The following is a 72,089-nucleotide window of genomic DNA, read 5'->3' as shown; positions in this document are numbered from 1 at the left end:
ATACCTACTCTTCAGTTCATTGGACTTACCAAGGTGAGCTAACAAGGAGGTGAAGATGGTCGACCACCCCACCAAGGAACCAAGAGAGTCTACATCTGAAAGCAGGAGAATTCCATCCATCAGCCATATGGGATCTAAGCCCCTTCTCAATTTAGAGGTGGAGTGGACATCACCATCCCAGGGTCTTCAGGATGGAGGAATAAAATATGGATTAGAGTGGACTTCCTGGTGTTCTACTATAGAATTATTTGACTCTACCAATGGAAGAAATTATATTATTGATATGGAGACAGTGGCCATGGGAGTTGCTGAAGACAGGAAGAGGGAAAAAGAGGTGTGATAAGGGAGCATTTCTGGAACTTGGAGTTGTCCTGAATGGTATTGCAGGGGCAGATGCAGAACATTATATATCTTGCCATAATCCACTGAATGATCTGGGAGAGCGTGTAAACTGCAAAGTAAACTATAATCTATGCTGTGTAGCAGTGCTACAAAATGTATTCATCTAATGCAATGAATGTACCACACTAATGAAAGAAGTTGTTGATGTGAGTGAAGGGAGGGTGGGGGAAATGGGGTATATGGGAACCTCTTATATTTTTTAATGTAACATTTTGTGTGATCTATGTATCTTTTAAAAAAAAGATAATTAAAAAATTTAAAAAAAACTATAGAAATACCTTGGCATCCCAAATTCCCTCTCAGAATCTTCCTGGGTCACAGTTGGGGATTCCAGGAAATGAGGGTGCCAGGGGCTTGGGGTACAATATGAAGACAGCAGGTTGGTGATGGGGAAAGCAATGCCACATGAATGTGTTTCTGTCAGGTCACAGCCATGGAAACAAGGCAGCAGGGAATGTACACGGAGGTGACAAGTTGGGCAGGCGGTTTGAGAAATTGATTGCTTTGAGCAAATGTATAAATAAAGTGGGAACAATGGAATCTAAATTACTCACTATGAATGAAATTAAAAATATAGAAAAGTGGAAGGGAGAAAACACTCAGATATTCTATTGGAAAGGAACTAGTAAGTAGTACATCATTAAATATATATAAATATATCAACTGATATAGAATTTTCTGATTCTAGGGCTAAGATAGGTAAAGTATAATACAAGCCTGGAATGTGATATTATGCTAAAAAACATAGAAAAATGCCCAGTAATGATGGGAATAAGTCAAAACAACATTGAAGACAGCTTAAAGGGGCTCTTTTGGCTTAATCTAGTATAATCTGAACACCAAAATAAATAATATGAATATTGAGTTTCAGTCCATTGAATTAAACATAAATCTCTTAGTTGACTGGTTAGATAAATAAATTAATGAGTAAATAAATAAGAGAAAAAGGGAAAACTTTAGAGTAGAATGCACACTAACAAATGTAAAAGAAGGGTGGAGATAGATATTTATTAATTGGTAACCATTGTGGTGGATGACGTGGTGAGAGTCATCCATGGATTCTAAGGTGGGCAGCTGGAGTTTTGATCAGGGTAAGGACATTGGACTAATATATTAATATCTCCTCACAAAATATTAATCAAATACTAAGGGAAAACTTTCAATTTCACAAAAAGAAACTTGGCGGACACCAGCTTGACCAGGCGATCAAATTTAACATCACCAGGAATAGGAGAGGTGGATGTCACATTTCCACGTATCAAAAAGAAGAGTGTAGCCTCATTTCTGAGGTATTCCTCCAGGAGTGCATGATCTGAGTCTGGTATTAAGACAACATTGGATGGGACCAGGTTGGTGGCCATCCTACAGAATGCAAACTTTATATCTTTAATATGTTCAAGGACATGAAGATTTAGGACCTCTTCCAGATTGAAGGAGACTGACAAGGCATGACAACAAAATGCAACACCTGTGACTGGGGAGGATCCTGGACCAGAAGGAAAAGGGCACACTCAGGACAGTTGAAAAAGCATGAACAGGGACTGTGGATTTGATGAGAGGGCTGTATCAGTGTAGATTTCCTGGTTTGTGGATTTTATGGTGGGTATGTAGGTGAGTGTCCTTGCATATGGGAGGCACATATGTTATATAGGATGGCTATATATGATGGTGCATAATATGAGAAAAATTATCTCCATCTATATGCATAAGTATTTGTATGTGGATATGCATATATATTGTGCTTTGATAAATAGATAATAGATATATTTCATGTATCTTATCTATATTTAGCTATAAATATCTAGCTATTATTCTACCTGTGGTGAAATATGAAAAATTATTCATTCTAGATCAAGGTGATGCCATGATTTTTCATACAATTCGCAAATATTTCCTTAGGCCTAAAGTCATTATAAAATAATCTAGAAAGAAGAGACTTAGAGTGAATTTACAGAATGTTTCAAATGTCCTTTCAGCTTAAAAAATATGTACTTCAATCATACATGTAAGTTCTGTTATGGTTTATTGTGAATTCGCAATGGAGAAGGCAAGGGTCCTCTTCATCTCAATGTACCTCTGGGGGGCCGAGTTCTGGGGTTGGTTTAAGGCTAATTTCTAACTTTGTCCAGGTGCTGCAGATCCAGTAGCTAAGGCCAGAGACTTGCAGAAGAGGTTAACCTTCCCCAAAGTCTCCAGACCTTCCGCCTCTGCCCATAGCTCCTTCACTCTTGCCCAGAGCTCCTGTTTCCTCTCCTCAGATCCAGCTCCACTGCTGACTTCCAGGAGGAGCACCAGTGTAAGCAGGAGAGGGAGGTTGACCTGGAGGGAGTGGGTATGGGGGACTGTGGGGAAGTATGAACAGTCTAAATCTGTGTGATCCCAGGCACATCCCTGCCCTTTCTGGGCCTCAGTCTCCCACCCAATAATGGGAGGGGTATGCAGGACCACAGGATGCCACGAATCTTGCCAGAAGATAGACCTTCCCTGTTCTGTCTACTCCAGATGCTGCTGTGGGAGACTGCAAGCCTGAGGAGGACAGCCAGCTGGACAGCCAGGTGAGCCTCTGGTTCCTACCCAGGTTTCCACAGCAGTCTTATTAATAAATCCACTGGACACTGCTCCATCTCTTGCCAATTAATGATCGGGGCATCTGCCTCTCCCTTTCTCCTAACTCATGCTGCCCTTTTGGCTGCCATGACTTCATTCTCAGTCAATTTTTCTGACTCCACCTGGGCCCCTAGTTCTTGGTCCCTTACCTGGAACCTTGTAATGGTTGGCATGTCCTTGTTGTCAGACTGTCTTGACTGACCTATACAACCATGCAGTGTGTGCACCAGATAGTACTGGTGGACTCTGTAAGGCATGCCTTTCCCATATTTGCACAAAGGTATGTACTCTATAAACTAGCCCATCTCTTTACTAGAACATTCTACTTTCCCCTCTCTGTTGACTTTCTTTCTTCCAGTTCCATGACTTTAAATGCAGCAGAGTCACACAATAATGTGCCTTGTGTGTAACAATTGGTGATGGGCTCCAGCTCCCACAGTAAGCCCATCCCAGCAATTTAATTAACTTCACTGTGAGACAACTCTGTATTTTATGGGGCCAAATTTCTTTAATTCCAGATATATTAGGATAATAAGGTTTAGTTGGACCATCTAAATGTGCACACACAAGCACATGACACATACACATGTTGATTCTATATTGGGTATAGATGCATACTGTATATGTATATACATTGAATTAATGAATTAAAAACAAATGGATGTCCTTCAAGACTCCCAGCTCCCCCTTTATTCATTCAGTCTGTGAGTGACAAATATTTGAGGATTTGCCAGGTTTGTTTTAGTCCTGAATTTGTAATCATGAGTGAATCTGGCCTGCCATCATTGAAGGCATTCTAAAGGGCTAGGGTGATTGGGAAAATGTATAAGCAACATCAGCACAAAGTACTATCAAGAAAAATATAGCAAGGGAAACAGATGTGGCTCGACCAATTGGCTCCTGTCTACCATATAGGAGGTCCAGGATTCGATGTCTGAGGCCTCCTGGTGAGGGCAAGCTGGCCCACATGGTAAACTGGCCCATGCAGGTTGTTGACCAATGTGTGAATGCAGCCCTGTGCAGGGATGACACCTTGTGTGGGAATGCCACCCAGTGTGGGAAAGTTGCCCTTGCTGGAGTGCCAGCTGATGTGCAGAGCTGGCACAGCAAGATGACATGACAAGAGATACAGAGGAGAGAAAATAAGAAGATGAAGCAGAACTGGGAGCTGAGGTGACACAAGAGAGTAATCTCTCTCCCACTTCAGAAGGTTGCAGGATTGGTTCCTGGAGCTGCCTAATGAGAATGCAAGCAGGCATGGAAGAACATACAGTGAATGGAATGGGGGAGGGAGGAGAGAAATGAATAAAAAACAAATCTTTGAAACTATATATATATGCCAAGATAAAGAAATAGAGTTTGCTTGTGGGGGCCAGATTGTCTCAAGTATGAATAAAAAGAAAATAACACAAAATAACAGAAATAACTAAAGGGTGAGCAAGTGCAAGCAGAAGAAACAGTAGGTGAAAATGTCCTGAGACAAGAACACTTTTAGCTGGCAAGGTGAGTGGTGTGTCTGGAGACAAATGATCTAGGGTAATGTATTAAGAAATGTTATTAGACTGTCCATGTGCCAGCTGTGTCCTGAGCCTTAGCAGAGTTGTAACACCTACTCTCTGGTTCATTGAACTTACCCAGGTCAGCTAACAGGGAGGTGAAGATGGTTAACCACCACACTGGGGAACCAAGAGAGCCTACAACTGAAAGCAGGAGAATCCCGTCCATTAGCCATGTGGGATCTAAACCCCCTCTCCATTTAGAGGTGGAGTGGACATCGCCATCCCAGGGTCCTCAGAATGGAGGAATAAAATATGGATTAGAATGGACTTACTGGTATTCTACTATAGAATTATTGTGACTCTAACAATGGAAGAATCTGTAGCATTGATGTGGAGACAGTGGCCCCGGGAGTTGCTGAGGGCAGGGAGGGAGAAGAAGAAGTGTGATGTGGGGGAATTTTCGGGACTTTGTGTTGTCCTGAATGATGTTGCAGGGACAGATACTGGGCATTACATATCCTTCCATAACCCACTGAATGTACTGGGAGAGTGTGTAAACTACAACATAAACTATAATCCATGCTGTGTAATAGTGCTCCAAAATGTATTCATCAAATACAATGAATGTGCCACAATGATGAAAGAGGTTGCTTCATGGGAGGAGTGGGAGGGTGGGAAGTGATGGTATATTGGAATGTCATATTTTTTAATGTAACATTTTCTGTGATCTATGTATCTTTTTTTAAAAGGTAATAAAAAACCATATAAGAGATCACAAAAAAATTAATTTGCAATTAAATAAATCAGTGTTTAAATAATGATTACTGTTGAAGGTAAGAGATTCAAGCCTGTGGATTAAAGGTCAAATATTTTTAAGTGTATAAAAGTAAAGACCTTCATAAATTAAGTGATCATTAACATAAATTATCTTCTATTCATATTATTTCACTGGCCAAATATTTCACTGGAACAAAATAATCAGAATGGTTTATGAGAGTTCTAGTCTCGAATTTTTGGTAGCTCAAAAGTATTTTTTGAAATTCTAAGAGATGAGTTCCCTCTTCTTCCCCCCAAAAAAAACTTCCCAACCATACTGACCATTAGCAAAGCAGGAAAAATTAACTTGACATGAAATGAAACTATTTAATGAGTAATCACAAGAATTTCAAAATGCTGAATATCATACTTACCTGAAAATTTTTGGACTGTATTGTAACTCTTGTTGTTCACATATCCAATGGACATTATCTCCCTATACTACTGGAGAGCAAATAAAAATGAGCACTAAATATTAAATAAAAAAGAAGAGAATAAGTGGAAACAAGTGTTGAGGACCTTAACACAAAAACATGCAAAAATAAAACCCTAGACTAGAAAAAGAAACTTACCAACTGAATAAGTCCATCTTATAAATAGATGCCTATTAGAAAGTAGTGTCCCAGCATATTCTGTACTAGAGCAACAAGGAAGCTTTGGGGAAGTAAGAAGAACATTTATTCTTTCCCTGATAATGAAAAGCCTGTTACCAACACAATGCTGCAATTTTTAGCTAATATGAGCAACAACTTGTTTTTAATTTTGTTTTCAACATGTTTATTTCACAAGTAGACATTTTATAGTGAAGTTTTAAGTGGGGAATAGAGTTGAAAATTATAAAAATATACATATACCTAGAAATCAGCAAAAATTTACAAGCCATACCATGAAACAGAAAGTCATGACTCAGACTAATGAGCAAACTAAAAAGCAGGAGATGTGCAATGTGGGACAACTAAGAAAAGATGTCCAAATGAATATCCTTAATCAACTCAATAAAATGAAGGAAGAGATAAAGATGCTGGGAAAACATACAGAAGAAATTGAAAACACATAAAAAGATCATACAGTGAATAAAGGCATAATGCAAGAAATTAAAAATACACTAGAGGACATAACAGCAGATTTGAACAGGCAGAGGAAAGAATTAGTGACATTGAAGATAGCACTTCTGAAATTGCAAAGATAATAGAACAAATAGACAAATAATGGAGAGCAAGTTCCACTCCTTTTGGGGCTTGTGTGGCCCTGTGTAACCAGAAGGAGATTGGAGAATGAGGCCAAGCCTGAGGGCAGCCCCAAACCCTCTGACTGAGTTTCTGACACTTTTGCCACCCACAGCCTCCTTTTCCACACCTATTGCTTTCCAGTGCCCCAATGACCTGGGCCACACAAATGGAATGGTGACCAAAGCCCAGGACGTTGGGTTTCCATGCTTCCCATGAAGAGAGCAGGGGATTCTCAAAAGACCCCCACTCCAGATGCAAAAAATCTGAGATGGTAAATGTGCAATATCAACATGTCTGTATCTACCAATGGTGCTGGAAGCAACTTACAGATTCCTGCTTCAGAATAAGAGACTCTGGTTAAACCAAAGACATTGCTTTGGAGGTTGTTAAAGCCTGGTAGTGCACAAAAATAAACTTACACAATAAAAGAGGTTATGTTTTATCTTGGCCAATATATTATGGACAAATAATTATATAATGAAAAGAAACTCATATTGTATATGGTTCAATTGATCTTTTAGATGATTGGTTAGTAGTCAATCAGCAGATTCAGGCACCTCTGGGAGTGAAAAGAGGTGTTGTCATTAAGATGGCATGATCAAAATGACCCCTTTCAAAAGGTGCAGGAAGAGAAAACTTCATCCTCAAATTTGATTTCTAGACCAATAACCTCATTTAGAAGAAAATAGTGAAACAGAAGAAAAGTCAGATGAATTCACTAGTGAACAACAAAGAAAGCACCACAAATCCAAAAGCATTTTCCTTTACTTTGATGAATGCCTTCCTCTATACATAAGGGAGATATACTGTGAAAAAAGCAGTAACAGTGAATCAACAGAGACTCCATCAAATCTAGATCTTGATGTTTGTATAAATAATGAACATTCTTGTGATTTGTTGGATCAGGTTGCATGTTCAGAGTAATTGAGTGCAGAATCTGAAGTTGAATCTCTTGATTCAGAAGATTATAGCCTTGGTGAAGAAGGAGAAGAACTCTCAGATGAAGATAATGAGGTATATTGAGTTACTGTTTATCAGGCAGGGGAGTGATAAAGATTCATTTGAAGAAGATCCTGAAATTTCCTTAGCTGACTACTGTATGTCTGCTTCATGCTATGAAATTAAAACTCCCCTTCCACCACTTTGCAGCAGACGTTGGACCTTTCACAAGAATAGGTTTCCTAAAGATACAGGGAAAAACCTGAGACAGCCAAACTAAAAAACTCAACACATGTAGAAGAGGGCTTTGATGTTCATGGTTGCAGAAAAACGATAGCGAATGACTCTAAAGAGTCATATAGTGAGGAAAATAAAATCACACAAGCCTCCCAAATCCCAAGAAACTGAGGGATATCTCAGCTATCAACATCTAGTAGAATAATTTATAGCAGTTGAGAAGATGTCAGAGAGTTTGAGAGGGAAGAAACACAAGATAAAGAACAAAGTGAAATTTAGTTTCCCTTTTAATGCTGTTGAACATTTTGTGATTTGCCAAGGTCGACCTAAAAATGGCTGCATCATTCATGGCAAAACAGGACATCTTATGGCATGTCTTATATGTGCAAAGAAATTTTTTAAGAAATGAAATAAGACTTGTCCAGTATGTTGGCAACCAATCCAAATAATCATACTAAATTATTTCCCCTAGTTGACTTGTCCATAAAAGTAGAATTATATATTTCTAACTATATTAACATTGATATTTAGACAGCTATTTTGGCAGTTATTTTTATTGTTTTTACATATATGAAGGGAGAAATTATCTCAGTCCATGTTGATTTCTTCTCCTTAGTGTAATTTGCCTATTAATATCTTGGGAAGGCCTAAGGGTTAGTCACTTTCTTTTGGGAGAATTTCACTTCGCTTATATCTGGGTTTTAATGTAATTTGAATTGGCTAAATAGTTCATCCTTTACACCTACCCCTCATATTTTAAGTCATTTACACTTTCTCTTAAATGCAAAGTATCTGATTTTTAAAATACAAGGATGTTAAAAGTAACTTACCTATACATTTCTTGTAAAGAGATAAAGTTTCAGCACCCTGTCAGTGGGCCTTACTTTGGAATATATGCTCCCCTATGTAACAGAGTTAGACTCATTTATAATTTCCCTGCTCATGGTTATTTGACTTATAATTAGCACTTTGCTCATTAAATATAGATCCCAGAGACTTAAATCTTCAGTCTGTTCATATGTCAATTGAGCCCTGAATCTTAGCAGAGTTGAAACACCTATTCTCCAGTTCATTGGACTTGCCCATGACAATTAATAAAAGAATGATGATAGAAAAAACCCATTCCCCAAAAGGCAGAGTGAATCTACAAGTGCAAGCAAGACAGTTCTATCCATCTGCCATGTTGGATCTAGAATCCCTCTCATCAGAAACAGAGTGGGCATCACCATCCCCAAATCCTCAAGAATAAGGAATGAACAAACTTAAGAGGAAAATGCAACTATGGACTAAAATAGACATTACTCTAGCAATGGGAGAACTTGTATCTTTGACATAAGGGCAATGTCCAGAGGTTCCGAGGGGAGTTAGAGGAAATAATAAGTGTACCATGGGGCATTTTGGGGACATTTGAGTTGTCCTCTATGGCATTGCAAACATGTATTCAGGCCATTATACATTTGATCAAAAGCTATAAAATTGTGTGATGTAAATTATAATGTAAACTATAGTCTGTGGTTAGTAACAATGCTTCAATATATGTTCATTGATTGTAATAAAGGAATCACACTAATGAAGGGGGTTAATGGGGGAAAGTGTGAGGGGGGAATGGAAGAGATATATGGGAATTGTCTAAATATTTTTTTAATTTTTAAAGAAGCTTTGGATTGCATAAATGAAATATAAAAAATATAAGGGATTCTCATATACCCTACGCTCTCCCCCTCCCACCCCTTCCCACATTAGCAAAATATTTCATTAGTGTGATACATTTGTTACCATAAAGATTTAGAAATTTTAAAAAACTGATCATGAATGAAAAGGATAGAAAACACAATCGGCAAAATTAGAAATGAAAATGGGCTATCACTACAAATCCTACAGATTGTGCTGGTTAATAAGTGGTTCTCATCCACTTTATCCAACTTTATCCAGATTAGGTGAAAATTACAAATATTTCCAAGTAAAACTGACCAAAATATTCTTGATAATTAATATAAATTTTTTTTAAGATTTACTTTTTTATTTATTTCTTTTACCTTCCTTCCACACCCTCCCCCCCCCCTCGCAGTGGTCTGCTCTCTGTGTCCATTCACTGTGTGTTCTTCTGTGACTGCTTCTATCCTTATCAGTTGCACCGGGAATCTGTGTTTCTTTTGTTGCATCATCTTGTTGTGTCAGCTCTCTGTGTGTGCAGTGCCATTCTTGGGCAGGCTGCACTTTTGTACTGGGCGACTTTCCTTATGGGGTGCACTCCTTGCGTGTGGGGGTCCCCTATGTGGGGAACACCCCTGCGTGGCAGGGCACTCCTTGTGTGCATCAGCACTGTGCATGGGCCAGCTTCACATGGTTCAAGGAGGCCCAGGATTTGAGCTGCAGACCTCCTGTGTGGTAGGTGGACACCCTATCCATTGGGCCAAGTCCGCTTCCCTAGAAATTCTTAATCATCCTCTACTATTGCATAAATTAAATCTGAAAAATTAAAATCATCCCACAAAATAAACTCCATGATTTTCAAGTTTCTCTTCCCTTAAAGAAGAAACACAATTCATACACAAATGTCTGTAGTTAACACTGTACAATATATTAGGCCTTTTGTATACCTGACAAGAATATTTCAAGAGAGAAAAATCACAATTCAGTCTCTCACATAAATGCAAATGCAAAATAACTAAAAAAAAAATACAAAATGTATATCATGACCATTCACAATGGCTTAATATTCTAAACTAATCAATATAAGTCACCACATTAACAAAATTAATAGAAAAAAGCATGATCATCTTAATAGATGTAGACCATGGACTTGGAAAATATATAACATGTCTCTAAAATTACTTCTTAAAAACAGGAAGGAGCCCAATATATTACTTTTTCCTTTTATTTTATTTTATTTTATTTTATTTTTTTTTAAAGATTTATTTATTTATTTAATTTTCCCCCCTCCCCTGGTTGTCTGTTCTTGGTGTCTATTTGCTGCGTCTTGTTTCTTTGTCCGCTTCTGTTGTCGTCAGCGGCACAGGAAGTGTGGGCGGCGCCATTCCTAGGCAGGCTGCTCTTTCTTTTCACGCTGGGCGGCTTTCCTCACGGGCACACTCCTTGCGCGTGGGGCTCCCCCACGCGGGGGACACCCTTGCGTGGCACGGCACTCCTTGCGCGCATCAGCGCTGCGCATGGCCAGCTCCACACGGGTCAAGGAGGCCCGGGGTTTGAACCGCGGACCTCCCATGTGGTAGACGGACGCCCTAACCACTGGGCCAAAGTCCGTTTCCCACTTTTTCCTTTTATGGATCATACTTTGATGTTAAGTCCAAGACCTTTTGCTTAACCTTTGACCCTGAATATATTTTCCTATTTCTTATCTAACACTTTAATAATTTTTGTATTTGTACATGAAAGTTCACAGAAGTTTGATTTCTAGTGGCCAAACACTGAAAACAATACAAATGCTCTTTAGTGGATGAATGGTTAGGCAAACATACATTTATGTAATATTGCTCAGTGATCAAAGGAATGGATTACTTAGATATGTTACAATTTGGATGGATCTCCAGGGAATTATGTTGAGTGAAGAAAGTCAATCTCAAGAGGTTATGTACTAAATGATTTCACTGGCATAACATTTTTGAAATGATAAAATTTTAGAAATACAGAGCACATTACTGGTAGCCAAAGTTTAGGAATTGGGGCGTGTAGAAGAAGATGGGTTTGGTTATAAAAAGACAACTCATGGAATCCTTATATATCTTGATGGAACCGTTATGTATCTTGACAGGTAGGTTCAAGAATCTGCAAACATGATAAAATTGTACAGAACTAATCAAACACAGACATATAGGGCCAAACACAAACAGACACACATACAGACACACTATGCGTTGGGCTTAGTCCAGAAGTCCATTCATTAACTGGACTCCATCTGACCTTTCACCAACAAGAAGACGTAATATGACCAGGGACTACTGATAACAAAATCAGCTAAGATTCTATACCCAGTAGCCCATAACTCACAGAAGATGGTAATTTCCAAGACATTCCGCTCATAAAAATACTTAAATTATGCAACTGAATCTATTTATGGGAGGTGCATATTAGTAGCCATGGGAAGCATTTGTGGCTCAACTGATAGAGAGTCCACCTACCATATAGGAGGTCCAGGGTTTGATACCCAGGGCCTCCTGACCCATGTGGTGAGCTGGCCCATGCACAGTGTTGCTGTGTGCAAGGAGTGCCATGCCATTCAGGGGTGCCCCCCGCATAGGGGTGCCCCACATGCAAGGAGTGCACCCCACAAAGAGATCTGTCTAATGTGGAAAAAAAGCACAGCCTGCCCAGGAGTAGTGCTACACACATGGAGAGCTACTGCAGCAAGATGACACAACAAAAAAAGTGAAACAGTTTCCCACATGACAAGAATACAAGCAGACACAGAAGAACACACAGTGAATGGACACAGAGAGCAGACAATGATGGGGAAGGGGAGAGAAATAAAAATAAAATAAAATAAAAGTACTTAAATTATGCAAGTGAACCTACTTTTGGGAGGTTCATATGAGTAGCCAGCCTTTCTCTGAAGTATTCAGTATGATTCTTATTCTTAAGGAAAAGGAAAAATATGATCCTAAGTGGGATTGGCTCCCTTATACTTCTCATAACTTCCTCATACCTTAAGAAGGATCACATTGATCCTAGATTGCTGCATGAGGCAGGAGTGTGACCAGATCAGCGAGGCCCTAGACCATTAGGTAATCTGCAGCCTACCCTCTTACCCTAATTTTCATATTATAATTGGGCTGGATATAAAATTCTCTTTGACAGTGATTCAACTCAGTGCATTAACATATTATTGTTGGCAAGCGGACTTGGCCCAATGGATAGGGTATCCACCTACCACATGGGAGGTCCTCAGTTCAAACCCTGGGCCTCCTTGAGCCATGTAGAATGGCTCATGCACAGTGCTGATGCGCGGCAAGGAGAGCCATGCCACGCAGGGGTGTCCCCTGCATAGGGGAGCCCCATGCACAAGGAGTGTTCCCCATAAGAAGGGCTGCCCAGCATGAAAGAAAGTGCAGCCTGCCCAAGAATGGTGCCGCACACATGGAGAGCTGACACAACAAAATGACTCAACAAAAAGAAACACAGATTCCCAGTGCCACTGGTAAGGATAGAAGCGGTCACAGAACACACTGCGAATGGACAGAGAGCAGATAACTGGGGAGGGGAGGGGAGAGAAAAATAAATAAATCTTTAGGAAAAAGCATTTTATTGTTGATGAAAGTGATATTGTGTGGGAAACAAAGGCATGTTGTTTCCATAACAGCAAGTTACTTCCTGACCACTAGGTCATGCTGTCCCTAGAGATATACGTGCAGGTGTCTAATCTCTCAGGGAGATGTAACATTCCGGTGGAACCAGACATAACATTCCGGTGGAATCAGGACTTGATAGAATGGAACAACCTGAGCAACAAGATTTATGAGTATATTTGTTTCAATAACATAATAGAACACTGTGAGCTTTGGTTTCTATCTAATCCACTGCATTATTTAGAATGAGCTAATGGTTACAGCTATCTAGAATAGTTCCTGTCTCTCACAATCAGTTGGGGTATATAAGCAAGTCCCTGAGATTGATAAATTGGTCTGGTGAGCTTGAGGAATCAATGCTCTCAGATCCCCTGATACCAATCTCTCTTTATCTTTCATTCCCAATACCCTTCGGGTCCGTGAAGGCTGAAAAGAGCATTGTCATTTAAGGGTACTTTAGTTTCTTTGCTATTACCTCACAGTCAGGTTTAGAATCTTCCTTTTTGCCCTAGACAATCTGAACTGTGACTATCACTATGATATGTCAAGGTATAGATTCTATTTTTTTCAATATATCCTACTTGGAACGTATTATGTGTATTCTGTCTCATAATATTCCTTACTTCATTTCTGGAAATATCTCAGCTTTAACCTCTTTGACCGGTTCATGAAATTTTGTCCATGTTGAAATTCATAATAGATGTAGTTCAAAGTCTTGAATTATGTTATTGATGTCTCTTAGTTTATTTTTCCCTGTAGTTTCTGTTTCCACAACTGACCTTTCTGAATTCTGGAAGATTTATTCAGTTTTGTCCTCATTGATTCCCTCACTATCATCCCACGTCTGTGTTGAAAGGAAACCTTTGAGACCCTTAAATCCAATCAGTTTTTTTCTCTTAACTATATTTCTATATAGTGAATTTCAGAAGAAGCTATTTTCATAATACACATCCTAAACTTTTAAGGATTTGGAATATGCTAATTTTGAAATCACTACTTGATTTTGTTATTTTTTCTATTTTCATGGGTTTCATTTCCTACAACTATAGTATACTTAAAATGTTTTTTGTGGCAGTGGTTGACCTTTTATATATATTGCCATTCTTCCCTTGCAATAAACTTCCACAGAATTTTTTTTTTACCATCAGTGTCATGGGGTGTAAGTCTTCACTAGGTGTCAGTTTTGCAGTTGTTGTTGCATTATAAGGTATCTACTCCAAAAGCAACTTCTGACAGGAATTTGCTCTGAATTGATTGCTCACATTTGGGACCTCCACATGGACATCAGACACTCATTATCCCTTTGTTGGAGAAAATCTCTTTCATCCACACTCATGGGAGGGGACTTGACTTCTGACCTTTACCCTAACTCCATTCACCCACAGGCAGCTGGTGCACACTTCTAGCTTCATGCCAGGAGCCCAGGGCCACTCCTGCAGCTCCACATCCTGTCTCCACAGATGGAGAATCTCAGAATCTACTGGCTGAAGCTGGTCCCAGAGCATCACTGGACACTGAAATTCACAGTACAGGGTCATAATCACCTTAATTTTTGGAAATTTCCTTTATATATATTTTTCTTTTGGCTATGACTGCATTTTTTAAACAAATCAATTTTATCTATACATATTAATAAAGCATGCAATTCATCCAAAGGATACAATTAATGGTATTTGCTAAAATCACTTAGTTGTGCATTCATCACTTCAATCATTAAAGTATTCCATTATTTCAATAATAATAGAAAAAAAGACAAATAAACAAGAAGTTTTCTTACCTCTTAATCTCTCTATATTTCCATAGCTATTCAAAGCTGCTATTTTTGGCTATTCTTGCACAATTATTTATTTGTTTTTTAAGCAGTTTTATTGAGATATTCATTCACATACCATATGATCTATCCAAAGTGTGTAATCCATGACTTTTAGTATAATCACAATTTGTACATTCATCATCTCAAAAGTTTTAGAATTTCATTACTCCAAAAAGAAAAACTCAACACACCTTAGCATTCCTTCCTCAGCCCTACATAACCACTAATCTAATTTCATCTTTATAAGTTGATTTATATTTACATTTTATATAAATGGGATCACACAATATGTAGTAATCTGTGTCTGGTCTTCTTCACTCAGTAGAATGTGTCTTTTTTTGTCTGATATTAACATTTCATAGAATTAACCTACATTTGTTCAGCTTCAAAGAAAAATGTTTTTTTATATGCAGTTTTACCCATATTCATATTTCAAATTATATATTTATATTTCACCTAATATATTTAGTTCATAATATGGCTGTGTTTTTTACAATGCTTTATGCAGAATTTTCCTGTGTTTGGAAATTTGTATATGCAATCAATTTGCAAATTTATTGGGAAATCTCTTAGGAGAGTCACTGTTTCTCTCAGTGATTTCACTTTCCATGTGTGTTTATGTGATCCAAGATACTACCCGATATTGAGCTCCTTCTGTGGCCCAGGCATCACTGAACTCTCACAAAAACACTATGAGGGTTGTATCTGCTTTATCTGTCTCTCTGACTCTGCTCAGTTGTGCATGAGGGCAAACCTTCTGCCAGCCTCCAGACTCTTTTTTAGAAACTCGTAGCCATATAAACTCATTTCTCCTTTCCATTTCCCCCTTACTTTAGGTCAAACAGCATTTTAAAGTCATGGTATTTTATGTAGACATGGATATTCTGCTGATCCGCATTGAACCTTCCGTATAAGGTCATTTTCCAGTTGCATCATCAGTTGGTAGTTGATAGTGGTCCCTCGTTGCCAGGGAGGCTCATCCCCGGGTGTCATGTCCCACGCTGGGGGGAAGGCATTGCATTTACATGCTGAGTTTGGCTTCGAGACTGGCCACATTTGAGTAACATGAAGGCTGACAGAAGGAAATTCCCAGGCACAAAGTTGCTCTAGGCCTTGTTATTATTTTAGGTTTATCAGCTCACAAGCATAGTCATTAGTATCAGGGGCTCACTGTTGAACCCTCACTCCCTCCCGGTCCCCACCACTGTACCTGGGAGAATGTCGCTGCTCCCCTAGGGACCACGACAGAGCACCACTGGCCAGGAACCCAGTACCCCCCCTACTGTGGTTTTTAATTGTTGCCACTATGAGTATATCCAAACATTACCATGCACCCTGGACATATGTTCTGTACAGCTCCCTGTCAGTCATATATCATCTGTCATTGGTATCCCATACCAGTATCCCTCCATTGCCATTGTTGAAACACTCTGTGATCCAGAACTCCCCGAAATTTGAAGCCCAATATAATGTCATGGTCCCTTACTAGGGAATGGCATATAGCGATGAGTTTAAAGGATAGATAAAGAACTTGGATAAAGTTAGATAAAGAACTTAGATAAAGAATGTTGACTTGAAAAAATTCCACATCCTATTTTTTTCTTTTTTTCCCCCCCCCCCCCCCCTAATTATTCAGCTTTTCTTCACAGGAGTCCTAGACCACAGCAATGTATATATATAATATACAGCACTCCCACACATCCACCGGAAATCATTTCTTATTTTGTGTATTTGCATCTTCTCTCTTTTTTTCTTTGCTAGTCTCACTAAAGGTTTGTCAATTTTGTTGATCTTCTCAAAAAACCGGCTCTTGTTCTTGTTTATCTTTCCAAGTGCTTTCTTATTTTCTATTTCATTTAGTTCGGCTCTTATCTTTGTTATTTCCTTCCTTCTTCTTCCTGTTGGATTACTTTGTTGTTTTTTTTCTAATTCCTCCAAGTGTGCAGTTAGTTCTTCAATTTTTGCTCTTTCTTCTTTTTTGATAGATGAATTTATGGTTATAAATTTCCCTCTCAGTACTGCTTTTGCTGCATCCCATAAATTTTGTTATGTTGTGTTATCATTATCATTTGTTTCAAGGTAGTCATTGATTTCTTTTGAGATTTCCTCTTTGACCCACTGTTTTTCTAAGAGTGTGCTGTTTAATTTCCATATCTTGGTGTGAAATCTGGGTCTCTGGCCCTTGCAGATTTCCAGCTTCACTCCACTGTGGTCAGAGATATTATTTTGTATGATTTCAGTCTTTCTGAATTCATTAAGTCTTTCTTTGTGGCCTAGCATATAGTCTATCTTGGAGAATGATCCACGTGCACTGAGAAAAATGTATATCCTGCTGTGTTTGGGTGTAATGATCTGTATATGTCTATTAGATCCAGCTCCTCTAATATACTGTTCAAATATTTTGTTTCTTTAGTGATTCTCTTTTGAGATGTTCTGTCCAGAGTTGATAGTGGGGTATTAAAATCCCCTACTATAATTGTAGATGCATCTATTCTTTCACTTAGTTTTTCCAGCGTTTGCCTCACATATTTAGAGATGCCCTTGTTAGGAGCATAAATATTTATGATTGTTCATTTTTTCTTGAGAGATTGTCCCTTTCACTAATATGTAATATCCTTCTTTTTCTCTAAGAATTGTTTTTCATTTAAAGTCCATTTTGTCTGATATTAATATAGCTACCCCTGCCTTTTTTTGGTTATTGTTTGCTTGTAAGTTTGTTTTCCAACCATTCACTTTCAGCCTCCATGAATCTCTGGGTCTGTGATGTGTCTCCTGTAGATCGCATATAGATGGGTCATATTTCCTTATCCAATGTCCCAGTTTGAATCTTTTGATAGGTGAGTTTAATCCGTTGACAGCCAGTGTTATACTTTCAAGGAAGTTTTTATGTTAGCCATATTTTGATTGGACTTGTGTTTGTCATATTTTGTTTGTTTTTATTTCTTCTTCTCTGTTCGTCTTTTTTGTTGCTCTTACACTGTCCTCCAACTCTGCCTGTCCTGTTTTTTCCTTTCTTTCTGCAGAACTCCCTTTAGAATTTCTTGAAGGGGAGGTTTCTTGTTGGCATACTCTTTCAATTTCTGTTTATCTGTGAATATTTTGAACTCTCCATCATTTTTTAATGCTAGTTTAGCTGGATAGAGTATTCTTGGTTGGAAGTTTTTTTCTTTTAGTACCTTGACTATATCATACCACTGCCTTCTTGCCTCCATGGTTTCAGATGAGAGATCAGCACTTAATCTTATTGAGCTACCCTTGTATGTGATGGTTTTCTTTTCTCTTGCTGCTTTTAGGATTTTCTCTTTGTTTTGAGCATTGGATAGTTTAAGAAGTATATGCCTTCGGGTGGGCCTGTTGGGGTTTTTGATTTTTGGGGTGTGTTGTGCTTCCTGGATATGTACAGCTGTCTCTTTCAGTAGATTTGGGAAGTTTTCAGCCTTTATTTCCTGGAACACTCCTTCTGACCCCTTTCCCTTCTCTTCTCCTTCTGGGATGCCTATAATACGTATGTTTGTGCATTTCCATTGTCATTCAGGTCCCTAAGTCCTAGCTGGATTTTTTCTATTTTTTTATCGATCAATTCTACTATCTGTTTGATTTCCAATGTACTGTCTTCCACATCACTAATTCTCTGCTCTGCCTCTTCTAATCTGCTGATATTTGCTGCGAGTGTATTTTTCATTTCTTGAACTGTGGTGTTCATTCCCATCATATCTGTTATTTTTTTGCATATGTCTGCAATTTCCTCTCCAATTGTGGTCTTCATATTGTTAACCTCTTCCTTTACTTCATTAAATTTGTCTGTGATATATGTTCTGAGATCTTTAATACTTGTGCGAAGTTCTGCTCACCTTCCTGGTTCTTAGTTTGTTCATTGGATTCAGCCATGTTTTCCTCATAACTGGTTTGGTTTGTAGATTTTTGTTGCTGTCTGGTCATCATTTTATCTTGATGGGTTTAATCAGTTCCTTAGCTTCTTTTTCTAGTCTTGGGGATTAATTAGCTGTTGTTTTTGTGTAAGTGTTATATCTTCTCTTTGTCACTTTGTTCTTCTTATTCTAATTTCTTATTGCTGGCTGAGTTCACTTTGAAGGAAAGTATTAGGGCCCGGGAAAGGCAATTGTGTAAGAAAAGAAAATGTGTAAAGTAGTATTGGTAATAAATGTTAACAGAGTAACAATATGAGATCTGGGAGGATGAATATTAGATCCATGTAAGTTGTGTAGAGTTATAGCAGTAAATAGAGTACCTATAATGAGGTAGTTGACTGAATATGGGAGGAATATGGTATGAATTAAAAAGCTCGGGAAACGGACTTTGGCCCAGTGGTTAGGGCGTCCGTCTACCACATGGGAGGTCCGCGGTTCAAGCCCCGGGCCTCCTTGACCCGTGTGGAGCTGGCCCATGCACAGTGCTGATGCGTGCAAGGAGTGCCGTGCCACTCAGGGGTGTCCCCCACGTAGGGGAGCCCCACGCGCAAGGAGTGCACCCATAAGGAGAGCCGCCCAGCGCGAAGGAGGGAGCAGCCTGCTGAGGAATGGCGCCGCCCACACTTCCATGCCGCTGACGACAACAGAAGCGGACAAAAGAAAAAAAACGAGACGCAGCAAAAAGACACAGAAAACAGACAACCGGAGGAGGGGAGGGGAATTAAATAAATAAAAATAAATCTTAAAAAAAAAAAGATCTTTAAAAAAAAGCTAGTGTTTTTGTGAGAGAGGGAAAGAGAAAAGAAAGACAATAGTTTCAAGAGTGTATAAAAGACAGAAAACAAAACAAAAGTATTAGAAATTAAAAGTTAGACAATTCGGGGATCAAAGAAAGGGAGGTGGAATATAGGAGAGACAGTAGATGATGGAAGATATCAAGATGTGGGGGAAAGGGGATAGTGTAGGTAGCCAAAATCAATTCACACAGAAATGAGGCAACAGAGGATGAGGAAACCCAGCAAATGTGAGGTGTTCCCTGCAGCACCTATTGTATAGTTAAGATAAAATAAAATAAGAAGAAAATGAGGGACAGGAGAAAAGGAAAAAAGAGAAGAATGAAAGAAAGAAAGAAAGAAAGAAAGAAAGAAAGAAAGAAAGAAAGAAAGAAAGAAAGAAAGAAAGAAAGAAAGAAAGAAAAACGGGGGTGAGTAAAGAAAAGGGAGGGGAACAAGTAAGGAAATGAAAAGAAGATATAGAACAAGAACAACAGCAACAACTAAAAACCCCTAAATAAATGAAAAAGAAAGACCTTGTGGGATACAATGGGAGAAAAGACTAGGAGATAATGCAATATTAGCCTCCAAGACAATAAAAAATAAATAATAAAAATTAAAATTAAAGAAAAACGCAAACGTTGAGGGCTAGGACAATCAAGGACCTCAGATGGACCTCAGGGCGTGGTGGATTCAGGGATGAAAAGTCTGTGATATTGCAGCCTCAAGAGGTGTGAGTCTCTGGAGTGTGGGCCACCACGGTTTAGGGGACACAGACCTGGCAACCTCAAATCCGGTTAACAGGGATCCTGGGAGCACTACAGTGCAATACAGCCTTCAGGGATCCCCGCAGCTGGGTCCCAGCCCAATGGGGGAGTTCACATCTGCGAACTCTGACCTATGTGTCAGAAACCCACATTTCCCCCTCTTGCTAGGGTCTTTTCTGTGGCTGTATCACCAATTTGACTTCAGGACACCTCCCTCCCTGGAAGCCCTGGAAACTGCCAGTTGGGGGCACCTCTATTTTGCTGCCAATTTAAGGATGCTGCAGATCTGCAGCCAGGCCTCGGGGACGGGGCTCTAGCCAGAAGCACTAATATCAGTGTCCGAAACCAAAACTCCCACACCTTGCAAAAGATTCCCCTAATCGGCTTCCAGACGCCTCCCACCCCACAGGCCCCTGAAATAGCCTCCTGGCGATGTCTCTTCACTGCTAGCGATTTAAGGCCACTGAAGATCAGCAGCCGGCCTTGGGGGCGGGGCTCTAGCCAGAAACACCACCACTCGTGTCCGAAATCAAAAATTCCCTGCTTCGCAAAAAACTCCCATCTGTCCCACCAAATCGGTTTGCAAAGGCCTCTTGCCCCTCAAGCCCCCGAACAGCCCGCCCAGGGCTCATGAATTTCCCAGCACTGTAGAGGCTCCAGGAATCGCTGCTGTGGTGCCAGTGCCACGGCTCCGCCTGCCCCAGGCGGGAGCGTCCCGCATGCAGCCCTGCAAGAGAGCCTCAACTTTATCTTTTACACGAATTTTCTCTGTTACTTCCCACCAAATTGATGTCCAAACACCTCCTGCCCTGCAAAACCCTGAAACAGCCTGGTCCTGAAGAATTTCTAATGCTGCCCAGCCACTTCTTTGCAGGAGAGACTATAAGGTGCCCTCACTCAACCACCATCTTGCCCTGCCTCGGTTCCTTATGTGGATTTTATGGCCCAGATTATTCTTAAAGACCGTGAACGCATGCATGCTCTTCACGGACAGGACCCTTCTCCTATTATTCTTCCACTTTATGAAAGGAAGTTGAGGCTTGCCTACAAAATCATCTACAATGGCAAGTAGCCTTTGCTGATTATATTGGACAGATAGGTAACCATTATCCTAAAAATGATAATTACAATTCATTAAATGTACTCTGTGGATTTTACCTAGCATAACTAAGTTTCAGCCAATACTTGATGCCCTTACAATCTTTACTGATGGGTCTGGAAATGGCAGAGCTGGATATACTGGATATAAAACTAAGAAAATTCCTACTCCTGGATTTTCAGCTCAACAAGCTGAATTAATAGCAGTACTTACTGCTTTGCAAGACATACCAGAGACTCGGCATATGTTGTCCAGGTTACGCAATTCATTGAAACTGCTCTTATCAAACCTAACTTAAATCAACTTCTTTATAAGTTTTTTTCACAAACTTCAACAGATAATTAGAAATAGAAAAAGTCTGGTTTTTATCACTCACATTCGATCTCATTCAAATTTACCTGGACCGTTAGTTAGTACAAGGCAATGATGGCGTTGATAAATTAGTCACTCCTGTTTTACAAGAAGCTATTCACTTTCATACTCTAACTCATTTAAATGCATCTGGCCTCAAAGCTTGTTTTCCTTTAACATGGACACAAGCTAAGAACATTGTTCAAACTCCTCCATCCTGTCAAATTCTTAATAATCCAAAACAATCGGAACCTGGAGTAAATCCCCATGGTTTAACTGTTCACTCTCTGTGGCAAATGGATGTAACTCATATCTCCTCCTTTAGAAAATTATGTTATGTTCATGTCTCTGTAGATACTTGTTCAGGATTCATTTGGGCTACAGCTCAGACTGGAGAAACTGCTCTATACATATGACAGCATTTGTTAGCTTGCTTTGCAGTAATGGGGCTTCCCCAGTGTCTAAAAACAGATAATGCTCCTGCTTACACCAGTGTCTCCCTTAAAAAATTTCTAGATACTTAGAGTATTTCACATATTACAGGACTTCCTTATAATCCCCAAGGGCAAGCTATTGTGGAGCAAGCAAATCAAACTCTTAAATTCATGGACGACAACCACTAGACCTTATGGCTTGGGTGAAAGGTTGGGGAGGAGGTGTTCTAGGAGAAATGTTGCTTATTTGTCTCTGTTTATTTCTTTTGTGTTTAGTCCTCAGATACATGCAACAAACCCTCCGGGGTATGAAGCAGCAAGAAATTGCCAAATCTATCTTCACTGCTTTGCAAAAACAAAGAAGGGAGAGATGTGGAAAAATAGTCTGAATTTGAAGTTGGGATCCTGGCCTGAAGTTGGAATGTTTCCATAATGCAGATAAGAAGTGTGGGCCTAGGAACTCCGGCCTCGACTAGACAGAACGCTGTCTGGTCAGCATGAAAATTGTCTGTGTGTGGAGACGTTTGAACTTTGTTATGGCCTGCTCCCTAGCATTGCAGGTGCTACAGCTTTAATAACAAGCAGCCTTGAAATTAAACATAGATACATACTGCTTTGTAATTTCTAATAAATACAATGTGGAAACTAGGGTTGAGGCTCTCAGTTCCAGAAGCTGTTGAGCCCCCTGGTCCCATCTTTAATTTCTCTCTTGTGTCTTTCTTTCTGTCCTTTTATTTCTTCAGTTCTGTGTCACTTTCCCTTCATGCAAACCTATTGCTGAGCTGGTCTCAGCAGTTACCAAATATTTTAGATTACATAAATATTACATAAAAAAACATAGGGGATTCCCATATGTCTCACCTCCTCCCCTTCCCACACTTTCTCACATTAGCAACATCTTTAGTGTGGTGCATTTGTTCCAATTGATGAACACATATTAAAATTATTTTTAAATTCTGTCTTTTGTTCTCCTCCACTACATGCACCTGGAGATATATCTGGTTCACTGATGTATCTATCCCTAAATCTGACAGGTTGCAAGGAATCTATATGTATATGCTGAATGAATTAAGTGAGAAGACAATTTTCATTACTGGGAGTTCAGAAAAGGAAAGTGAATTCACCTAAGTCATACAACTTCTTTAAAAAGGCAGAATGTTGTGGAGACCTAAAAGCTGCTCTGAAAACTCATCATGATGATGGGTTCTATCCTTGGCACAAAATTAGGAAATGAGAGCCAGTCCTCAAGGGAAGGGCAGTTTCCCTTCCTGAGGCTACTGATGTGAGAACCCCATTTGGGAAAGTTATGACTTAGCACATCCTGTCTATCTATCTGTCAGCCAGGTGCTGTGGTACTCAGACCCTCACTGCCCTTCTCTGCCTTGTAAGCTGTGGAGAAAAGGAAGAGAGGTCCCTTAAGCTGGAATGAGGTCTCCCTCCCACACCCAGGTCCATGTCCCTTGTGAGGTCCCAGGGACACAAGGCAGTCAAAGGGAGGCTGGGCCTCTGAGAGGAGGAGAGAATAAACTCATCACTAGGTCCAACCCATAACTCAGGGACCCAGACTACCCATGGAGCTTCTATATGGGAGTGGGAAGGACAAGATTCTCATGGGTAACTCTTCCAGGGCTGTGTTAGGGCCAGTGGGAATGGGTTCAAGCAAGTGAGTCCTCCCTACACCACCCAGCTCCAAACTCCTGGCTTAGCCCAATGAACTCCCTGGGCAGCTAGGGAAGGTGCTCAGCATGTCTGCGTTGAGGATGGCCAGTCTGAGAGAGGCCTTGGAGTGACAGGTGCAGAAACCGAGGGAGAAGAGAACCACTTGGAGCTCCAGATCTGACTCCTTTCTAGGGACCCTCTCCAAACCCTCCTTCTGGACTGACCAAGACTCCATGATCCCATTGGGGAGCCCCGTAACCATCTGGTGTCTGGGTCTCTGCTTGCTGATGTCCACCAGCTGTATGAAGTGGGAGTCTCCAAACCCTAGGACATGCAAGCCCCACTGGACTCCACGGGCAAGATCAGATTCTCCATCAAATCCATGAGCACACATAGTACATGGCAAATCCAGCATATATATAATAGTTTGGAGGGTCACACAGGGTCCAGTGACTCCTTTACCTGGTAGTGACCAGTAAGATGGATGAGCCAGTCCCCCTCCTCTGAGATTCCTTCCTCATGGGCAGGAGGGAATGGAACATGGTCTCCGGGAACCTCAACTCTCTCAGACCACACCCAGTGGTAATATGGGGCTAAGGTAGCTCCCCTTTAAGTTAACTTCCTCCTTCTCTCTCACAACTATTCAGCAAACCCATCTTCTCAGTCCATTCAAGCCCTGTGGGGCTTCAGTAGGGACTGTATCTTACTCATGTGTCTCTCAGAAATCAATGGGCAATTTATATCTGAAGAAGGTGGTAGGAAACACCCCATCCTGTGATATGAACTTGCACTTCTCTGCTGGGGGCGTACCAGGCCCATAAGGGCCTCTCATGGGGTGACTTACAGGTGCTATGGCTGTCCCAGCTCCTACCCTGACATGTGGTCACTCCCCAGTGGCCCTCTGGTCATCGAGGTCACAGGTAAGGGAACCCCAGATGTCTTTTTGATCTCCACAATGGCTGATTTAACCCGGTTGTCAGGGAAGCCCTGGAGGAGATGGGTGGTTTGGGACAAGGGTCTCCTAGTCCAGACTCAAATAGAGGGGATCTCACCCCTCAGAACTATGGGAAAAGACAGAAAACTCCCACACTCTCTTCATTCTGTAATGCCACATTATGGTCAAAGGCAATGCTAAGCGAAAACAGGTCTAAGGTTAAAAGGTATATAGGCTGACTTACATGCAAAGAGCTTGGCTGAGGAAGGCAATGAAATGCAACCACAGCCCCACATCTGGACAAGCAGCATTTGGGGTCAGCAGCCCCTCATCCACATGAATAAGCTTCATGATTGTTGAGCAATAGAGGTCTCTTAGCTTAGATGAGTCACAGTCTCTCCCAGACCTGGATGCTTCTCAATTTATCCTTTTCTCTCTCTTTTTTTTTGACTTTATTTGTTTTTTTAATGTTACATTAAAAAAATATGAGGTCCCCATATACCCCCACCCCCTCAAACCACTCCTCCTGCCATAACAACAACCCCTTCCATCATCATGAGACATTCACTGCATTTGGTGAATACATCTCTGAGCACCGCTGTATCTCATGGTCAGTGGTCCATACCATAGCCCACCCTCTCCCACAGGCCACCCACTGGGCCATGGGAGGACATACAATGTCCGGTAATTGTCCCTGCAGCACTACCCAGGACAACTCCAACCCTCGAAAATGCCTCCACATCACATCTCTCCCTCCCACTCCCTACCCCCAGCAGCCACCATGGCCACTTTCTCCACACCAATGCCACATTTTCTTTGATTACTACTAATCACAATAGTTCACGAATAGAATATCAGTAAGTCCACTCTAATACATACTCTATTCCTCCATACTGTGGACCTTAGAATGGTTGTGTCCACTCCACATCTATATCAACAGGGGGCTTAGATTCCACATGGATGCTGGATGCAGTCCTCCTGCTTTCAGTTGTAGGCACTCTTGGCTCCCTGGTGTGGTGGTTGACCTTCTTCAACTCCATGTTAGCTGAGTGGGGTAAGTCCAATAAACCAGAGTGTAGGAGTTGCAAGTCTCTTGAGGCTCAGGGCCTGGCTATCACATGGTTGGTCCAGAGATTCAGGTACCCTGGGTATACATTAAACCCCAGCACCAACTACAGTTCTGGTAAAAGTAACAGGAGAGGCTTGTGGACAAACATCACATCTGAGTCCAGCTCCATCACACAGAAACACAAACTCCAAAGTAGGGCCAACTGACATAGCACTGAACTCCATCTGCCATGACCATAGAATCTGTGGGTCTCTGTAATCCTCAGTAGAACCAATACTTGGGGTTGTATCTACTTTATCTGTCTCTGGAACTCTGTTCAGGTGTGCATAAGGCCAACCCCTCTGATAACCTCCTGGCTCTTTTTGGAGACTCATAGCCATATAAATTCATTTGTCCTTTCCATTTCCCCCTTTGATTCAGGTGAAAAAGCATTAACTCCTGGTATTATATGTAGTCTGAGATATTCTGCTGGTCTGAGTTGACCCTTTTATTCAAGGTCATTTTCTAGTTACATCATCAGCTGGTACTTGGTATTAATCCCTCAGAGCCAGAGAGGCTCATACCTGGGAGTCATGTCCCACACTGGGGGGAAAGCAACACATTTACATGCTGAGTTTGGTTTTGAGACTGGCCACATTTGGGCAACACGGAGGCGCTCAGGAGATAACTCAAGCACCTTGCAGCTCTAGGCCATGTTCTTATTTCAGGTGCACAGGCTTACAAGCATAGTCATTAGTATCAAGGGCTCATTGTTGGACCTTCCTACTTTTTTGGTCTTTGCCATTGCACTTGGGGGACAGTTGCTGTTCCTTTAGGGACTGTGATAGAGCTCCCCTGGCTAGGAACTCAGCACTCCCTCAGTTGTTGTTTTGAATTGTATCCACCATGAAAATATCCAAACATTTTTATGTACCCTGGATATATGCCCTGGAGAACTTCCTGCCAACAATGTGTCCCCTGTCAATTATCCTTTTATTTAAAATTTTCCAGAAAGTGTTCTTCCCAGAGGAGCTGGGAAGGAAAATAGAGATTAAGGGAAGGGGTCTCAAGTCTTAGGGACCCTTAGGATATTGATGTTTCTTGGGTGTTCAGTGTGGGAGGAAATGCAGGAGGGAGAAGAGTCTCAGAGGATGTTGAGGAGAAGAGCCTACACAATCCCTCGGCTGTGTCCTTGGTCCTGCTTTCATGGGCTCCATAGGGGTCACCCCAGGCACTCACACAATCAGACTCAGAATATGAAGGGCCAGAAGGACCTCTTATTTCAGGGATATTCACTGGGAGTTAGAAGCTGAAGTTGAGTTGTCTCAACACTCTTGGGATGAAGATCATTGATGAAACTTTACCTAACTTTGGGCATTTTTTTCCCCACTTGGATAAGTGTAGAATCACACCTGGGATTTCAAAAATAAGTTCTGGTCATGTGTGCAACTGCTTTCTTAGGAAAGGAGGCATTAGAATTCACCTGTCCAGGGACTTCAGTCCGGACATGTCCCACCTCCACCAGTAACTATGGTCATTGTCTCTAAGAGACACTGAAAAGGAAGGAAAGCTATCTGTTGGGACTTTCTGTCCCAATTTTTATGAGCTTCATGTTTTCAGATTTAGAAGTGATAACTTGATGTTATGGGGAAGAACCTGAATTTATTCTCCCCTGCATGAGAATTCATCTCTGCTACATCCTACAGAATAGTTCTCACATTCCTCCTCAAAGAATGATAAACTCCACGCTTATCTACCAATTAGGTTTTTATGGATGTGCAAGAAGGAAAAGTAAAGAGAAAGGTCCAGGCTAGGACCATTTTTATTCAACCTATGGGAAAAAGGTACAGACAACTCACAGAAAGAGGCCAACTCAGTTTGGGGAAAAAAGACACAGATTTCTCCATTCATAACTCCCATTTTCTGAATCCAAGAGATTATTGTTTCTGTATTTGAGCAGCATCACATTCGTGGAAAGTAGTTTGACACCTTCATTTCAGGGAGGGAGCTTGATGGGTGACAAAGTTGAGTCTCATTGTGTTGAAATTGGATGTTCATTGGTCAGAATTCTCCTTTGGGGAAAAGAGCATCGTGGGTTTGGCATCTAATTCTTCACATCCTTGTCTACTGCCAGAATTAACATCTGGAACTCAGGAGTACTCACTGTACAGCTGAAGCTTGGAAAGGAATGGCACTCTCATCCGCTCACTCGATGAAGACATAAAAATTGAAGCCATTCATGATTGAATTCTTCACCCTGAAACACAAATCCCATAAGTCACTGAGCCTTGACGACACCACAGTCCATATGTATACACAAATCACCTATGATTCTCCACATCAGTTTCCACAAATCTGATCCAAGCACCTCTTTTTCTCATTAGATCACATTTCCTACTAAATACCTGCATATTCTGCTTCCACATGCTCTCTTGAATTACATTTTGCCCACCAAAGCCTACTTGACATTGTAACTGCAATTGATGCACTAGGTAAATACACTAAAATTTTAACTAGAGCTTATGGAGAGACAAGAAATGTTGCCCTAACACCATGATCCTTCTTACTTCCTTCCCAGTCTGCCTTCCAAGAGTCAGCCAGTCTCCTCTTTCTTCAGCCTCTTCCCAGAGATACACTATTCACATGCATTGCCCTCTACCTACACTTTCACACAAATGGTAGCTTGCAGGAGGGTGTGCTTTGCCCTCGCTTCGTTGATTCATTAATTGATTGATTTTTTTCTTAACAATACATTGCACATATATTTTCATTTCCATAAATACAAATCTATGCTATCTGACTTCTTCCATTTCCTACTTATTGATACATTTTGTCCACACTGCTATCTTTTTATGCATTTTCTGACATTATAACTTTTTAATAGATTAATCAGCAAGAGGGGATTGATAGAATCCATTGAAATGATCAACATTTATTTCATTTAGTTGATCCAAACAGTTTGGAAGTTATACACTCTAATTCTAATTTTAGATATTTTATTCCATTTTAACATATGTATTTACATTTAAATTTCTGAATATTCTACTCCTTTAGGTACAACAATGAACTAATTATACTTTCGTTTTGCTTTCAGTGTGGGTGTAAATAGTAAACCATCTACCAGTCTCGAAGCCAAACTCAGCATGTAAATGCAATGCCTTCCCCCCAGCATGGGACATGACACTCAGGGATGAGCCTCCCTGGCACCGAGGGATCACTATCAACTACCAACTGATGATGCAACTGGAAAATGACCTGGAAAGGAAGGTTCAATGCGGATCAGCAGAATATCCCTGTCTACATATAATAACATGACTTTAAAATGCTGTTTGACCTAATGTAAGGGGGAAATGGAAAGGAGAAATGAGTTTATATGGCTACGAGTCTCTAAAAAAAAAAAAGAGTCTGGAGGCTTTCAGAAGGATTGCCCTTATGCACAACTGAGCAGAGTCTAAGAGACAGATAAAGTAGATACAACCATCAGGTATTGGTTCCTTTGAGGGCTAAAGAGATCCATGGGTGCTATGGTCATGGCAGATGGGGTTAACTGCAATGTTAGATGGCTCTTCTTTGGAGCTGGTGTTTGCATGATGAATCTGGACTCAGATGGGATCTCTCTTCATAAGACTTTCATGCTACTTTGCTGGAGTTGTAGTTGGTGTTGGGGTTTAAGATATATTTAGGGGATCTGAATCTCTGGACTGACAATGTGATAGCCAGGCCCTGAGCCTCAACAGACTCCAGCACCTACAAGCTGATTTATTGGACTCATCTCACTCAGCTAAGATGGAGTTGAAGAAGGACAACCACCACACCATGGAGCCTAGAGTGCCTACAACTGAAAGCAGGAGGATTGCATCCAGTATCCATGTGGAATCTGAGCCTCCTCTTGACATAGAGGTGCAATGGACACAACCAATCTAATGTCCACAGAGAAAAAGTGGCATTGGAGTGGGAAAAGTGGACATGGTGGCTAATGGGTATGGGGAATGGCAGTAAGAGACGAGATGTGGAGGCGTCTTTGGGACTTGGAGCTGCCCTGGATGGTGCTTCAGGGGCAATCACTGGACATTGTAAATCCTCACAGGGCCCACTGGATGGAATGTGGGAGAGTATGGGCCATGATGTGGACCATTGACCATGAGGTGCAGAGATGCCCAGAGATGTACTTACCAAATGCAATGGATGTGTCATAATGTTGGGAATGAGTGTTGCTGGGGGGGGGGAGTGGTGGGGTGGGGGTGGTGGGGTTGAATGGGTCCTCATATATTTTTTTTAATGTAATATTTTTACAGAATCAATAGTAAAAAAATAAATAAAAAAATAGTAAACCATCTAAGATCTTGTATCTCTGAAAATACCTTCTTTTCACTCTCAATTTTTATCAAAATTCCTTAAAACCTTTCTTAAATCAAGGAAAGAAAAAGTTTCAACAAGCAAGAAGGGAAGCCGTCTTATGTAAGGATTTATTCTCCAATGCCATCCTCAACCCTCATGAAGATGCAGCTGAGGTACTGGGTTGTACAAGCGAGACATGTTCCCAATAAATCAAACGTGCCCCGAGGCTCCTCATGTTTAGAGACTCATCTTCTGCTAACCCTGTTAGAGGATTTTCTAGTCATCAGTATTTCCTTGACTGTATTTTTCTGAGCTCCTCTGGCATTTATTTTTGCTGTTGGAAAGTAGGGTGCAACTGATTTCTTTAGCCTGACTGTGAACTATCAAGATACAGATTCTATTTTTGTATTTATACAGCCTAGCACTTACTTTGCCTATCTACATCTCTGTACGATGTCAAACCATTTACCTCTCAGACTGTTTCCAGACTTCATTTTTGTTGCTTTCCTTCTGAAAGTCACAATAGATATATTTTGGCCCTTCTCATGCTATTCAATATGTATTTAAATTTTTAAAGAATTGAGTCTCTCCATACTATGTTCTGGGGAATGTCCAATATTGGCTCTTCAAGAAAATGGGATGGATATTTTGTGTGTTCATTCAATGTATTATTTTTGGCATGTAAGATTTAAATAATTTCCTATTCTTCTATGACCATTATTTTTATTCCAAGCATTCAATATCCACTTTTATTACATTTGATATTTTAGGCATGCTCAATTAAAATTATTTCTATTATCTAATTATTTGTATTTCTTGGATGAGACTAACCCAATTAGCGACTCAGTAGATGGATGTCCATAGCACTGTCTACCTTTGCTGTCATTTGCTCCCATTGTCTGTACCTGTTAGAAACCCTGTCAACTGTGTGCCCATCCATAGAGGATTCATTCTTTGGCTGTTCTGGGAGTGCTATGGCCCCATGGTGTGCACTCTCCCAAATGTAGCCTTTCCCCAGGGTTTTGAGTGGTATGGATGTTTCCAATGTGAGGCTCACACTCATTCATGATGGACACACCATGTCTGGCACTGAGAAGTGAGTCTGTTGCACACATAAGGGAAGGGGGCTCAGTGTGGCCATAGGTCCAGCTCAGGGAACAGAGATGTCCCAGTGCCCACCCTCAACCATGGGGAGGGGAGCCATGGTTTCCTACCTTACTTTGGAACGAGGATCCCCTTTCCTACCCTGAGAGGACCCTTGGGTTCCACTCCTTCCCTAACACAGAGGTGAAAATCTTGATCCTAATGACCCCTCCCTGGTCCCAGAAACCATTGATTACTCAGCTCTGACCTCTCTTTTTTTTTTGTGGCTTCACTCCATGCTGGAAACTTTCATTTCCCTTATCCTGCAAATGACTGTGCCTGTGGGTTTCACAAATACTACAAATAATATTTCTGGATAATTTGAACAGACAAGAGCTCTTGAGTTGCCACATCAATCTCCCATCTATACCATAATGTCTGACACCTGATCCTATTGTGTTTCACCCAAACGTGTATTATCCCATCTGAAATTAATAAGATTGAACCAATTCCAGGTCCCAGGCAGCAGTGAACCCTCACACTGAGGACTGGGGTCCATGATCAACATCCTCCAAGTGAGGAACATGAGAGTCAGAGAGTGGATGGTGCAGATCCACATCATGCAGGCAGTGGATAAAACATGAGCATTTAAACATACCATTTCCTCCAAAATCTGAGCTCCAGCACAATGCCAAGTTCCTGAAACTTTGACATTACAGCCAGATCATGAGGTACATAGTTCTGCAAGAAAGCAAGGGCACTGAGTGGGCAGAAATAACTCAGAGTAGAGAAGGAATGGGGCTGTTGCTATTGAAAAAGGGAAGTTCATGAAAGGGAAGTTTGGGCAGAAATAAAAATCAAAACTTAGGATCAGGTGGAAGTCAAGTTTCTACTTTTATTTCTCTGTATTTCTCCTTATACTCTTTATACTTGTGGCTGCAAAATACTTTAACTGCATATTTTTTTTGTGTGAAAATGTGTTAGCTGCTGTCAGCACTGCAGAAAAGAACCTGAATCACACTGAAGCATCTCTAGGGCTTGCCATGATAAAGGCCAACATTAAGGACTCAAAAGCAACTTGCAGAGCATGGACTGAGGGAGGGAGACCCCATGGGAGAGGCTCTGACAGGTAGATGCCTTTATAAGCCTAGGCCTGGAGGGGTACCCAGAATTGGCACTGGGATCTTTTTGGCTGCTAAGAATTTTGATTTAAAAAAATTTGAACTAGCTTTAGATTACATAAATGTTACGTACAAATATATAAGGGATTCCCATATGCTCTACTCCCTCCTCCTCCCACCCCCTCTCACACTTTTCCTCATCAACTATGCCCCTTATTGGTGTGGTACATTTGTTACAATTGATAAACACACATCGAAGCATTGCTACTAACCATGCTTTACCATTCACATCATAATTTACCCTCTGACCCATACAATCTTGTAAGTTATGACAAAATATACAATGACCTGTATCTGTCACTGCAGTGTCATGCAGGACAACTCCCATGCCCTGAAATTGCCCCATATTAAACTATTCTTCCCTCTCCTATCCCTCAGAACCTCTGATGGCCACTGCCTTTATATGAATGATAGGAGTTCTTCCATTGCTAAAATAATGCTAAATCTATGCTAGAATAATAATAAGTCTACTTTAGTCCATTGTTCATTCCCCTAACTTGAGGATTTTAGGGTGGTGATGCTCACTCTGTTTCTATTTGAGAGGGAACATGAGGTAGATGGATGGAATGATATTGCTTCTAGTTACAGACACTCTCTGTTCCTTGGGACTGGCATTGTCCATCCCACCTCCTTGTTAATTGTCCTCAGTGAGTCCAGTGAACTGGAGAGTAGGAGTTGCAACTCTACTGAGATTCAGGGCACAACTGGCACATGGAAGGATTAAAGATTTAAGTCTCTGGAACATATATTTATCAAGTATAGTGCTAATTATAGGTTCAAGTAAAAGGGACAGAAGACCCATGTGTAGAGAAACTATAAATGAATCTAACTCTATTACACAGGGGAGCACAAATTCCAAAATAACATGCACTGATAGGGTGTGGAATGCCTGAGCTGTTTGCCCTGTTCATAGTTTCTGGATCTCTCTAGAGCCTGCGGAGCCCTAGAGGCACTATTTGAGGCATTGTTTACTGTGGCAGTCAATGAGATCCTGCTGAGACATGCATAAGTGTAAACTCTGGACTAAACCTCTGGACTTACTTTGATATCCTGGTCCTTTAGAGATGAGGGCAGATCAGGAGACATTGGCCAGAGTCAGGGGAGACCTCATTCCTGTATGAAATTTCTTAGAGAACCTACTGCTCTGAGCTCCACCCTAAGGAAATATGAGCCATGCTCATGGGGAGGTGCTGTTTTCCTTCCTGTGGGGCTGATGTGATACCCAGGAGACAGATAGGACCAGCCTCCCTGTGGCCACATCCTGCCGGGTCCATGGTCTCCTTCAGCAGAACATCTGGACACAGTGGGAGAAGACGCCATGACCCCTACACTTGCAGTCTTGCTCTGCTTTGGTGAGATCTGAGAGGGGGAGGGGGAGCACCTGTCTGGAGGGTCCCCACTCCACAGGCAGTCCCTGGTCTACAAGAAGACCCCAGAGCTTGGAATTTCAAGGGGGAGGAGAGAAGCTCTCAGGCTTCAGGGTGCAAATCTGTCATGTGGAACTCTCTTCCAGGATTGAGTCTGAGCCAGGAGACCCCATTGCAGGCAGGTGAGTCCTTAGGTTCCCAGGCCCATGAGCACTGAGGAGGGGCTCAGTGATGCTTGGCTGAGGATGATAAAATTGTGAGGGACCTTGTAGTTGAGAGTTGGATGGTGTTGTAACTCCATGTTCTGATTCCCCTCCAGGGACCCTCCCCAAACCCACCATTTGGGCTGAGCCAGGCTCTGTGTCTGCCTGGGGGAGACCTGTGACCATCTGGTGTTGGGGAACCCTGGAGGCTAAGGAGTACCACCTAGTGAGATATGGAAGCTCAGCCCCTTGGGAAGTACAGAATCCACTCCCCGCGGACAAGGCCATGTTCCTCATCCCATCCCTGACACAGCACTATGCAGGACCATATCATTGCTACTATCAGACCTCCAGAAGCTGGTCACCACCCAGTGAACCCTTGGAGTTGGTGGTGATAGGTAAGGGGACATTCAGGGGTCCCAGCCTCAGGCCCTGCCCTCAGGAAAGATGTCTGCTCTCAGGGGGTGTCTCCCCTCTCACAGCTCACCTTGGGGAAATGGGGAGGGGTGCACCCCATTGAACACAGTTCCTCCTCTCCTAGGAGCCTACAGAAAACCCACCCTCTCTGCCCTGCCAAGCCCTGTGGTGTCCTCAGGATGGTCAGTGACCCTCCAATGTGACTCATTGGAGGGGTTTGGAGGGTTTGTTTTGTCTGAAGAAGGAGAACACGGGAGGTCCTGGACACTGGATGCACAGCCACACTCCAGAGGGCAGTCCCAGGCCCTGTTCCCTGTGGGACCCGTGAGCCCCAGACACAGGGGGCCATTCAGATGCTACGGCTACTACAGGAACAGCCCCCAGGTGTGGTCAGAATCCAGTGAGCCCCTGGAACTCCTGGTCCCAGGTGAGGAAGCCCTGTCCCTGCTCAGGGAAGTTTTGGAGTTTCCAAGAAGTTTATCCTCAAATGTGGCCCAGATGAGAAGGGACAAGTAGAGCAGATGCTCCTGTGATGAAGAAACAGACAGTGACACAGTGAGGCACAGGCTTTCTGGGGCCACAGATTCACGATGACCACAAAACTAATGGAGGAAGATAGGGTTCTTTGGGGGAAGCCAGTCCCTTCACACCCATTCCCTTCTCTCCCCCAGGGGTGTCCTGGAAGCCATCCCTCCTGGCCCAGCCACACCACATAGTGGACTCAGGACAAAGCCTGACCCTCCAGTGTCGCTCTGACATCAGCTACGACAGATTTGCTCTGTCCAAGGAGGGGGGACGTGACCTTACCCTGTGCCTTGGCCAGCAGCCCCGGGCTGGGCTCTCTCAGGCTGACTTTCCCCTGGTCCGAGTGAACCGCACCCACGGGGGCCGGTACAGATGCTACGGTGGACACAATGACTTCTCCAAGTGGTCAGCCCCCAGTGAGCCCCTGGACGTCCTCATCACAGGTGAGGGATCCAGTCAGGTCCATCCAGGACCCTGAGACTGCAGTCTCTGATAGTGGGGGCTCAAGGTGTGGGGTCACAAGGAGGGGGAAGAGAGAAAGAAAGAGGGTGGGAGGGGGACAGAGACAGAGAGGCAGACTGAGAGGTCCTCAGGGAGGGGCCCTGGTAAAATCTCAATTCAGAGCCCAGGTAGAGCCTTGCAGCCCCTCACCCACCTTCTTCTCTCTAGGAGTGTTCCTTTCCACACCCTCCCTCTCTGCCCAGCCAGGCCACAAGGTGTCCTCAGGAGAGAATGTGACCCTGTGGTGTGAGTCATGGAGCCGAATGGACATTTTCCTTCTGTCCAAGGAAGGGGTAGCTGATCCCCCCCTGCATCGTAGATCCCAACACCGAGCTCATCTGTACCTGGCCAGCTTCACCATGAGCCCCGTGACCTCGGCCCATGGGGGGACCTACAGGTGCTATGGCTCACGCAGCACCTCACCCTACCTGTTGTCACAACCTAGTGCACCCCTCGAGCTCGTGGTCTCAGGTGAGGAGCCCCCACTTGCCCTTTCTGGAAATGGTCAGTTCGGAGTCCCATCCCAGGACAGCTCTGAGACATGCTGGGATGAGGAGAGCACAGAGAGAGGGTCTTCAGAAGGACCCAGCCCATCTGATGGTAGGAAAAGACTGGGGTGCCTACCCCAATGGAATTCCATCCCCAATTAGCAGACAGGGCTGCAGGTAGACGATGGTTGGCCCCAGACTAGGGAAAACAGGAGTAAACATGACCAGACTGGGAGGGGAGGCGGAGGTCCCCACACCCACTCACCTGCTCCTGTCTCATCTCAGCCTCGGGAGTTCTGGGGTCCCAGTTCCTCTTCACCAGCTCTTGACCCTATGGGAGATGAAGTCATTATCATGCCCAGGACGGAGCCAAACTCTAACCTCATCTCAGTCCAATTTCCAAGACTCAGGGAAGGTTCTGCTCCCAGAGATGGGAGGACATTAAGGGAGTGAACACTTGACTCCTAGGAACTCTGAGGGTGATCAGTTGTCACATCTGTGCAGGTCAGAGGAGAGGTAGATGTCCAGGGTCTAAGACAGAAGGAGTGACCAAGGATGCTGGGTTGGAGAGGGCAGAGGTCTGTCCTCATTTCCCTGTCCAGTGGTCAGACCAAAGAGAAATAGCAAGAGTTGCTGAGACTAGGGGTCTGCATGGGGAGGGATTCCCTAGGAGGGTGGATCTGAGACTGTGTAAGTCTTCTCTCCTCTTTCCCTGAGATTTAAAATTAAATAAGATGGGAGCATCTGAGAGTGGTCTCCAAAGCCCTTTCATTTCTGACCTTTGGGGAGACAGAAATGTCAACATAGACTGGCTGCCAGCCTTTAGCCCAGTTTGGGTCTGTACTGCTTCTCAGAGTAAGTGTGCCTTGTAAAGACGAAAAGGCAAAGGCAGGTAGGGGCAGATGCATATGCTTTCCATCCACCTGCCTTGGAGTTTTCACCTTATCAGAAGCCACAATATCATGGAACAAGCAGAGACTGGAAACCCTCGTGGTTTAGAATTTCACCTGTTAGGTATTGCACAAAATCTGTCAGATTTTCTAGTCAGTCTCTGCCCCACGTCCCCAACAGCTCACCATGACCCCTCATTCCCTAACTGCTTCTGGAGCATGAGTGAAGAGTAGAAGGAACAGGCCAGGGTGGGCATTCAGCCAGACTTGAGTTTATGGATGCTCTGAGGCTAACAGGAGGAAGAAAGGCAGGGAGAAATGAGAAAATAGATGGACAGACAGCCCTTAGCTTCTTTTGTTTTCCAATTTCCAGGAACCACGTGAGGGTCTCTGAGTCCTATCTGAGCAAAATAGGTAATGGATCAGGCCAAGATTGAGAAACAATTGTGAGTGAGGGTGGAAGCAAGCACCCACAGCAGATACGCTCCTTTTAGAGAGCAGCTCCCATACCAGTCCCTCCTGTGCTTACCTGGTGGCTACCACATACTTCAGTGCACACCTGAGACAAGGAAGGACATGTCCACTGGAGTAATTTAGGGAATTATTGCCCAGAGCATGTCCTGGGCAATTCATTTCTACATTGCCTTTTATGTGCCCACTTGTCTGTCACCATATCACTTATTAAGTAATCCATTCTTTTTGCAAATAGTTAGATCTTACCTGTACCACACACTGCACTCCCCTATGGAGTTTTGTCTGTTTCTGGTGTCTCTAGGACATTCATCTCATCTACTCATGGTACAGAGGCTGCATACTGCCTTGGATGGACAGTATCTGTGGAGCCATCTTCCCCAACCCACTTTTGCTTTGTTCTTCCAGGATTTTCTGGCAACAACTGCATATGTATTTTGTAAATTTAATTTAAATTCTGCAGACTTAGCATTTTTAAGATAATCTGATTTATGTCTTCATTGGGGTAGGTCTAATTTTATACCCTCACATGGAGAAATAGGTTTCTACTGATTTTGTCTTCTTATCAAAGGCATTTTTTGATGAGGTTTATCATTGAGTGTCAGAAGCATTTAAGGTTTATTAAAATCATACACATTCATAGCTGACTTCATTGAAGAACTGCTTCAAATATTTTAATATTTTTAGTAAGGTCTTTGCTTCCTTTACATTTTATGAATAATGCCTAAATGTACATTTGTTTAGGTAGTTCACATTTTTTATTACACATTGTCTTTGTTTCAATAATTTTTCAATTGAAAGCTTATTATTTCCTGTTAAAACTTATGACCATAAAAGAAAAATGGAAATTTCACTTATTGAGTTATAAATAGATACTATTTTTCTTGCTTCAACTATCATATGATAGTGATGTAAAATATTCTTGAGTTTCACTTTAGTAAATCAGCTTCATTTTTAGCCCACATTATTTTAAGAAATATGTATTTTATATATATTGCAATATTGATCTATATATGTAAATAGTTAGCTTCTTACAGTAGACTTTCATTACAAAAACATTCTTTTCTTGACAGTTGTACACGTCCTGAACAATTCTCATTTCTCTCTGATTTTTCACCCTGGTGGAGCATATTATAAAGGAAATTTGGTATCAAACATTTGGATATTAACCCTATCCAGTGATGTTTATTTTTCATCAATATTTGATGAATTTGTCACACTAAAATCTTTTGAATTTTTGCATAGATATTTGTAATAAGTATTAATGCATAGTTTTAAAAAACTACTGTTCTTTTCCCCAAACTGGTTTCCACAGTTCTTCCAGAAAAGTGAGAGTGAGGGAAAACAAGGAAGAGAAAGCCTCCCTCTCCAGTCCTGTCTTCCCTGGCCTGGCTCCAATGGACCAATGTCCTTTCTGCTCTCAACCATCTCCTCTGTCTATCCCCATCACCACCACCGCCATGACCCCACAACCACCACCACGATCATTACAACCCCATTATGCCTACATTCCTCACACACAGATTCTTCCTTATTGGACAACAGGCTGGGATCTCCCCTGGGCATCTGGTATACCTGTAGTTCTTTCCTCTAAGTGCCTGGGTCTTCATGTGTTCCTCTCTGGCTTCCTCCACTCCTTCAAGATCAGTGTAAATGTCTTCTCCACGGAAGACCTTTGCTGATGACACAGATCAGAACAGACCTGTCTTCAACTTACCTATTGTATTTCAAGTAATTAATCCAACCTTTTCTGTTAAGGTTGAATTCTCCCCTCTCTCCTTCTCTTTCCCTTTATAAGTATAGTTATACATATAGTTTTAGTTACAGTATTATTGTTTTATAGTTACATAAATATCTATCTATGTATATGTATGTAGATATATTTGAGAATACTTGTCCTTCTAACTAACATTTTCAACTGCTTTGTGTTTAAATACTCTCACTGGTCTTGACCTGGAATCCAATCCAAAAGGGCAGAAATACTGCCTTTATGATCCAATGACTAAACATCATTATTTAGTATTTCCTTCTGTATATGTATAATTGTATATGTATGCATAATATATTTTTATATGTGTGTATATGTATAGATATATATGTGTATATTCCTTGTAGGCATCTCTCACTATATGAAGAATTAAGCATGATAGAATAAATGAATGACTAAACACCAGATGAGTATTAAGATGCTAACGTGAGAAGGGGAGAGAGCTGCTGGGTGCAATGGAGGGGAGAAAGCCCCAGACTTCAAGTCTGTGGGCTTCTGACCCCAGGACCACCAGATGACTTAACCGCTTGTTCATGGCCTGTGGGGCCTCTGCTTTTCACTAAATGGAAACTCCCATCTCCTGGTAACTTGGTCCTGTGTCCCAGACTGAACAGAGGCATATATTTGTTCAGTTATTTCTGAACTGGGTGACCATTTTCTTTGCCAAACTTGTGATTGGGGGCACAGTCATACCTTGTTCCCCTGTGACTCAGAAATGAGGTTTAAATTCAAAGACACAGGAGGCTGGAAGAACCAAATAATCGCAGAGGGAGCCCAGCAACAGCAGGGCAAAAGGTCATTAGTGAAGCACACGCATGTCATGCCGTGAGCATCAAGGGAAAGAGAACTCAGGATGTGGGAAATGCTGGGCTTGGGTCACTTCACCAGCTTGCCAACTTCCTCTATTTCAGTGGCCAGAAACTCCTGATACCATCAGAGTACCACAACCCAAGCCAGACCCTAAGAGTGGTCAATGAGGGAAAATTCCCCATTTTAGGGAACACAGGGTATGAGGCATATCAAGGGGAGGTGGGGGGCTGGATGGACATTAGAGCCCCTAAGGTGAAAGCAGCCTCACTAACATTTCTAACCTCCATGTCCATACTTCCTAGGCTCTGCCTCCCATGACTACACTGTGGACAATCTCATCCGAATGGGCGTAGCTGGATTGGTCTTGGTGGGACTCGGGGTGCTGCTACTTCAGGCTTGGCACAGCCAGAGAAGGACCCAAGATGCAGGCAGGTCGTGATCACAGGAGGAAATGAGTGCACCACTTAGAGTGGGAGAGCTTGGAAAATAGCTGAGTCATCCAGTGGTTCTGGAAGGAAACTGTGTGAACTGTCTTTGAGAATCTTGTAGGGGAGTGTGCATCATTTGGTGCAGGACAATGTCTGGTGTGCTCCCTGTAGAGGACTCTTCCACCATTAACCTGTGGTTCTTTCCCTTTACCATGGTTGACTTTCCTGACTGGATCTCTTTCCATCCTAATTCCTATGACATCAAGCTCCATTCCACAGGGCAGTTGGGGTCCCCAACTCAGCATGCCTTCCTGCTCTGGCCCAATTCCAGGGAATACATATTTCTTTATTTCTAATTAGGATTTTACATGATTTGTACTATTGATTCACCATCACTTAAGCTCTCATCATGAAACCTGGCTGAAATATCTGAACAAATGAGTTAAAATCAGATTCTAGCCTGGACAAGATAAACCCAAGATGATGCCTTAACAACCTCTTTGAATCCCAGAAGCCCTTCATTCTTCTTCAGATGCTACCTGTAGTATTTTCCTCAGAAACATCATCACGTGGAACCAACAACTGCTCTTTTAAGTGAGAACCCAGTAGTGTGATATTAAACTGGCTCTCTGAAAAAAAAATTAGTCCTGATATGTGGTATGTGCTGATTTCTATCCTGTAATTTACCCTTTATGGCCAACTTAGAAGTGCCAACATGACATTACTGAATGCAGAGCTGAGAAGTGATACTCAATCTTTTTTAAATGAGTGTGATCCAGTTGCATCACCTCTCTGATGGCTGTGATGACCACTTCTATTTTCTTCTATTTTATATGTAATTCCCATTCCTACCTCATTGCTAAAAAAGTGTACAACCAATGGCTTTTATTATCATCACTGTGTGAGTGTGTGTGTGCATACTATGGCACAGTCTTTTTTTTAAGTTTTAAAAAAATTTCTTTATTCCAAATAATCCAATGTCATTACAGAAATTCCCTTACAAAAACCTTCTTGTTGAACAGGTGTCCCTTTCACAGGTTTTGAGCAAATTATCACAGCAATCGACCACACACACACACACAAATCAGAAAGTCCTATGACCCAAAGAGAAACTGAAATTTAATCCAACAGAGTTAATTATTCATTGTAAAGATTTCAGGATTTTCATATTTTGCTTCGGTAAATCAACATATTCAAATGCAAAGCTATTCTTTGCATTTGAATTTGTTGGAAAAAAATACCACAATTCAGCAAACAAAATAAATGCACTCCCCTTGCAATCCACATGAAAGGCAAATGAAAGAATTGACAATATTGATTTTGGGAGAGAATAGTTATCCTGTAGAATTACAATACATTCCTGGTAGGAGAAAAATTCCTTTAGTGAATATGGTGAGCAGGTTGGGATCAATTAGTTAGAAAGAAGAGGCATTCAGCAGAACGTTTATGCAAACACCATAGAGAAAAATGAATACATTTACACAAATATCATATGATTTCATTTATATGAAATAATTAAAAATCAATACATTTATGGAATCAAAAACTAGAATGCAGGCTACCAGGGCTAGGGGTGTGGGTGGGGAATTAGGATTTGATGGGAATTAGCACAGACTCTCTCTTTGCTGTGATACAAAATCTTGGTAATGGATATTGGTGATGGTAGCATCACATTGTAAATTCAATTAAGACCACTGAACTGTATAGTTGAAAGATGATAAAATTGGAAATTTTGGTTATATATGTTATCAGAATAACATTTATTTAGAAATACAGAACTGTTCTTTACAAATGGTGAACCCTAATATCAACTACCTACTATAGCTAATATAATAATATTGTTTTATCAGTTGTAACAAAATTATCACACAAAATCAAAATGATAATAATATGGAAAACTGCATAAGTAAGGGTATTGGTATTTGGGAACTGCATATATCTGCATGATTTTTCTGTAACCTTAAAACTGCTCTAATAAATAAAAATTAAATGAAAAAATGATTGTGAGTAAAAGAAGATTATAAAAAGTGTGTTCAAGATTATTCCATTCATGCTAAGGGGTGTGGAGTCTTTCTTTTTGGAGTAATGACATTGTTCTAAAAAATTTAAGATGATGAATATACAACATTGTAAAAATACTAAAAGCCATTGGTTATACACTATGGATAGAATAGTGAGAAACAACAGCTATGTACAGTGGGGGAAGCATAGAGAGATTGAGAGGTGAAGAATTTTCTTGTTTGTCTGTTTTATGTTTATTATTATTATTACTGAAATAATGAAAATGCTCTAATAGCGATTGACGTAATGAATGCACAACTATATGATTATACCAAATATCATTGATTGTGCACTTTGGATGAATTGTATGCTTTATTAATATGTATTAATAAAATTGATTTGTTTAAAAAAAGATTATTCTATCCACTTATCAAGTATAGTACTAAGTATAGGTTCAAATAGAAGAGGCAGAAGAGCCCTGTGTAGGAAAATCACAAATGAGTCCAACTCTGTCACACTGGGGAACATAAATTACAAAATAAGGCCCACTTGCAGGGCACAAAACTCCTGAGTTCTCTTCCATGCCTATAGTGTCTGGATATTTATAAAGCCCTCAGGGGCCCTGCTATTTGATGCAATATTTACTGTGGCAGCCAATGAGATTCTGCTGAGGCGTTCAATAAGCAGACCTTCTGGAATGACCTCCCAACTCACTTTGAAATGTCTTAGCCAAAAAAACTCATTTGTATTTACCCTTTCCCCCTTTTGGTCAAAGCCTTTTTCCAGGTGTCTTGCTAGGTGATTGTTGGTAATAATCTCTTGGTGCCAGGGAGGCTCATCCTCAGGAGTCATGTCCCAGGCATGGAGGGAAGGTAGTGCATCTATATGCTGAGTTCAGCTTAGAGAGGCCACATTTGAACAACAAGGAGGCTTCCAGAAGGTAACATATAATACTAGGATAAGCTTCAATTTCAAAAGCAAAAGTTCATAAGTACAATCATCAATATCAGGGGCCTGTCACAATGAACTGACCTCCTTCATTAGGCAGTGTACATGTACTCAGTGGATTCTTGCTGTCCTGTTAGGTCCTGTTAGAGAATGTAGCAGAGCTCCCTAGGATGGGAATTCGATATTTTTTTTGGTTATTGTGTGTATCTCCACTCCCCATGACAATGCCCAATGAAAACTTGAACACGTTCATATGCTTTAGAGGTATGTCCTGGGTGAAATCCCTCCCATGCATCCCCCAACACCCACACCCTGTACCAATGATTCTCCCATGCCACAGTTGTAACTCTCTGTGATGCAAAACTCTCCAAAAATGAAGCCAACAAAATAACCAAATAAAAATTAGAAAATGAAATGGTAGTTTTAAAAGTAACAAAATACAAAAAAATTTAAAAATTGAAATAATAAAAAATATTTTTAGACATTGATTTCCTTTCTTAAAAAGATTTATTTATTTATTTCTCTACCCCCACCCCACCTGTTGTCTGCTCTCTGTGTCCATTTGCTGTACATTCTTCTGTGTCTGCTTATATTCTCATTAGGTGGCTCCAGGAATCTGTGTTCTTCTTGTGGCATCATCTTGCTGCGTCAGCTCTCTGTGTGGGCAGCACCACTCCTGGGCGGGCTGCACTCCTGCATGGGGTGGCACTCCTTGTCTGGGGAGCACTTCTGCATGGGGCAGTACCCCTACATGGGGGACACCCCTGTACAAGGTGGCACTCCTTACATGTGGCAGCATTCTGCATGAGCCAGCTCATTGCACAGGTCAGGAGGTCCTGGGTACCGAACCCTGGACCTCCCATATGGTAGGTGGAAGCTCTATCAGTTGAGCCACATCTGCTTCCTGATACTGACTTTCATCACTATAAGATCTGTTGCCTTGTATGTATAGTAACATTTTCTTCTGTATATTTTCCCAGTTCTTTTTTTTTTTTCATTTTATCCCAAAGAAGCTTTAGATTACAGAAAAGTCACATATACAACATAGGGGATTCCCATATACTCATGCTCTCCCCTTTCCCCCCTCTGCCTTATTAACAACATTTTTTCATGGAGATGGTAGTTTTATTACAATTGATGTACAAATATTGAAGCATTGCTACTAACCAGTGCAACAGAGTTGTACTTATTTGTGGTTTCTTTACACACCCTTAAATTTGAACTTATAGTTAGTCTATACTTGATAGGTATATGTCATGATAGGTTTATGTCAAGATACTTAAATCTGGGAAACAGACTTGGCTCAGTGGTTAGGGCATCCATCTACCACATTGGAGGTCCGCAGTTCAAACCCTGGGCCTCCATGACCCGTGTGGATCTGACCCATGCACAGTGCTGATCTGCGCAATGAGAGCTGAGCCCCATGCACAAGGAGTAGGCCCTGTAAGGAGAGCTATACAGCATGAAAAAAGTGCAGCTTGCCTAAGAATGGTGCCACCCACACGGAGAGCTGACACAACAAGATGACACAACAAAAAGAGACACAGATTCCCATGCTGATGACAACAACAGAAGTGGACAAAAAAGCAAGATGCAGCAAATAGACACAGAGAACACACAACTGGGGTGCAGGGGAGGGGAGAGAAGTAAATAAATAAATAAATCTTTTAAAAAAAACCAAAAAGATACTTAAATCTTTGGTCCATCCCTGTGCTAGTTGGGCTCTGAATCTCAGCAGAGCTGCAATACCTGCTCTCCAGTTCACTGGACTCACTCAGGACAGCTAACAAGAAGATAATAATAGACAATGACCATTCCAAGGAACAGAGAGTGTCTGTAATAGCAAGCAAGACAGTTCCATTCATTTGCCCCTTGGCATCTAATCCCCTTCTCATTTAAAAACAGAGTGGGATATTCTGCTGGTCCAAATTGACCCTTTTATTCAAGGTCATTTTCTAGTTACATTATCAGCTGGAACTTGGTAGTAAATCCTCAGCACCAGGGAGGCTCATCCCTGGGAGTCATGTCCCACGCTGGGGGGAAGGCAATGCATTTACATGGTGACTTTGGCTTTGAGACTGGCCACATTTGAGCAAAACGGAGGCTCTCAGGAGGTAACTCTTAGGCACCCTGCAGCTCTAGGTCTTGTTCCTATTTCAGGTGCACAGGCTTACAAGCATAGTCATTAGTATCAAGGGCTCATTGTTGGGCCTTCATTCTTTTTTAGTCTTTACCATTACACTGGGGGATTGTTGCTCTTCCTTTAGGAACTGTGATAGAGCTCCCCTGGCTAGGAACTCAGCACTTCCTCAGTTGTTGTTTTCAATTGTAACCACTATGAAAATATCCAAACATTTTTCTATACCCTGGATATATGCCCTGAAGAACTTCCTGCCAACCATGCCACACCAGTATTCTTCCCCTGACATTGTTGAACCTCTCTGTGATCCAAAAGTTCTTCAGAAATGAAGTCCAATATATTGCCAGGTTCCATTAATAGTAAAGTGGAATATAGTGATGAGTTTAAAAGGAATGAGGGTCCAACAGTGAGCCCCTGATACTAATGACTATGCTTGTGAGCCTATATGCCTGAAATAAGAACAAGGCCTAGCGGAGCACTGTGCCTGGGAATTTCCTCCTGACAGCCTTCATGTTAGTCAAATGTGGACAGTCTCGAAGCCAAACTCAGCATGTAAATGCAATGCATTCCCCCCAGCGTGGGACATGCCACCTGGGGATCAGCCTCCCTGGCACTGAGGGACCACTATCAACTACCAACTGATGATGCAACTGGAAAATGACCTTGAATTGAAGGTTCGATGTGGATCAGCAGAATATCCCTGTCTACATATAATAACATGACTTTAAAATGCTGTTTGACCTAATGTAAGGGGGAAAAGGAAAGGAGAAAAGAGTTTATATGGCTACGAGTCTCTAAAAAAGAGTCTGGAGGCTTTCAGAAGGATTGACCTAATGCACAACTGAGCAGAGTCTAAGAGAGAGATAAAGTAGATACAATCCTCAGGTATTGGTTACTTGGAGGGTTAAAGAGACCCATGGGTTCTACGGTCATGGCAGATGGAGTTCACTGCCATGTCAGATGGCCCTTCTTTGGAGCTGGTGTTTCTGTGTGATGAAACTGGACTCAGATGGGATCTCTTTTCATAAGACTTTCATGCTACTTTACTGGAATTGTAGTTGGTGTTGGGGTTTAAGATATATTTAGGGGATTTGAATCTCTGGATGACAATATGATAGCCAGGCCCTGAGCCTCAACAGACTCCAGCTCCTACAATCGGATTTATTGGACTCACCTCACTCAGCTAAGATGGAGTTGAAGAAGGACAACCACCCCACCATGGAGCCTAGAGTGCCTACAACTGAAAGCAGGAGGATTGCATCCAGTATCCATGTGGAATCTGAGCCTCCTCTTGACACAGAGGTGCAATGGACACAACCAATCCAAGGCCCACAGAGAAAAGGTGGCATTGGAGTGGGAAATGTGGACATGGTGACTGATGGGTATGGGGAATGGCAGGAAGAGATGAGATGTGGAGGCGCCTTTGGGACTTGGAGTTGCCCTGGATGGTACTTCAGGGGCAATCACCGGACATTGTAAATCCTCCCAGGGCCCACTGGATGGAATGTGGGAGATTATGGGCCATGATGTGGACCATTGACCATGAGGTGCAGAGATGCCCAGAGATGTACTTACCAAATGCAATGGATGTGTCATGATGATGGGAGTGAATGTTGCTGGGGGGGGGGAGTCGTGGGGTGGGGGTGGTGGGGTTGAATGGGACCTCATATTTTTTTTAAATATAATATTTTTACAAAATCAATATAAAAAATAAAGGGTAGATATAGAATATATATTAATTTAGAAAAATTAAGGTAAAAATAAATTGGGGTATCAAAATATTTAAAAATGCAAGTTTGTTTTTGATGTTTTGCCTTCCGTCACTGCAATAAGCGTTGCTCTGTATGAAAATTGGCAGGGCAATTTCTTCCGTCTTTTTTTTTTTAATTATTTATTTATTTTTAAAAATCACATTAAAAAAAATATGAGGTCCCATTCAACCCCACCCCCCCACCCCCCACTCCCCCCACAGCAACACTGTCTCCCATCATCGTGACACATCCATTGCACCTGGTAAGTACATCTCTGAGCATCACTGCACCCCATAGTCAATGGTCCACATCATAGCCCACACTCTCCCACGTTCCATCCAGTGGGCCCTGGGGGGATCTACAATGTCCCGTAATTGTCCGTGAAGCACCACCCAGGACAACTCCATGTCCCGAAAACACCTCCACATCTCATCTCTTCCTCCCATTCCCCAAACCCAGCAGCCACCATAGCTACCCTTCCCGCACCCATTCCACATTTTCTCTGTGGACATTGGATTGGTTCTGTCCATTGCACATCTATGTCAAGTGGGGGCTTAGATTCCACATGGATACTGGATGCACTCCTCCTTCTTTCAGTTGTAGACACTCTAGGCTCCATGGTGTGGTGGTTGGCCTTCTTCAACCCATGGTAGCTGAGTGGGGTCAGTCCAATAAATCAAAGTGTAGGAGCTGAAGTCTGTTGAGGCTCTGGGCCTGGGTGTCATATTATCAGTCCAGAGATTCAAATCCCCTAAATATATCTTAAACCCTAGCACCAACTACAATTCCAATAAAGTAGCATGCAAGTCTTGTGAAAAGAGATCCCTTCTGAGTCCAATTCCATCCCACAGAAACACCAGCTCCAAAGAAGGGCCATCTGCTATGACAGTGAGCCCCATCTGCCATGACCATAGAACCCATGGGTCTCTTTATCCCTCAAAAGAACCAATACATGGGGTTGTATCTACTTTATCTGTCTCTTAGACTCTGCTCAGTTGTGCATAAGGGCATTCCTTCTGACAACCTCCAGACTCTTTTTTAGAGACTCATAGCCTTATAATCTCATTTCTCCTTTCCATTTCCCCCTTACATTAGGTCAAACAGCATTTTGAAGTCATGTTATTATATGTAGACAGGGATATTCTGCTGATCCGTATCGAACCTTTAATTCAAGGTCATTTTCTAGTTGCATCTTCAGCTGGTATGTGGTAGTGATCTCTTGGTGCCAGGGAGGCTCATCCCCGGGTGTCATGTCCCATGCTGGGGGGAATACACTGCATCTATATGCTGAGTTTGGCTGTGAGAGTGGCCACATTTGAGTAACATGAAGGCTGTCAGGAGGAAACTCCCAGGCACAGTGCTACTCTAGGCCTTGTTCTTATTGCAGATGTATAGGCTCAAAAGCATAGCCATTCGTATCAGGAACCCACAGTTGGGCCCTCCATCCTTCCTGGTTCTTGCCGTTGCATGTGGGGGACTGCCGCTGCTCCACCAGGGTCCACGACAGTGAGCCCCTGGCCAGGAGCCCAGTACCCCCCCAGCTGTTGTTTTTAATTGTTTCCACTATGACTATATCTAGACATTACTATATACTCTGGGCATATGCCCTGTATAACTCCCTGTCAACCATATATATCCTGTCAATAACATCCTATATCAGTATTCCTCCGCTGCCATTGTTGAACCACTCTGTGATCCAAAACTTCCTATAAAGTGAATCCCAACATAATGTCAGCTTCACAAGAGTCTTAGATCACTGAAATTCATATATACAATATACAGTACTTCCCCAGATCCACCATAAAACCTTTTCCCTTCCACAGCGATAATCTTTTAACTTATTCATATCATATTTCCTGAAACTGATGTACAGATTCCGAGACAATAGCTTTCAAACAAGGTGACATCTGTGCTTACTATGTGGTCCATACTTTAGGTTGTACAGTTTTCTAAATTTTTTAGTTATCCTATGTTTTGCCTTATGGTTTACATCATTAGTTTGTCATCCCCTATATATTTTTGGTGTAATATTACATGTTTTATATTCATCCTTGTGTACTCCCACAGAACTCCTCTCTTGCCCCCATATTTACCTTGGTTCCATCCATTCCACATCCATTTTCCCCTCCCCTTGGGGCCCACAACGCCAGCCAATCTCCATTTCCCAAGTAGCCATGTCCAGAGATACTTGCAGCAGTATTCAGGGCCTGACTTTCTCAACTGCCCTAATGCCCTGGGAGCCATCCTTTCTCATGAGAGATACAGTTCTCTCTATTTGTCGGCATTAGTCCTCCCCAGGATGTGGGTCCACCCCAACTCTCACTTCTTGGGTCCCTTCCCAATGGTACAACCCACCTTGGCAAAATGAGCCTTCAGCTATTCCCCCGGAGTCCATCCCGCATCAGACCATACCCCCTGAGCATCCTAAACAGGTAACCCTCCTACTTATAGTTTGATACAATTTTCTCAACATTTTGTTCTCAATGAACACCTGACACTCTCCCATGTTCGTATGTTGCCCCTCCCTCCCCTCAACTTTTGGACAATATTACCCCTCTGCCCATCCCCAGCCCCCTTCAAACCCACAAAGCCCCACCCGAAGGCAACCCCTTGCCCCCATTTTGTCCCTTCTTTGTGCTCATACTTACCGCCAGCTCATCACAGATTCCACCCCTGCAGACGTTAACTGATATCCTTCCTCCACCCCCCGATTTCCTGTAAGCCTCTTTTCCAGACTCTAGCTCTCTGAGTCAGTTTGCTTATTTCATATCATTGAGGTCATGTAGTATTTGTCCTTCAATGCCTGGGTTGCTTCACTCAACATAAGATTCTCAAGGTTCATCCTTGTTATCACGTGTGATTGTAGTGTATTTATTCGTACAGCCGAGTAGTATTCCATTGTGTGTATATGCCACATTTTATTGATCCACTCGTCTGTTGATGGACATTTGGATTGAGTTCAACTTTTGGCGATAGTGAACAATGCTGCTATGAACATTGGTGTACATATATCGGTTTGTGTCCTTGTTTTCAGTTCTGATGGGTATATACCCAGCAGTGGTATTGCTGGATCATATGGCAAATCTATGGTTAGTTTTTTGAGAAACAGCCAAACTGTCCTCCAGAATGGTTGGATCCTTCTGCATTCCTACCAACAGTGGATGAGTATTCCCCTTTCTTCACATGCTCTCCAGCATTTGTATTCTTCTGTTTTTTTCATAGCTGTCAAGCTTATGGGAGTAAGATGGTATCTCATTGTAGATTTGATTTGCATTTCCCTGATAGCTAGAGATTTGGAGCATTTTTTTATGTGCTTTTTAGCCATTTGTATTTCTTCTTTGGAGAAGTGTCTGTTTAAATCTTTTCCCAATTTTTAAAATGGGTTGTTTATCTTTTTGTTTTCAAGATATATGAGTTCTTTATATATGCAAGTTATAAGTCTCTTATCAGATATATGGTTGCCAAATATTTTCTCCCATTGTGTGGGTTCCCTTTTTACTTTCTTGACAAACTCCTTTGAGGTGCAGAAGGCTTTAATTTTGAGGAAGTCCCATTTATCTATTTGTTCTTTTGCTGCTTGTGCTTTTGGTGTGATATTCATGAAGCCATTTTCTATTACAAGGTCCTGTAGATGTTTCCCTACACTGCTTTCCAAGATCTTTATGGTCTTGGCTCTTATATTTAGGTCTTTGATCCATCTTGAGTTAATCTTTGTATAAGGTGTGAGATGGTAATCCTCTTTCATTCTTCTACATATGGCTATCCAGTTCTCCAGGCACCATTTGTTGAATAGGCCATTCTCTCCCAGTTGAGAGGGTTTGGTGGCTTTATTGAATATTATATGGCTATATACATGAAGTTCTACATCTGAACTTTCAATTTGATTCCATTGGTTTGTGTGTCTCTCCTTATGCCAATACTATGCTGTTTTCACTACTGTAGCTTTGTAGTATGTTTTGAAGTCAGGAAGTGTGATTCCTCCTATTTCGTTTTTCTTTTTCAATATGTCTTTGGCTATTCGGGGCCTCTTTCCTTTCCAAATAAATTTCATAGTTAGTTTTTCTAGTTCCTTAAAGAAGGCTGTGTTGATTTTTATTGGGATTGCATTGAATGTGTAGATCAGTTTTGGTAGGATAGACATCTTAATAATATTCAGTCTTCCTATCCATGAACAAGGAATATTCTTCCATTTATTTAGGTCTTCTTTGATTTCCTTGAACAGTCTTGTTTAGTTCTCGGTGTATAAGTTTTTTACCTCTTTATTTAAATTTATTCCTAAGTATTTGATTTTTTTATTTACTATTGTGAATGGTATTTGTTTCTTGATTTCCTCCTGATCTTGCTCATTATTGGTGTACAGAAATGCTACTGATTTTTGCACATTGATCTCATAACCTGGGACTTAGCTGAACTCATTATGAGTTCTAGAGCTTTGTTGTAGATCTCTCATGGTTTTCTATGTATAGGGTTATGACATCTGCAAATAATGAAATTTTGACTTCTTCCCTTCCAATTTGAATGCCTTTTATATCTGGTTCTTGCCTCAGTGCTCGAGCAAGTACTTCCAAGGCAATGTTAAATAGGAGCAGAGACAATGGGCATTCTTGTCTTGTTCCTGAGTTTAGAGGGAAGGATTTCAGGATTTCTCCATTGTAAACAATGTTGGCTTTCGGTTTTTCATATATACTCTTTATCATGTTCAAAAAGTTTCCTTGTATTTCGATCTTTTGGAGTGTTTTTATCAAGAAGGGGTGCTGTATTTTGTCAAATGCCTTTTCTGCATCTATAGATATAATCATGTGATTTTTTTCCTTCAATCTGTTTATATGGTGTATCACATTGATTGATTTTCTTATGTTGAACCATCCTTGCATACCTGGAATAAATCCCACTTGGTCATGGTGTATAATTCGTTTAATGTGTTGTTGAATATGATTAGCAAGTATTTTGTTAAGTATTTTTGCGTCTAGGTTCATTAGAGAAATTGGTCTGTAATTTTCCTTTCTTGTGGTGTCTTTGTTTGGCTTTGGTACTAGGGTAATGTTGGCATCATAGAAGGAATTAGGCAATGTTCCTTCTGTTTCGATTTTTTGGAATAGTTTCAACAGGATTGGTGTTAGTTCTTTCTGGAATGTTTTGTAGAATCCCCCTGTGAAGCTGTCTGGCCCTGGGATCTTTTTAGTTGGGAGATTTTTTTTTTTAATTATTTATTTATATATATATTTTTAATTACATTATGAAAAATATGAGGTCCCATTCAACCCCACCGCCCCCGCCCCCCACTCCCCCCACAGCAACACTCTCTCCCATCATCATGACACATCCATTGCATCTGGTAAGTTCATCTCTGAGCATCACTGCACCCCATAGTCAATGGTCCACATCATAGCCCAGATTCTCTCACGTTCCATCCAGTGGGCCCTGGGGGGATCTATAATGTCCCGTAATTGTCCGTGAAGCACTATCCAGGACAACTCCACGTCCCGAAAACGCCTACACATCTCATCTCTTCCTCCCGTTCCCCACACCCAGCAGCCACCATGGCTACCGTTCCCGCACCCATTCCACATTTTCTCTGTGGACATTGGATTGGTTGTGTCCATTGCACATCTATGTCAAGTGAGGGCTTAGATTCCATATGGGTACTGGATGCACTCCTCCCGCTTCCAGTTGTAGACACTCTAGGCTCCATGTTGTGGTAGTTGACCTTCTTCAACTCCATGTTAGCTGAGTGGAGTAAGTCGAATAAATCAAAGTGTAGGAGCTGAAGTCTGTTGAGGCTCTGGGCCTGGGTGTCATATTATCAGTCCAGAGATTCAAATCCCCTACATATATCTTAAACCCAGCACCAACTACAATTCCAATAAAGTAGCATGCAAGTCTTGTGAAAAGAGATCCCCTCTGAGTCCAATTCCATCACGCAGAAACACCAGCTCCAAAGAAGGGCTATCTGTCATGGCAGTGAACCCCTTCTGCCATGACCATAGAACCCATGGGTCTCTTTATCCCTCAAAAGAACCAATACCTGGGGTTGTATCTACCTTATCTGTCTCTTAGACTCTGTTCAGTTGTACATAGGGGTATTCCTTCTGACAACCTCCAGACTCTTTTTTAGAGACTCACAGCCTTATAATCTCATTTCTCCTTTCCATTTCCCCCTTACATTAGGTCAAACAGCTTCCCGAAGTCATGTCATTATATGTAGACAGGTATATTCTGCTGTTCTGCATTGAATCTTTAATTCAAGGTCATTTTCTAGTTGCTTCTTCAGCTGGTATGTGGTAGTGATCCCTCGGTGCCAGGGAGGCTCATCCCCGGGTGTCATGTCCCACGCTGGGGGGAATGCATCGCATCTACATGCTGAGTTTGGCTGTGAGAGTGGCCACATTTGAGTAACATGCAGGCTGTCAGGAGGAAATGCTACTCACAATGCTACTCTAGGCCTTGTTCTTATTGCAGGTGTATAGGCTCAAAAGTGTAACCATTAGTATCATGAGCCCACTGTTGGGCCCTCCTTCCTTCCTGGTTCTTGCCATTGCACCTGGAGGATTGCCGCTGCTCTCCCAGGGCCCACAACAGTGACCCCCCGGCCAGGAGCCCAGTACCCCCCCAGCTGTTGTTTTTGTATCCACTATGAGTATATATAGACATTACCATATACCCTGGGCATATGCCCTGTATAACTCCCTGTCAACCATATATATCCTGTCAATAACATCCCATATCAGTATTCCTCCGCTGCCATTGTTGAACCACTCTGTGATCCAAAACTTCCCGTAAAGTGAATCCCAACATAATGTCAGCTTCAGAAGAGTCTTAGATCACTGAAATTCATATATACAATATACAGTACTTCCCCAGATCCACCATAAAACCTTTTCCCTTGCACAGCAATAATCTTTTAACTTATTCATATCATATTTCCTGAAACTGATGTACAGATTCCAACACTATAGTTTTCAAACAAGGTGACATTTGTGCTTACTATGTGGTCCATATTTTAGGCTGTACAGTTTTCTAAATTTTTTAGTTATCCTATGTTTTGTCTTATGGTTTTCATTATTAGTCTGTCGTCCCCTATATGTTTTTGGTGTAATATTAGCTGTTTTATATTCATCCTCGTGTACTCTCACATAACTCCTCTTTTGCCCCCTTATTTACCTTTGTTCCATCCATTCCACATTCATTTTCCCCTCCCCTTAGGGCCCACAATGCCTGCCAATCTAATACCCTGGGAGCCGTCCTTTCTCACGAGAGATACAGTTCTCTCTATTCAACGGCATTAGTTTTCCCCAGGATATGGGTCCACCCCACCCAATGGTAGAACCCACCTTGGCAAAATGAGCCTTCAGCTATTCCCTCCGGAGTCTGTCACGCATCAGACCATACCCCCTGAGCGTCCTAACCAGGTAACCCTCCTACTTATACTTTGATATGTTTTACTCAACATTTAGTTCTCAACGAACTTATGACACTCTCCCATATTCGTATGTTGCCCCTCCCTCCCACCTATTTCTTGGACAATATTACCCCTCTTCCCATCCCCAGCCCCCCTCAAACCCAGAAAACACCACCCGAAGGTAACCCCATGCCCCCATTTTGTCTCTTCTTTGTGCTCATACTTACCGCCAGCTCATCACAGATTCCACCCCTGCAGACATTAACTCACATCCTTCCTCCACCCCCCGATTTCCTGTAAGCCACTTTTCCAGACTCTAGCTCTCTGAGGCAGTTAACTTATTTCATATCATTGAGGTCATATAGTATTTGTCCTTCAATGCCTGAGTTGCTTCACTCAACATAAGATTCTCAAGGTTCATCCATGTTATCACGTGCATTGGTTCTTACAGCTGAGTAGTATTCCATTGTGTGTATATACCACATTTTATTGATCCACTCATCTGTTGATGGACATTTGGATTGATTCCAACTTTTGGCGATAGTGAACAATGCTGCTATGAACATTGGTGTACATATATCGGTTTGTGTCCTTGTTTTCAGATCTGATGGGTATATACCCAGCAGTGGTATTGCTGGGTCATATGGCAAATCTATGGATAATTTTTTGAGAAACCGCCAAACTGTCCTCCAGAATGGTTGGATCCTTCTGCATTCCCACCAGCAATGGATGAGTGTTCCCCTTTCTTCACATCCTCTCCAGCATTTGTATTCTACTGTTTTTTTCATGGCTGCCAATCTTATGGGAGTAAGATGGTATCTCATTGTAGTTTTGATTTGCATTTCCCTGATTGCTAGAGATTTGGAGCATTTTTTCATGTGCTTTCTAGCCATTTGTATTTCTTCTTTGGAGAAGTGTCTGTTTAAGTCTTTTTCCCATTTTTTAAATGGGTTGTTTATCTTTTTGTTTTCAAGATATATGAGTTCTTTATATATGCAAGTTATAAGTCTCTTATCAGATATATGGTTGCCAAATATTTTCTCCCATTGTGTGGGTTCCCTTTTTACTTTCTTGACAAACTCCTTTGAGGTGCAGAAGGCTTTAATTTTGAGGTAGTCCCATTTATCTATTTGTTCTTTGGCTGCTCGTGCTTTTGGTGTGATATTCATGAAGCCATTTCCTATTACAAGGTCCTGTAGATGTTTCCCTACACTACTTTCTAAGGTCTTTATGGTCTTGGCTCTTATATTTAGGTCTTTGATCCATCTTGAGTTGATCTTTGTATAAGGTGTGAGATGGTAATCCTCTTTCATTCTTCTACATATGGCTATCCAGTTCTCCAAGCACCATTTGTTGAATAGGCCATTCTCTCCCAGTTGAGAGGGTTTGGTGGCTTTATCGAATATTATATGGCTATATACATGAGGTTCTATATCTGAACTTTCAATTCGATTCCATTGATCTGTGTGTCTCTCCTTATGCCAGTACCATGCTGTTTTCACTACTGTAGCTTTGTAGTATGTTTTGAAGTCAGGAAGTGTGATTCCTCCTATTTCGTTTTTCTTTTTCAATATGTCTTTGGCTTTTCAGGGCCTCTTTCCTTTCCAAATAAATTTCATCGTTAGTTTTTCTAGTTCCTTAAAGAAGGCTGTGTTGATTTTTATTGGGATTGCATTGAATGTGTAGATCAGTTTTGGTAGGATAGACATCTTAATAATATTCAGTCTTCCTATCCATGAACAGGGAATATTCTTCCATTTATTTAGGTCTTCTTTGATTTCCTTGAACAATCTTGTATAGTTCTCGATGTATAAGTTTTTTACCTCTTTATTTAAATTTATTCCTAAGTATTTGATTTTTTTATTTACTATTGTGAATGGTATTTGTTTCTTGATTTCCTCCTGATCTTGCTCATTATTGGTGTACAGAAATGCTACTGATTTTTGCGCATTGATCTTATAACCTGCGATTTTACTAAACTCATTTATGAGTTCTAGGAGCTTTGTTGTAGATCTCTCAGGGTTTTCTATATATAGGATCATGTCATCTGCAAATAATGAAATTTTGACTTCTTCCCTTCCAATTTGAATGCCTTTTATATCTGGTTCTTGTCTCAGTGCTCGAGCAAGTACTTCCAAGACAATGTTAAACAGGAGCGGAGACAATGGGCATCCTTTTCTTGTTCCTGAGTTTAGAGGGAAGGATTTCAGGATTTCGCCATTATAAACAATGTTGGCTTTCGGTTTTTCATATATACTCTTTATCATGTTCAAAAAGTTTCCTTGTATTTCGATCTTTTGGAGTGTTTTTATCAGGAAGGGGTGCTGTATTTTGTCAAATGCCTTTTCTGCATCTATAGATATAATCATGTGGTTTTTTTCTCTCAATCTGTTTATATGGTGTATTACATTGATTGATTTTCTTATGTTGAACCATCCTTGCATACCTGGAATAAATCCCACTTGGTCATGGTGCATAATTTGTTTAATGTGTTGTTGAATATGATTAGCAAGTATTTTGTTAAGTATTTTTGCGTCTAGGTTCATTAGAGAAATTAGTCTGTAATTTTCCTTTCTTGTGGTGTCTTTGTTTGCCTTTGGTACTAGGGTAATGTTGGCATCATAGAAGTAATTAGGCAGTGTTCCTTCTGTTTCGATTTTTTGGAATAGTTTCAACAGGATTGGTGTTAGTTCTTTCCGGAATGTTTTGTAGAATTCACCTGTGAAGCCATCTGGCCCTGGGCTCTTCTTAGTTGGGAGATTTTTAATGACTGATTCTATCTCTTTGCTTGTGATTGGTTTGTTAAGATCATCAATTTCTTCTTTCGTCAGTATGGGCTGCTTATGTGTTTCTAGGAATTTGTCCATTTCCTCTAAATTGTCATTTTTGTTGGAATATAGTTTTTCAAAGTATCCTCTTATGATAGTCTTTATTTCTGTGGGGTCAGTGGTGATATCACCTTTCTCATTTCTTATTTTGTGTTTTTGCATCTTTTCTCTTTTTTTCTTTGTTAGTCTCGCTAAAGGTTTGTCAATTTTGTTGATATTCTCAGAAAACCAGCTCTTGGACTTGTTAATTTTTTCAAGTGCTTTCTTATTTTCTATTTCATTTAGTTCTGCTCTTATCTTTGTTATTTCCTTCCTTCTTCTTCCTGTTGGGTTACTTTTTGTTGTTTTTCTAATTCCGTCAAAAGTGTAGTTAGTTCTCCAATTTTTGCTCTTTCTTCTTTTTTGATATATGAATTTATGGTTATAAATTTCCCTCTCAGTACTGCTTTTGCTGCATCCCATAAATTTTGGTATGTTGTGTTATCATTATCATTTGTTTCAAGGTAGTCATTGATTTCTTTTGAGATTTCCTCTTTGACCCACTGTTTTTCTAAGAGGGTGCTGTTTAATTTCCAAATTGTGGTGTGAAGTCTGGGTCTCTGTCCCTTGCAAATTTCCAGCTTCACTCCACTGTGGTCAGAGATATTGTTTTGTATGATTTCGATCTTTCTGAATCATTAAGCCTTTCTTTGTGGCCTAGCATATGGTCTATCTAGGAGAATGTTCCATGTGCGCTTGAGAAAAATGTATATCCTGCTGTGTTTGGGTGTAATGATCTATATATGTCTATTAGATCCAGCTCCTCTAATATACTGTTCAAATGTTTTGTTTCTTTAGTGATTCTCTTTTGAGATGTTCTGTCCAGAGTTGATAGTGGGGTATTAAAATCCCCCACTATAATTGTAGATGCATCTATTTTTTCACTTGGTTTTTCCAGCGTTTGTCTCACGTATTTAGAGGCACTCTTGTTAGGAGCATAAATATTTATGATCATTCGATCTTCTTGACAGATTGTCCCTTTCACTAAAATGTAGTATCCTTCTTTGTCTCTCACAATTGTTTTGCATTTAAAGTCTATTTTGTCTGATATTAATATAGCTACTCCTGCCTTTTTTTGGTTGTTGTTTGCTTGTATGATTGTTTTCCAGCCATTCACTTTCAACCTCCATGAGTCTCTGGGTCTAAGATGTGTGTCTTGTAGACAGCATATAGATGGGTCATATTTCCTTATCCAATGTCCCAGTCTGAATCTTTTGATCAGTGAGTTTATCCGTTGACATTCAGTGTTATTATGTTCAGAGAATTATTTGTGGTAGCCATAATTTGGTTGGATTTGTGTTTGTTATATTTTGTTTGTATTATTTTATTTTCCCCTTCTATTTTTGTCTTTTTTGTTGCTCTTACACTCTCCTCCATCTCTTTCTGTCCTGTTTTTTCCTTTCTTTCTGCAGAACTCCCTTAAGAATTTCTTGAAGGGGAGGTTCCTTGTTGATATACTCTTTCAGTTTCTGTTTATCTGTGAATATTTTGAACTCGCCATCATTTTTGAATGCTAGTTTAGCTGGATAGAGTATTCTTGGTTGGAAAGTTTTTCCTTTAGTACCTTGACTATATTATACCACTGCGTTCTTGCCTCCATTGTTTCAGATGAGAAATCAGCACTTAATCTTACGGAGCTTCCCTTGTATGTGATGGTTTTCTTTTCTCTTGCTGCTTTTAGAATTTTCTCTTTGTCTTGAGCATTGGATAATTTGACAAGTATATGTCTTGGGGTGGGCCTCTTGGGGTTTATGACCAGTGGAGTGTGCTGTGCTTCTTGGGTATGTACATCTGTCTCTTTCAGTAGATTTGGGAAGTTTTTAGTCATTATTTCCTGCAACACTCCTTCTGACCCCTTTCACTTCTCTTCTCCTTCTGGAATGCCTATAATATGTATGTTTGAGCATTTTGCATTATCATTCAGGTCCCTAAGTCCTATCTGGATTTTTTCTACCTTTTTATTGACCACTTCTACTATCTGTTTGATTTCCGATGCACTGTCTTCCACATCACTAATTCTATGCTCTGCCTCTTCTAGTCTGCTGATATTTGCTGCAAGTGTATTTTTGATTTCTTGAATTGTGGTGTTCATTTCTATCATATCTGTTATTTTTTTGCGCATGTCTGCAATTTCCCCTCCAAGTGTTGTCTTCATGTTGTTAACTTCTTTCATTACTTCATCAAATTTGTTGGTGATAAATGTTCTTTGATCTTTCATTGCTTGTGCAAAGTTCTGCCCCCCTTCCTGATTTTTAGTTTGTTGATTGGATTCAGCCATGTTTTCCTGATTACTGGTTTGGTTTGTCGATTTTTGTTGCTGTCTTGTCATCATTTTTTCTTGACGGGTTTAATCAGTTCCTTAGCTTCTTTGTCTAGTCTTGGAGATTAATTAGCTGTTGTTTTTGCGTAAGTGTTATATCTTCTCTTTGTCACTTTGTTCTTCTTATTCCAATTTCTTATTGCTGGTTAAGTTCACTTTAAAGGAAAGTATTAGTGCTGGGGAAAGGCAATTGTGTAAGGAAGGAAAAAGTGTAAAGTAGTATTGGTGATATATGTTAACAAAGCAACAATATGAGTTCTGGGAGGATGGAGGTTAGATCATGTAAATTGTGTAGAGTTATAATAGTAGGATCGTACCTATAATGAGGTAGATGACTGAATATGGGAGATATATGGTACGTACTAAGAAGCTATTATTTTCGTGAGAGAGGGAAAGAGAAAAGAAAGGTAATAGTTTCAAGGGTGGATACCAGATGGAAAACTAAACAAAGGTATTAGAAATTAAGAGTTAGACACTTTGTGGATCAAAGAAAGGGAGGTGGAATATAGGATAGATAGTAGATGGTGGAGGATATCAAGTTGTAGGGGAAAGGGGATAGTGTAGATAGCCTAAATGTATTCACAGAGAAATGAGGCAGTGGAGGATGAGGAAACCCAGCAAATGTGAGGTGTTTCCTGCAGCACCTATTTTATTTTTAAGATAAAATAGAATAAGAAGAAGATCAGGGACAAGAAAGAGAGAATTAAAAAAAAAAAAAGAGACTTTGGGGGATACGCTGGGAGAAAAGATTAGGGTATAATGCAATGCCAGGAATCAGAACATTAAAAAACTAGAATAAAAAATAAAAATAGAATAAAAATAAAAGCAAAACAAAATAAAACAAAGAAGAAAAATGCAAATGTTGAGGGCTAGGACATTCAAGGGCCTCAGATGAACCTCAGGTCATGGTGGATTCAGGGATGGACAGTCTGAGGTATTGAGGCCTCAAGAGGTGTGAGTCTCTGGCGTGTGGGCCACCAGAGTCCAGGGAACTCAGACCTGGCAACCTCGAGTCCAGTTAACAGGAAGCCTGGGAGCACCACAGTGCATCACAGCCTTCAGGGATCCCCACAGCTGGGTGTCAGCTCTATGGGTGAGGTCTCATCCACAAGCTCTATCCTGTGTTCTGTGTCCTACAATTCGCTCCCTTACTAGGGTCTATTGTGTGGATATATCACCAATTGACTTCAGGAACCCTCCCACCCTGTGGCCCCCAGGAACGTCCACCTGGGGGCTCCTCTAGGCTGCAGCCAATTTAATGACTCAGATCAATATCCAGGTCCGGGTGAAGGGCTCCAGCCAGAAGCACTAATAACAGAGTCCAAACCCGAAATTCCCATGCTTTGCAAAATATTCCCCTAATCAGCTTCCAAACGTCTGCCACCCTGCAAGACCCTGGTAGAGTGTCTTTGTTCTATCACTTTGAGACTGCTGTAGGTCAGCAGCCGGGCTTGGGGGGGGCGTGGCTCTAGGCGGAAACGCTATTGTTTGTGTCCGCAATCAAAAATTCCCCCTGCTTTGCCCTATAACCCCGGTCTGTCTGCCCAAATGGGTCTGCAAGCACCTCCCTTCCCACCAACCCCCCAATAGGCTGCCCAGGGCCCATGAACTCCCTGGTACTGCAGAGCCTCCAAAAAAAAAAAAAAAAAAAAACAAAGAACAGAATCCCCGCCACTGGGCTCGGCTCGGCTCCCCCGGCTGCCGTGGCTCAGCTCGGCTCCCCCTGCCACCGCGGTGCTAGATGCCTCGGCTCCGCCTACCCAAAGAGGGAATCCTTCACACATAGCTGGGATCTCCGTGTATATTTCACAGATGGATCCTCTCTGTTCTGTTACCTTCCCTCCAAATCGATGTCCAGACACCTCTGGACCAGCAAAAATCCCGAAACAGCCCAGTCCCAAAGAGTCTCCAATGCCGCCCAGCCGACTCCCTGCAGGAGATACTAACAGGGAAGTTCACTCAGCCGCCATCTTGCCCCTCTCCCCTCTTCCGTCTTTTCCTCAGTCTCTACGTCCTTTGTTTTTCTTTTTTATTTCCTAATTATTTAAGCTTATCTTCACAGAAGTTTTAGATAGCAGTAATTCATATATACAATATACAGTACTCCCATATATCCAACATAAAACCCTTTTCCCTTCCACAGCAATAATCTTTTTACATGTTCATACTATATTTACTGAAACTGATGTACAGATATTGAGACAATAGCTTTCAAACAAGGTAACATTTGGGTTTACATTGTGGTTTATATTTTAGACTATACAATTTTCTAAATTTTTAGTTATCTTATGTTTTACATTATGATTTACATTTTAGCCTATCAGTCCCTATACATTTTTGGTGTAATTTAACATGTCTTATATTTATCCTTGCATAATCTTGTGGAACACTTCTATTGCCTACACAGTTACATTGATTCTATCTATTCAATACCTTTTTCACCCTCCCCTTAGGGCCCATAGTGACAGTCAATCTTCATTGCTTGAAGGGCCATGTTCAGAGATACTTGCAACAGAGTTGATTGCTTGACATGCTCAACTGCTCTAATGCATTGGGAGCCACCATTTCTCTTGAGAGATACAATTCCCTCTATTTGAGAACACCAGTCCTCCCCAGGATGTGGGTATACCTTCACTCTCATTATATGGGTCTCTATCCAATGATATAACCCACTATGGCAAAATGAGCAGGGAGTGTTCTCTTGATACCTATGGCAGGGGAGGGCCATCAGTGAATGGTGTTGGTGATGAGGGGATTTGTGGGGAAGGGTACACCTGGTGCATGCTTGTCTGGAATATGAATGTGTTTAGCTTGTCATAGTGTGTTAACTCACAGTGGGTAGAAACCCACACAATAACCAACAAAGCATTGAACTCCTTTCTGGGGTGTCCTGCCACATGCTCAGTTAGAGTGGCAAGAATCTTTAGAGTACATAGGCAATGCCTAATAAAAGGAAAACAGACCAATATGCCTAGCCTATGATATTAATCATTGTACTTAAGAACCTTATTCTTGTAAAGTTGAAACTTAGCGTGGTAATAGCTATAGCCCAAGTTACCTCCAGGAAACTTTTTTGTTAACTTTAGAGTGGCCTCTCTCTATACCAAACTCTGCAAAGAAACACTACTTTCCCCATGAATGGGACATGACTCCTGGGGATGAGCCTCACTGGCACCGAGGGATTAATACCAAACATCAACCAACAATGCATTTGGGAAAGGACTTGACCAAAATGGAGAAACATTAACTACAAAAGAGTTTCTATGGCTAAGAGATTTCAAAGTGAGTTAAGAGAGTGTTTCAAATGTTACATTTATACACGTTTCAGGCAGAGCTAATGACTACAGTAAACAAAACTAAAACAGAGGTGCTGCTGAGAGTTCTAGAAACATCCAGACACTATAGGTAAGGCACATAACTCTATGAAATCAGCACCCCACGCCATCAGTGGGCCTTACCTTGGAACATGTGATCATCTATTTCCCCACTGTTAACAGGGGAAAACTTGTTTATAATTTCCTTACACATGATTCTTCTATCCCTTTTATTTGAACCTACAATTAGCACTATATCCATTAAATATATGCCACAAAGACTTAAAATTCCAGCAGTTCATATGCCAATTGAGCCCTGAATCTCAGGAGAGTACCAACTACCCTCCAGTTCATCAGCCTCACCCGGCACAACTAACAAATTGATGATCATGGACAAGCCCCATTCCAGAAAGCAAAGAGGATATACAATGGCAAGGAAAACATTTCCTTCCATCTGTCCCATAAGATCTAAATACCCTCTCAACCTGAAGCAGAGCAGACATCACAATTCCAAAATCCTCAAGGAGGAATACAACAATGGACCAGAGTAGACTTGTTATTACTGTTGTAATAATAGAATAATAATAATAATAGAATAATAATGTAGTAATAGAATAATAATAAGAGAACTTGTAACATTGATATAAAGATAGTGTTCATCAGAGGTTCTGTGGGGAGGGAGAGGAAAAGAATAGGTGGAACATAGTGCATTTTTAGGGCATTGGAATTTTTCTGCATGCCACTGCAATGACATATACAGGTCTTATACATTTTGTCAAGTGCTATAAAGCTGTGCATTCAAAAGTGTAAACCATGATGTAAATTATAGACCTTGGTTAGTAGCAATGCCTCAGGATTTGTTCATCAAGTGTAACAAAAACCACAAAATGTAAGATGTTATTAATAGGGGAAAATTAATAACATAGTTTATTAATTATGGGAGGGAGAAGTGGTGAGGTATACAAGAATTCCCTATACTTTCTTTCTTCCCTCTATACTTCCAATATAACTTTTATGCTGTGTAACTCTTCTCTATAAAAAAAGTTTACTATATGGGAAAAAAAGACAAAAACAAACAAAAAGTATATATTGCATGATTTTACATGAAATCTTCTTCATGGACCATATACCTCACAATTAATGGCCTTTATAAAATTATTGAAACCAAGTGGGATAATTCAATGGATTTTTATTATTTATTTATTTATTTACTTATTTATTTATTTATCTCTCCTCTCCCCCCCACTCCCCCGCCCTGGTTGTCTGTTCTCTGTGTCTATTTGCTGTGTCTTCTTCTTTGTCTGCTTCTTTTGTTGTCAGCGGCACGGGAATCTGTGTTTCTTTTTGTTGTGTCATCTTGTGTCAGCTCTCCATGTGGGCGGCACCATTCTTAAGCAGGCTGAACTTTCTTTCACGCTGGTTGGCTCTCCTTACAGGGTGCACTCCTTGTGCATGGGGCTCCCCTATGCAGGGGACACCCCTGTGTGGCACAGCACTCCTTGTGTGCATCAGCACTGCATGTGGGCCAGCTCCACACAGGTCAAGGAGGCCCGGAGTTTGAACCACAGACCTCCCATGTGGTAGACGGATGCCCTAACCGCTGGTCCAAGTCTGTTTCCCTATTCAATGGATTTAATTCAATAGTTCATTTAATGGATATCCATTGTGATTTATTTCATTTATTCTTTCAAAGAATATTTTGAAGCACTTATTATATACTAAGCACTATTCTAGGCACTGGAAATAGATCAGTGAACAGACAAAAGCCAATAAGCAAGAAAAAGAATAAATCATATAATTACAGATACTTATATGTGCTCTCAACAAAATCAAATAAGATGGGGTGATAAACATGCGTGTTAAGTTGGGAGTGGGGACATGCTAAGCACAGGGGTGTATACATTAAATGAAATGCATCATTTGTTTTGGTCTATATTTTTTTGTTTTTTTTTTAAATCAATTTTATTGGGGCATAATTCAAATACAATAAAAGACACCCATTTTAAGTGTACAGTTCAATGAGTTTTCACAAATCTATATGTATATATCTCTGTTACTACCGATCAATCAATATGTAGAATATCTACAACACCCCAGAAATTTCCCTCTCCCCAGACACCCATTGATTAGCTTGCTGTCATTATAGAATCATGTGCATTTTCTAGACCTTCTTATAAATGGAGTCATGCAGTATATAGTCATTTGTGTCTGGTTTCTTTCATTCAGCATAATGTTTTGGAGAGTCATCCATGTTGTTTATATGACACTTTGTTCATTTTTATTCTAAGGAGTATTTCATTAAATTGATATATCATCATGTGTTTTTCTATTCACCTATTGGTGGATAATTGAGTTGTTTACAGTTTTTTTTATCCATTATGAACAAAATTGTCATGAACTTTCATGTATAGGTCTTTTGTTGGACACATGTTTTCATTCCTGCAGATAAACACCTAGGAGTGGGCCATATAGTAAATGTAGGTTTTTTAAAAATCTTTTTTTAAAGATACATACATCACATAAAATGCTACATTAAAAAATATAAGAGGTTCCCATATACCCCACACCCACACCCCCACTCCTCCCACATCGACAACTTCTTTCATTAGTGTGGTACTGTATTAGTCAGAAGGAGTGCTGATATAAAATACCAGAAGTTGATTCATTTTTATAAAGGGTTTTTATTTGGGGTAAGGGTTTATAGATACCAGGCCATAAAACATAAGTTACTTCCCTCACCAAAGTCTACTTGGAGCAAGATGGCTGCCAGTGTCTGTGAGGGTTCAAGCTTCCTGGATTCCTACTGTTGGAGATTTGGACCCAAAGGGTATCAGGAAGGAAAGAAAGAGAAAAAAGAGAGTGAAAGAAAGAGAAAGAAAGAAAGAAAAAGAAAAGAAAAATGAGAGAGCTGGGATCAGGGGGTCTGCAAGTAGAGACTCATCAGACAACTTATTTGTTTACAAGGGGCTCTCTATCTACCCCAGTCTATGTGACAACAAGCAGTAACATGTAGCCTATGTGACAACAAGCAGCAACATGCAGTTAACTATCAACATTACTCATAGTCTAAGGCATTCAAAAAATCTTATATCAAGGTACAAAGTCTAAGTGTTCTATTTACTATAAAAGGTATGTGCTCATCTTTTCTTTCAGCCTTTAACAGCTTCATCCCATTTGCTGGGAACTCTTAATTACAATATTCCTTAGGGTGCAAGCATAGCCATGGAGACAGCACGTCTCTCCTTGTAAGGCCACTGTGCCTCAGTTTCCAACACCTACACTCTTGGGGCATGCCTTTATTTGTTTGGGGTAGGAGACCAGGCCATAAAGCCTAAGTTACTCCCCTCACAAGTCTATTTGGAGTAAGATGGCTGCCAAAGTCTGCAAGAGTTCAGGCTCCCTGGGTTCCTATGTTCCTGGGGCTTGCTTTTCTCTGGGTTCAAGGTTCCTTTCTCCTTAGGGCTTTCTTCTCTTTCCTTTGTGTGCTAACTTCCTGGGGCTCCAGCTTAAGTCTTCAGCATCAAACTCCAACATCAAAACTCCAACATCAGAAAACCCTCAAGTCTGTTCTTTGCCATGCCTTTTATCTGCTATACCCTAATCATAACTCAGTCATGTCCAGGTATAGATCAGATTACAAGCATAATCCCATATCTGTTTTTGGAATTCATAACCATATCAAACTGCTACAGGTACATTCATTGTGTTTGATGAATACATTTTGGAGCACTACTACACGGCATGAATTATAGTTTACATTGTACTTTACACTCTCTCCCAGTCCATTCAGTGGATTATAAGAGGATATATAGTGTCCTGCATCTGTCCCCACAATATCATTCAGGACAACTCCTAGTCCCAAAAATGTCCCCATATCACACCTCATTTTTCCTTTCCCTGCTTTCAGCAACTCCTGTGTACTCTGTCTCCACATAAATGATATAATTTCTTTCATTGTTAGAGTCACAATAATTCTATACTAGAATACCAGTAAGTCTACTCTAATCCATATTTTATTCCTCCATCCTGAGGACCCTGGGGTGGTGATGCCCACTCCACCTCTAAATTGAGAGGGGGCTTAGATCCCACATGGCTGATGGGTGGTATTCTCCTGCTTACAGTTGTAGATTCTTGTGGTTCCTTGGTGGGGTGGTTGGCTATCCTCTCCTCCTTGTTAGCTGACCCAGGTAAGTCCAAAGAACTGGAGAATGGGTGTTGCAACTCCGCTGAGGCTCAGGGCCCAGCTGGCACATGGACATTCCAGAGATTCAAGTCTCCTGGCACCATCCCCAGTTTGGCCTATGTTTTGATACTGCAGTTGGACCATTCTTTTTTGTAAACTGGACCAATACTAAACTTCTATCTGTGGAGGATTTAATTGAAGGGAACATTAGAAGGAAGAAGCTTTCTTTCCTGGCTCTGGTGGACCATTTCCTTATTACTCTTAAGTAACAAGTAAGTTTTCAAGATGTAACTCAGACAATAGCTATTATAGGCTAAGTTTAAATTTTACAAGAATAAGGTTCATAAGCACAAGCATTAATATCGTAGGGTTTCATGACTCCCAGTGGTATGTGGGACACCCAAAGACACCTTCTAGCCCCTCTTGCCAGAAACCCAGAGGGCGCCTTCCCAGGAAGTTTCACTGGCATGCCAGCAGGCAACTGCCCAGTGAGGTTTTCCAGTTTTCCAAGCAGATTCCCAGCAAGTCTCATCACATTCAACTAGGCAGTTTCCTAGAGAGTTTCACCTGCACCCAATGACCAGTTTCCTCTTGATAAACCTGCCTTTTTGACTTCAGAAAACATCTGGAAATTTTTAGTAGGATACAGTCACCCACTCCACTGAAGTCTGATTCTCAGACTTGGGGGTGGGGGATGCTTTTTCAAGTTTTGTTTCTTCTTTGAGTAGTTCCCTTAGCCCTAAAGGAAGTAGATGCTCCCTGGAGCTTCTGCTGCTGCATTTAGAGTTTCTCTACACTCTCTTGTTAGTTGACCTCCTGTTACTAGATGAATTGTTTTTATATTAAATTTTCCCTGTTGAAATTACTGGGATGCTTTTGATCTATAGATGGAATCCTGATTGATATATGTAGTACATACTTTTTGGTGTCTGGTTTGCTTTGCTTAACATAAAGTTTTAGAAATTAGGAAAAAACTTATCACGAATAAGAAGGATGGAAGAACCAATTACCAATATCAGAAATGAAAATGAGATATCACTATAGATCCCAAGACTGTAGTTGTTAATGAGTGGATCTTATCCACTTTATCCAATTTAGGTGAAAATTATAAATATTTTCAAGTAAAACTTACCAAATGTTTGTGAGAATCAATAGAAGTTAATCATCCTCTACTATTATGCACATTAAATCTGAAAATTAAAATCATCCCACAAAATAAACTCCATGATTTTCAAGTTTCACTTCCCTTAAAGAGGAAACACTATTCATAATGACTGTGGAGTTGACACTGTTCAATATATTAGGCCTTTTGTATATCTGAGAAGGATATTTCAAGAAAGAAAAATCACAGTTGTCTCTCACATAAAATTAGATGCAAAATAACTAAAGAAAATACTGGCTAAAATCCATATCATGACCAAATTGTGGAAATTAAAGGTGGCTTAATATTCTAAATCAATTAATATATGTCACCACATCAACATAATTAGTAAAAAAGAGCATGATCATCTTGATAGATATAGACCATAGATTTGGAATATATATAACATGTCTCTAACTAAAATTACATCTCAAAAACAAGAAAGAGTCCAATATTTTACTCTTTCCACTTATGGATCATATTTTGATGTTAAGTCTAAGAACTTTTTGCCTAGCTCTTGACCCTGAAGATTTTCTCCTACCTTTTATCTAACACTTTCATAGTTTTGGTATTTGCACACCAATATTCACAGAAGTCTGATTTCTAATAGTCAAAAACTGCAAACACAACAGATGTCCTTCAGTGGATGAATGGTTAGGCCAACCATGATACATATATTTATGGAATATTGCTCAGCAAACAAAGGAATGGACTACTTAAATACATAACAGTTTGCATGGATCTCTAGGGAATTTTGTTGAGTGAAGAAAGACAATCCCAAGAGGTTATGTACTAAATGATTTCATTGGCATAATCTTTTAAAAAATATTATGATAAAATTTTAGAAATACAGAAAAGATTATTGGTAGTCAAAATTTAGGAATTGCAGTGTGTAGAAGAAGATGGGTTTGGTTATAAAAAGACAGCACATGGAATCCTTGTGTGTCTTGGATGGAATTGTTATGTATCTTGATGGTGGTAGATGCAGGAAACTGCACACATGATAAAATTGTACAGAATTAACCACACATGCATAAGAGAAAAAACAAACAAACAAGAAGACCTCTATCACATTCCCCAATGGAACATCAACAATCCCCAAGTGCAATGGCTAAGACCAATAAAGAAGGATGATCCAACAATAAATCCTTGATATGAATGACTATGCTTGTGTGCCTGTGTGCCTGAAATAAGAACTAGCCTAGAGATGAAGGGTGCCTAAGAGCTACCTCCTGAGAGCCTCCATGTTGCTCAAATGTGGCCACTCTTGAAGCCAAACTCAGCATGTAAATGCATCACCTTCCCCCCAGTGTGGGACATGACTCCTGGGGATGAGCCTCCCTGGCACTGAGGGATTACTACCAAGTACAAGCTGATGATGTAAAAAGAAAACAACCTTGAATAAAAGGGTCAACTCAGACCAGCAGAATATCTCAGCCTACATGTAATATCAGGTGTTAAAAATGCTATTTGACCTTGAATAAAAGTGGGAAATGGAAAGGACAAATGAATTTATATGGTTATGAGTCTCCAAAAAAGAGTCAGGTGGTCATCAGAGGGGTTGCCCTTACGCACACGTCAGCAGGGTCCCAGAGACAGCGAAAGTAGATATAAACCCAGGTATTGGTTCTTCTGAGGGCTACAGAGACCCACAGGTTCTATGGTCATGGCAGATGGAGTTCAGTGCCATGTCAGTTGGCCCCTTTTTGGATTTTGTGTTCCTGGGTGTGATGGAGTTGGACTCAGATGTGATCTTTGTTCACAAGCCTCTCCTGTTACTTTTACTGGTCCTGTGGCAGGCACTGGTATTTGGTGTATACTCAGGGGACCTGAATCTCTAGACTGTCCATGTGGTAGGCAGGCCCTGAGCCTCAAAAGACTTGCACCTCCTACCCTCTGATTTATTGGACTTACCGTGGCCAGCTAACAGGGAGGTGAAGAAGGTCAACCACCACACCAGGGAGCCAAGGGTGCCTACAACTGAAAGCAGGAAATTTGCATCCATCATCCACGTGGAATCTAAGCCCCCTCTCAATATAGAAGTGGAGTGGACATAACCATCCCAGGGTCCCAAGTTGGAGGAATAGGGTATGGATTAGAGTGGATTTACAGATAATCTATTCTGGAACTATTGTGATTAGTAATGGAAGAAAATGTAGCATTGATGTGGAGATGGTGGCCATGGTAGCTGCTGAGGGCAGGGTGAGGGAAGAAGAGATATGATGTCAGGGCATTTTCAGGACTTGGAGTTGTTGCAAGGACTTGCAGGGACAGTTGCTGGACATTGTATGTCTTGCCATGGCCCACTGGGTGGACTGGGAGAAAGTGTAAACTATAATGCAGCAGCGCTCCAAAATGTATTCACCAAATGCAATGAATGTCCCATGATGATGAAAGATGTTGATATGGAAGGAGTGGGGTCAGGGGGGTGGGGGATATATGGGAACCTCATATTTTTTTAATGTAACATTAAAAAATAAATAAAGACAAAAAACAAACAAACAAAAAACCCACAACAAATAGACACACAGGCAGACACGTTATGTGTTAGGCCTAATCCAGAAGTCCATTAATTTACTAGACTCCATATGACCTTTCACCAACAGGAAGACATAATGGAACTAGGGACTGCTGACAAAATCAGCTAAGACCCCATATCCAACAGCCTGGAACTCACAGAAGATGGTAATTTCCAAGACATTGTACTCACAAAAATACTTAAATTACGCCCCTGCACCTATTTGGGAGGTTCCATTTGAGTAGCCAGCCTTTTTCTTTAGAGGTACTGGATATAATTCTAATTCTTAGAGCAAAGGAAATATATGATCCTAAATGGGACTGGCTCCCCTATAACTCTCATAATTTCTTTATACCTTGAGAAGGTTCACACTGATCCCAGGATTGATACATGAAGCAGGAGTCTGACCAGATCAGAGAGGCCCTAGACCTCTAGTTAATCCACAGCCTACCCTTTCACCCTAATTTTTATATTATAATTGGGCTAAATATAAAATTCTTCTTGACAAAGATTCGATTTGATACATTAACATAATATTGTTGATGAAAACAAAGTTGACAAGTCTGAGTCACTGACATTTTTTGGTAATATTAACTTTTAATTTTAGAAAATTTTAAGATTTACACTTACAGAAAAATTATAGGGAAAAGTATAGGGAATTCCCTTACACCCACATGCATGATTTTCCCTATTATTGACTTCATAGTGTGCTACATTTCTTAGAGATGATAAATCAATTTGAAGCCTTGCTACTAAACAAAATCTGTAGTTTCATTATGGTTTACACTTTGTTCTGCACAGTTCCATAGGCCTTGACAAATGCATAATGTCATGTGTCTGTCATTGCAGTATCATACAGAAGAATCTCATGAGCCTAAATATGCCCTGTGTTCCATCCATTCATCCTTCCTCCTGCCTTCTGAACACCTGACAACCACTACCTTTATATCAAAGTTACAAATTCTTCCATTAAAATGAATGATAACTAAAAGAACAAAAACTCTACTTTGGTCTGTGCTTACACTCCCCCATTAAGATTGTTTTTTCTTTTTTCTTTTTTTTTTATATTCTTTTTTTATTGTCCTTTTTTAACAGATAGATCTCACAAAATGTTACATTGAAAAACATTAGAGGTTCCCATATACCCACTCCCTACACCACAGCCGCTCCTTCCACATCAATATTCCCTTTCATCAGT

General features: G+C 41.0%; 1 protein-coding gene across 1 annotated transcript; it reads left to right on the top strand.

Annotated features, from left to right (window-relative positions):
* Positions 1-33,658: 33,658 nt before the first annotated feature.
* On the top strand, positions 33,659-41,334 carry LOC101420301 (leukocyte immunoglobulin-like receptor subfamily A member 6). The gene is made up of 7 exons (XM_012529192.4): positions 33,659-33,793; positions 33,955-33,990; positions 34,128-34,409; positions 34,553-34,855; positions 35,100-35,396; positions 35,623-35,925; positions 40,184-41,334. Exons 1-7 carry the CDS (start codon positions 33,760-33,762, stop codon positions 40,318-40,320), a joined length of 1,392 nt encoding a protein of 463 aa, XP_012384646.2. The 5' UTR covers positions 33,659-33,759; the 3' UTR covers positions 40,321-41,334.
* Positions 41,335-72,089: the final 30,755 nt, after the last annotated feature.

Source organism: Dasypus novemcinctus, chromosome 18 (assembly GCF_030445035.2).
Source record: "Dasypus novemcinctus isolate mDasNov1 chromosome 18, mDasNov1.1.hap2, whole genome shotgun sequence".
Lineage (NCBI taxonomy): Eukaryota > Metazoa > Chordata > Mammalia > Cingulata > Dasypodidae > Dasypus > Dasypus novemcinctus.
The sequence above is the reverse complement of the archived record's forward strand: the minus strand, read 5'-3'. Positions and strand labels throughout refer to the sequence as shown.

Excerpts from the sequence above, each read along its gene's own strand:
- LOC101420301 (XM_012529192.4), top strand. The coding sequence starts at position 33,760 with ATGACCCCTACACTTGCAGTCTTGCTCTGCTTTG. Across the intron at positions 33,794-33,954 it reads TGCAGTCTTGCTCTGCTTTG|GATTGAGTCTGAGCCAGGAG; the intron begins GTGAGATCTGAG and ends ACTCTCTTCCAG. Across the intron at positions 33,991-34,127 it reads GGAGACCCCATTGCAGGCAG|GGACCCTCCCCAAACCCACC; the intron begins GTGAGTCCTTAG and ends ATTCCCCTCCAG.